Below are 72,089 nucleotides of genomic sequence, written 5' to 3'. Positions count from 1 at the left end.
CAAAAATAAAAACTAGATTAAAATATCTGTGAATCTTTATCATAACAGGTGCATTTAATTCTTACTTAAATTGATATATAAGTATTACATGACATTAAAGGAAAATAACTTTTTATATTAAATTATTAGTTTGAACTTCTCTACAAACATTTACTATTTAGATTTCCCGTGTTTTAGCTTACTGCACTCTCCATTTTCTGTATTTTATGGAAGTGATTATTTTTTATTCTCTTAAGCTGCTGATGAAAAATTATTCATAGATCTATTTCCAAAATTTTTATGCTTAAATGGTCTAGAAGCAATAATATCCCAGAGGCAATGAGCACCCTAAGTACTTGAATTTCAACTTCTAGACTCTATGCTCCAATAAAGTGAACTATGCCTTTTTCAAGATATAATTGATATTACCCCTGAGGCAACAAAAGTACAGGATAAGCCTGAAACATCTAGGAGTGCCAGAAGGTAAATAAGTATACAATGTGATGTGAACATGTCAGAAAAATATAGAAAAAAACTGAAGGGAGTCCCAATGAATTAAATCTAGACCAATTTGAGCAATGGAATAATGATAGCTGTGGATTATAACCTTTGGAATAAACCAAATACTCATGAAATCATATTGACAAAACCCAATATAAGAAAATAAGAAGGGGAAATTTTCCTTTCTTAGGGTAGAATTCCTCTTACTAATTATTAAAAAAAAATAGAAATAATCATTAGACAAACTCCACACTAATTTAATTCAGGCAAAAATTATCTTTCAATGGATGCTAAAATTAGAGGGAAAGGGTGTGATGGAAACAGGATATTTACAGTCTCAAAAAATCTCCTATCAAGATACATCTAATTCCAAAATGAGAAATTATAATTTTATAAAGAATAAACTTGTAGACAGCATCTTAACCAAGAAATCAAAGTTAGTATCACCAGAATGACAAATCAACACTATCTGCTGCCCAAAAATGATGCAATGTGAAGACTACAACATCACGTATGCAGTATTCTTTTATTATTTTTATTATGATTTAAGTTCTGGGGTACATGTGTAGGTACTGCAGGTTTGTTACATAGATATACACATGCCATGGTGGTTTGCTGCATCCGTCCCCCTGTCATCTACATTAGGGATTTCTCCGAATGTTATCCCTCCCCAACCCCCCCACCGACTGCCTGCTACCCACCTCTGACAGGCTCTAGTGTGTGATGTTCCCTTCCCTGCATCCATGTGTTCTCATTGTCCAACATCCACTTATGTGTGAGGACATGTCGTGTTTGGTTTTCTGTTCTTGTATCAGTTTGCTGAGAATGATGGTTTCCAGCTTCATCCATGTCCCTGCAAAGGACATGAGCTCATCTTTTTTTATGGCTGCATAGTATTCAATGGTGTATATGTGCCATATTTTCTTTATCCAGTCTATCATTGATTGGCATTTAGGTTGGTTCCAAGTCTTTGCTATTGTAAACAGTGTTGAAATGAACATATATGTGCATGTGTCTTTATAAATGAATGTTTTGTGATCCTTTGGGTGTATACCCAGTAATGTAATTGCTAGGTCAAATGGTATTTCTATTTCCAGATCCTTGAGGAATCACCACACTGTCTTCCACAATGGTTGAACTGATTTACATTCCCACCAACAGTGTAAAAGCATTCTTATTTCTCCACATCCTTTCCAAAACTGTGTGATAGAAACTTAATCATAAAGGAACATTAAACAAATGTAAAATAAAAATCATTCTATAATACAACTTGCCAATAACTCATCTAAAAGTCTAAAGTTAACAAAGACAATAAATGAAGGGATTATTACTGACTAAAGGAGACTAAAGAGATGAAAATGAAATGCACTGATCTTTACTGTATTACATAATACCATCCTCATCACACTCTCCACAAAAAAACTAGAGAATTCTTCTGCAAAGAAATCGAAATAAATTCTCCAGGGTAAAATGAGAAAACTAGAATTAATGTAACACATCCAAGTACAATCTTCTTTTTTCTGAAATTTTTGGTTCCCTTTAGGTAAGATCTAGTAGTTATATATGTTCAGCACGACAATCAAAGCCAATCAGATACTAAATCCTTCACAGACACAAAGATATCCCAGTGAGTCATTCTATGTCTTTATTCCTAAATATGTAGATAGATGATAGATAGATTATAGGTAGGTAGGTAGGTAGATAGATAGACAGATAGATAGGCAACATTTGAAAAAAGAAAATAAAATGACCAAAATAAACAAATACATGGACATTTGCACACACACATATGAACCAGAAGAATTAACCCAGAAACAGAAAACTAAATACTATATTTCTCATTTATAAGTGGGAGTTAAGCTTGGGATGTACATAGACAAAAATGGAAACAATAGACAGTGGGGACTACTACCGAGGGAAGCAAATGGTAGAAGGCCTGATAAACTATTGGGTACTATGCTCACTATGCTCACTACCTGGGTGATGGGATAATTCATATTCTGGACCTAATCATCACACAATATACTAATGTAACTTCTGTACATGTACCCCCAAATGTAAAATAAAAGTTGATATTACTAAATAAATGAACAAAATTTAGTTTCATGATTATGGCATAAACCAAAGGCTGACAAACGAGAACCTCTGGGTGAGATCAGGCCAGGAACTTTTTTGATTTTTCTTTTAAATTGAAGCAAAATACATCTAACATAAAATTGGCTTTATTAATCATTTCAAGGTGTACAATTCAGTGCTGTTGAATAAATTCACAATGTTGTGCAACTATTACCACTATACAGGTCCAGATCATTTTTATCACCTCAAAAGAAAACCATTTAACAGTCATTTTCTTTTTTTTATTTTTCAGATAGAGTCTCACTCTGTCACCCAGGCTGGAGTGCAGTGGCACGAACTCAACTCACTGCAACCTCTGACTCCCAGGTTCCAGCAATTCTCCTGCCTCAGCCTCCTGAGTAGCTGGGATTATAGGCGTGCACCATCACATCTGGCCAATTTTTGTATTTTTAGGAGAGAAGGGGATTCACCATGTTGGTCAAGCTGGTCTCAAGCTCCTGACCTTGTGATCTGCCCACCTCGGCTTCCCAAACTGCTGTCATACAGGCGTGAGCCACTGTGTCCGGCCAAACAGTCGTTTTCTATCTCCCCTTCTGTGCAGCTCACAACAAAAACCAATGTGCTTTCTGTATAATTGTCTGCTTATTTTGCACATTTAAAATATGTGGAATCATGCATTTTTAGTCCATTGTGTCTAGATCTTTTACTTATAATGATGTTTTCGACATTCATTCATATTGTAGAATGTATTTGTACTTCATTCTTTTTCATGGTGAATATATACCATATTTTGTTGATCCATTCATCTATGAACAGTGCTGCTATGAACATTTTTGTTCAACATTTTGTTTGAATACCTGTTGTCAGTTATCTTGAGTATATCCTTATGAGTGGATACTGTGTTCCATGGCAATTCTGTTTACTCATTGGAGAAAATGTCAGACTACCTTCCAAAGGGTTGCATCATTTTATGTTCTCAGCAGCAATGGATGAGATTTCCAATTTTCAGATTCTCCTCATCTTCATGAAAACTTCTTATTTTTCTTTTTTATTATACTTACCTACTTAGTCAGTGCTTTGCAAAACAATGACTGTGTCTTAGTCAGTGCCTTAGTTTTGACTTACAAAACAATGATTGTCCTCTTTGCCCCTTGAAAAATAATGAGACTCAAGTCTTATCAGGTCCCTATGGGCAAGGTAAAAGTATAACCCATGAGTAGGCATACAACACTCAAAAATGACTACTGGGGTTTTCTAGTAGACTGGTCCAATATCCAGACAGAAACCTGGGGAACATGTGTGAGAACGGGGACAAAGGGTATGAGATAATCATGGAAAGAACATAAATTTGAATCAAACGAAATGTGGTGATATGGGATTATTAAGCAGAAAGTCATCATTTACTATCGAATTTTGGGAAGTTACAAATAATTCTAACAGTTTGGTTATTCAGTTGGCTGACATAGTGACCAAAAGTTGTTTCATAGTGTGTTACCTGAAAATGTTCAACCTGCCTTGGTTTATTGTAGGAGAAGGTATTCAATGTCTTAGGGAGCTTGAAATATTAGTGTGGATTTGTCATTTAAGATCTGCTCACTTATACTGGAAGGGTTCAGAAGATAAATTTCACCAATACTCTGAGAAAAAATTTCTGAAAAGAGCCTTAGCATCCTTGAAGAGACCTATAATTACTCTTTATTTTAGGGCAAATTTAGTGGAAACATCTGCCAATTAATAGAAAAATCAAATGCCAATAGGAGTAATTGTATATGATGGTGGTAAGGATCAAGTAACTGCACTTAATCACCCAAGGCAAGGTAGTTATTTTTACCATAATAGCAGTCAATATGTCCTGACTCATGCAGTCCAATAGTGTTGTCTAGTTTACCATGGTTTCCTAATGGTAAAATATAGAAAGTCTAATAAATTCTTACTTGCTCTGTATAAGCAAAAAAATCCAGGTAAAATGAACAAAATTCTCACTTGAATTAAAAAAAAAAAAAACAAATAGTGACAATCCCTCAATCTATTTCTATCTTTGAGCCAGTTTATAAACCCAGACCTTTTTAATTAAGAAGATACTGAGTGACCTTGAGGAAGGACTTCATTGTATTACCATAACTGTATAATGTAAACTTTTCTCCTACTCTTACTCAAAGAGATCTTCAGCATTTTACAAAGCTAATTTGACAAAAGGAAATGATTATAACTTTTAGGGACTACTGGACACTGGCTCTGAATGGACACTGGTTATACTAGTAGACCAAGAACATGACTGTGACATTTATGGAAGCTAGGTGGTCAATGGATTTTTATCTTGCATTTGTTCCAGTGGCTCCCCAACCCCTTCTATGGTATCTCCTTACTTCGGAATTATATAACAAATAGTCATACTCAGCAGCTGCAGAATTGTCACATTGGTTCCCTTACCTGCAAAGTAGGACTATTATAATGGGAAAGGTTAAGGGAGAACTTCCTCTACCTAGGAATATAATAAACCAAAATGAATACCCTATTTTTGGAAGGATTACAGAGATTAGTGCCACCATCAAAGATTTGAAAGATGAAGGAATGTTGATTCTACCACAACCTAACTCAAAACACTCCCTTCTGATAATTTTATTGTGAATCTCCTGTGAATGATAAATAGCTTCTCTCTTGGTACTTTCAAGATTCCCTTTATTTAAACTTCTGATAATTTTAGTATGATATTCTTTAGTGTGGATATTTTGGAGTATGTTATATTCAAAATTCTTTGATTGTGGATAGGTATATATATTTATCTCATAGAATTTGAATGTTTGAATGGTATTTGACTGCTATGTTTTCAAATATTCTTTCTTCTCTTTTATTTTTCCTTTAATTCTATTCATCATTGTTCATTCTATGCTATTTCTCAGACTACATAATCTCAATTCACCAATCTTCGAGTTTGCTAATTCTTTCTTCTCTCTCTGCAAACCTGTTGAAGCCCTACAGCAAATATTTTATTCCAGTTAATAAGCTTTCAGTTCAAAAATTACTTGATTGATTCTTGTAATTTCTATCTCTTAGCTGATATTCTACATCTTGATTTATTATTTATTGTTCTTCTATTTATCTTTTATTCTGTATTCTGGTTTTTCTACTTATGTGAACTTATTTAAGGCAGTAGATTCAAATATCTTGTCTAGTAATTTCAATGTCTGTGTGTCTTCATAAATAGTTAATTTTTTTCTCCCATCAATATCTTATACTTTCTTGATGCTTCTTGTACTTTTTCTTCAAAACTGATGACTTTTCTGTACTATAATGCGGTGAGTCTGCCTTCCTGCTTGTTTGATGTTGCTGCTTATTTGGGGTTGTTACTGTTTGTTTATTATTATTTCTACACTATTTTTCTATAATCTGTATTCTCTGTGTGATCACAGAAGTCTCTAGTCTATTAGTTTGGTAGTCAGAGAGGGATTGGGTAGAAATTTTCTTAAATTCTTGAAAAAGTAATACACTCCCAGTCTTTGCAAATTGACTCTGTGATGATGTAATTGCCCAAGGGGTTCTTTATGCTCACTGCATAAAGGAAGATCATGGCATTAAAGTAGAGAAAGTGTTTAATGGACACAAAGTTCTCATGCTGTGTTTCTCAGCTCCATCAAGTTGTTTATCTTCTTCTTTTCACTGGTTATTCTAGTTAGCATTTTGTCTATTCTTTTTTCAAGGTTCTTAGCTTCATTGCATTGGGTTAGAACATATTCCTTTAGCTTGGAAAAGTTTGTTATTATCCATCTTCTGCGGCCTGCTTCTGTCAATTCATCAAACTCATTCTCCATCCATTTTTGTTCCTTTGCTGGTGAGGAGTTGTGATCCCTTGGAGGAGAAGAGGCATTCTAGTTTTTGGAGATTTCAGTCCTTTTGTGCAGGTTTCTTTCTTCCCATCTTCATGGATTTATCTACCTTTGGTCTTTGAAATTGGTGACCTTTGGATGGGGTCTCTGAGTGGACATCCTTTCTGTTGATGCTGAAACTATTTCTTTCTGTTTGTTAGTTTTCCTTCTAACAGTTAGGCCCCTTTGCTGCAGGTCTGCTGGAGTTTGCTGGAAGTTCACTCCAGATCCTGTTTGCCTGGGAATCACCCAAAGGGGCTGCAGAACAGCAAAGATTGATGCCTGTTCCTTCCTCTAGTAGTTTCATCCCAGAAGGGTACCCACCAGATGCCAGCCAGAACTCTCCTGTATGAGGTGTTTTCCAGTCAGGATACATGGGGATCAGGGAGCCATATGAGGAGCCAGTCTGCCCCTTATTAGAATTCAAGTGCTCTGCTGGGAGAGTTGATGCTCCCTTCAGACCTGCTGGGCAGGGACATTTAAGTCTACTGAAGCTGAATCCACAACTGCCCCTTTTCCCAGGTGCTCTGTCCCAGGAAGGTAGGGGATTTTCAAAATAAGTCCATGATGGCCTACTGCCTTTTTCCAGAGATGCCCTGCCCAGCAAGAAGGGAGTCTAGTGACAGTCTGCCTGCAGAGGTGTTGCTGAGCTGCTGTGGCTCCACCCAGTTGCTGTGTAAACTTCCTAGATGACTTTGTTTACATAGGCAAAGTTAAAACCACCTACCCGAGCCTCAGCAATGGTGGATGACCCTTCCCTCACCGAGATTGAATGACCCAGGTCAAGCTCAGACTGCTGTGCTGGCTGTGAGAACTTCAAGCCAGTGGATCTTAGCTTGCTGGTCTTCATGGGGGTGAGATTTAACAAGCCAGGTCACTTTGCTCCCTGGCTTCAGCCCCCTTTTTCAGGGGAATGAGTGGCTCTGTCTCACTGGCATTCCAGGCACCACTGGGATATGAGAAAAACATAAAACTACTGTGGCTAAAATAGCAACCCAGTTTGGTGCTGGAAACCTGGGGCATTGATGTTGTAGGCACCAGAGGGAATTTCCTGATCTGTAGGTTGTGAAGACCATGGGAATAGCAGAGTGCCAGAGTACTGGGGAAAGTCCCTAATGGTTTCCTTTGGCTAGGATAGGGAGTTCTCTGGCCACTTCCATTTCCCAGGTGCCCCACCCTGCTTTGGCTCACCTTCCTTGGACTGCACCCACTGTTTAACCAGTCCCAATGAGATGAACCTGGTACCTCAGTTGGAAATACAGAGATCACTCACCTTCTGTGTCACTCTTGCTGGGAACTGTGCTCCAGAGCTGTTTCTATTCAGCCAGAATTTTATATCCAGCCAAACTAAGCTTCATAAGTGAAGGATAAATACAATTCTTTACAGACAAGCAACTGCTGAGAGATTTCATCACCAGCAGGCTTGTCTTACAAGAGCTCCTGAAGGAAGCACTAAACATGGAAAGGAAAAACCAGTACTAGCCACTGCAAAAACATACCAAATTGTAAAGACCAATGACGCTATTAAGAAATCACATCAAGTAATGGGCAAAATAACCAGCTAGCATCAAAATGGCAGGATCAAATTCACACATAATAAAAATAACCTTAAATATAAATGGTTATATTTATAACCCAATCAAAAGACACAGACTGGCAAATTGGATAAAGAGTCAAGACTCATCAGTGTGCTGTATTCGGGAGACCCATCTCATGTGCAAAGACACACATAGGCTCAAAATAAATGGATGGAGGAAGATTTACCAAGCAAATGGAGAGCAAACAAAAAGCAGTGGTTGCAATCCTAGTCTCTGACAAAACAGACTTTAAACCAACAAACATTAAAAGAGACAAAGAAGGGGATTATGTAATAGAAAGGGATCAATGCAACAAGAAGAGCTAACTATCCTAAATATATATGCACAAAATACAGGAGCACCCAGATACATAAAGCAAGTTCTTCATGATCTACAAAGAGACTTAGACTCCCACACAAAAATATTGGGAGACTTTAACACCCCACTGTCAGTATTAGACAGATCAACCATACAGAAAATTAACAAGGATATCCAGGACTTGAACTCAGATCTGGACCAAGTGGACTAATAGACATCTACAGAACTCTGCACCCCAAATCCAAAGAGTAATACACTCTTCTCAGCATCACAATGCATCTATACTAAAATGGACTACATAATTTGAAGTACAACACACCTCAGCAAATGAAAAAGAATGGAAATCATAAAAAAAACAGCCTCTTAGACAACAATGCAATCAAATTAGAATTCAGGATTAATAAATTCACTCAAAACTGCACAACTATGTAAAAACAGAACAGCCTGTTCCGGAATGACTGCTGGATAAATAATGAAATGAAGGCAGAAATAAAGATATCCTTTGAAACCAATGAAAACAAAGACACAACATACCAGAATCTCTGGGACACATTTAAAGCGGTGTCTAGAGGGAAATTTATAGCACTATACGCCCACAACAGAAATGAGGAAACATCTAAAATCAACACCCTAATGTCACAATTAAAAGAACTAGGAAAAATAAGTTTTGAGATCTATTGCACAGCAAGGTGACTATAGTCAATAATAATTTATTGATATTTCAAAATAAGTAGCAGAGTAAATTTCAAATGTATCACCACAAAAAGTCAAGTAAGATGAAAGATATTATAATTAGTTTAATTTAATAATTCCACATTGTATACATACAAAAAAAATTATGTTGTACTCCATAAACGTAATGCAATTATGATTGGTAAAATTAAAATAACATTAATAAAAAATATGCATTCTAGATTTTTTGAATTATGAACATGTTATTTGACCCTGAAATTCTAAATCTAGGAGTCTGTCACGTAGAAATATTTCCACATGACCATCTGTATGTACAGTATATATTCCCTCCAGCACTTAAGTGGCTATCAATCAACAAACACTTTACTTGTATAAAAGATAGGAGGTATACAGTCATTACAAAGAAAGGGTAGACTCAAAGGAAAATAAATCATTCTACTTACATGATACATAAATGCATATTTTCAATGCAGCACTATTCACAGTAGCAAAGACATAAATTCAACCTAAATGCCCATCAATTCACAATAGGAAAGACATGGAACCAACTCATATGCTCATCAGTGGTAGACTGGATAAAGAAAATGTGGTACATATACACCATGGAATACTATGTAGCCATAAAAAAGAATGAGATCATGTCCTTCGCAGGAACATGGATGGAGCTGGAAGCTGTTATCCTCAGCAAACAAACACAGCAACAGAAAACCAAACACCACATGTTCTCACTTATAAGTGGGAGCTGAATGATAAGAACACATGGATACATGGGGGAAACAACACACACTGGGGCCTCTCAAAGAGCGGTGGGGTGGCAGGAGGGAGAGCATCAGGAAGAATAGCTAATGGATTCTGGGTTTAAAACCTATGTGATGGGATTATCTGTGCAGCAAGCAGCTATGGCACATATTTACCTGTGTAATATACCTGCATATCTCACACAGGTACCCCTGAACTTAAAAGTTAAAGGAAAAAAAATGTAAAAAGGGTAGATTATAGTCAGTATCATTGAATATTCTTTATGTGACATTACTAAATAAAAAACAAGTTTCAAAAAAATAAGTGTAATACTCTTCTTTGGAAATAAAATACATGTACATTTCTGTAAAAAAGAAAAAAATAATCTGAAAAAATACACAGTGTTCACAGAATTTCCAATTCTGGAAATTGTAGTTTTCACTCTATATATGTTACTGAGTAACCTTTCACTATAATGTTTGCAGGTATTAATCTCAGTAAGCCCTCAGTATCTGTGGTTCTGCATTTGAAGATTCAACCAACCATAAATGGAAAATATTTGGAAATAAAAGAATTTAAAAATAATTAAAAATATATAAATTTTAAAAACAGTACAACAATTTACATAGCATTTACATTAGGTATTATAAGTGATCTAGAGATAATTTAAAGTACGTAGGAGAATATGCATAGATTATATGCAAATACTACACCATTTTATATAAGGGACTTCAACTTCCATAGATTTTGGTATCTGTAAGGGACAGCAGGAACCAATCCCTCTCAGATATCCTAGAGTGACTATGTGTGGTTCAAAATTAATTGTGAAAAATAGGCATACTGATACAAAATAACAAGTTTCAAGATTTTTATATCATTCAGAATACTTGATCAGAAATTTGATATGCTATGTGATCCTTTTAGGGTTTGCTTTAGTATACATATTTCATACATTAAAATCTATGAATAAATATATTACAATGTTAACTTAAATTTTTAATATTTTTAAAACTCAACTTTTAATGATTTTACTGTATTTTTAATGTCAATATTTCATATTACAGTAGCTTAATGACCACTGCTGACTACTTTAAAAACTTTTATTAGTGATGATTTTGGCACATGATTACCAATAATTTTACAATATTTCCACCAAGTCATGTTCTCTTTCCTCGAACTTTGTCAAGCCTTGTGCCTGTCTCATTTATGAGACCACAATTGAAATGATGCAGCTTTACTTCCAAGGCTTGATGAAACAAGGTAATCCTTCCTCCTTCCTCTTCTTCGTCACCCGCTCCATCTTCCTCACCCTCTCCCATCTCTCCACCTCTCTCTCTGTTTCTCTAATCTCTCTCTCTCCCTCCCCACCACCCTCTCTCCTCTCTCTTTTGAGACCCACTACCCTCCCCACTCTCTCTTTTGGATATACATGAAATACACAGGACAAAAGATTATATAGTAAGAAGATTATACAGATAGCCCTAAGTAGTCTGACAAAGATAATAAAATGGCTTTTGTTGTTCTAAGTTCTGTATCTGAGGGCAGTTTGTTATGCAGTGATAAATAGCTGGAAGAATATTTCTACAAATTTTAATTAGACATTTGTAATATAATTAATGTGCAGCTAAACAAATGAAAACACAAATGTACATTGATGTTACATTTTGAAAATACCTCTAAGTCAGAAAGACACTCTGGACTCAGTCTGGATTCAAGTCTCTGCTAACCTGCTACAGAATTAAGTGAGGCTGGGCATGTTACTTAACCTTTCTATGCTTCAGCTTCCACACCAGTGAAATGGAGATGAGTAGCCGCCTACCTCATAGGGCTATAAGGCTGTTAAAAGATAAATATGTGGCCTCTGAGCTGATCCTGATGAGAGCAGATTAATCTCAGGGGCTTTGAGGAGACCTCTACCCAGTACAGCTCCCTCTCTGCACCTCTCTCCTCTTGCCTGCAATTTTCCTCTCTTCCTAGGCTTCTCTGATCTGATATTGTTGTGTGAGGTGAGCAGGTCCAGCAAGGATGGTTTACCACTGAGGAGCCACAGTTGCTATCACGATGATAGCGGTACTGACAAAAACTGACTCTCAGAAACTGTTACAACAGCTGAATGCCATGTTGGAACAGGGGTCTAGATGTCAGCCAAAGGTATGCACCTTGAAACTAATTGAGTCAGCACACGATAATGGCCTTAGAATGACTGAAAGACTAAGGAACTTGGAAGTAAAAGCTCTTAGTCTAACTCAGTTCTTTGGTTTTGACACAAAGACATTTTCTCTAACTGTGAATTTACTGGACAGATTTCTGTCTAAAATGAAGGTACAGCCCAAGCACACTGAGTGTGCTTGGACTGACCTGCTTTTATTTGGCTATAAAATCAGAACGAAGAGGAAAGAAACATCCCATTGGCAACTGACATGATCCAAATAAGTCAATACAGGTTTACGATTTCAGACCTGAGAATGGAAAAGATTGTATTGGAAAAGGGGTGTTGGAAAGTCAAAGTTTTCAATTTCTGCAACTGTATTATTCACTTCTTCAAGAGAACTTGCCATTTGAAAGGGGAAATGGTGTTCATTTTGATAGAGTAGAAGCTCAGATTAAGGAATGTCATTGCAGGGTATTATTTTCTAAAGCAAAGCCTTCTATGTTGGCATTGTCTGTCATTGCACTGGAAATCCAAGCACAGAACTGTGTAGAGTTAACAGAAGGAATAGAATGTCTTCAGAAACACTCTAAGATCAATAGTAGAGATTTAACCTTCTGTCAAGAGCTTGTAGTCAAGTGTTTAATTGAATATTCATCAAGCAAGTGTTCCAAACCAAATGTTGAGAAGTTGAAATGGACTGTTTTTTAACCATACTGCATAGTAACTGAAGCATAGTTGCTACAGAATAACTCACTTTCCAACAATTCCTGAAATTGTTCCTTAATTGGATTTATTACAGCAACAAAAAACTTATCTGAAGCCTTTCTTCACAACCTTGATCTATAGATTCCATAATTTTATAATGGATTTAAACTATGAAGCCTCAAAACATCACAACTAGATTAGCATGATGATCTCAAACTTGGAAAAACTCCCTAATTAATATTATGTTGTAGTGGGATTATTCCTAGATTTGAATTCATCTAGCTGAAAGTCTAAATGTGAAATGCTAATGACAAGCCTGAGAAGGTGAACCATGAAACAAGGCTTAATACCTGGGTGATAAAATAATCTGTACAATAAACTCACATGACACAAGTTTACCTGTGTAACAAACCTGCATATGTACCCTCGAACTTAATAAAAGTTTAAAAAAGCAGAGAGGAAAAAAAGCACCAAATATGAATGGATTAAATAGTTTAATTAAAAGGCACATATTACAGACTGCACTAAAAAATCCAAATATGCTACCTAAGTAGATGCACTATGCATTTAAAGATACAAATTGGTTGAAATAAAATGATGAAAGAAGATGTATTATACAATCAGTAATCGGTCACTTTAGACAGCTGGAGTGACTATACTAATAAGCAAACAAGTAGGCTTAAAACCAAAAAATCAGTAGATATGGAGAGAGACATTTTATTACTATAAAAGTGTCAATCTCTCAAGAATATGTAATAATTACAAACACATATTCATCCAACAACAGAGCCCAAAATATATGAAACAAAAACAGCAAAAATAAAGAGAAGGAACCCAACAATAGTATTAGACCCTTTATTGCTCTACTTTTGACAATGAACAGAAAAACCAGGCAAAAGATCAGCAAGGAAATAAAAGTATTGAAGAGTTAAAATACGACTAGTTCTAACAGAGATCTATACAGCACTCTACTCCAAAACACCAAAATATAGTTATGTAACATAACAATGTTTCGATCAATGATAGACCACATATACAATGGTAGTTCCATAAAATTATAATGGAGCTGAAAAATTCCTTCACCTTGTGATGTCATAGCTGTTGTAACTTGTAGTGCCATGCATTACTTGTGTTTGTGGTAATGATGGTATAAACAATCCTATTGCACTGCCAGTCACATAAAAGTATAGCACATATGATTCCATACAGTATATAATGCTTGATAATGACAATCAATATGTTACTGGTTTATTTTATCATTATTATTTTTATTTTTTAAAGATTTATTTTAGATTCAGGGGGTACCTATTCAGGTTTGTTACATGGGTACATTGCAGGATGTTAAGGTTTGGACTTTGAATGATCCTGTTGCCCAAGTAGTGAACATAGTACCCAACAGGTAGTTTTTCAAACTTTCTCCCTCTCCCTACCTCGTCCCTTATGAAATCCCCAGTGTTCATTGTTTTCATCATTGTGTCCATGTCTACCCTTGTTTAGCTCCAGCTTATAAATGGGAATATGTGGTTTTCTGTTTCACATTAATTCACTTAGGATAATGCCTCCAACTGCATCCATGTTGCTGCAAACACCGTGATTTCACTCTTTTTCTTTTATGGCTGCTGCATAGAACTCCATAGTTTGTATGTACCACATTTTCTTTATCCAGTTAACTATTGATGGGCATCTGGGTTGATTTTATGGCTTTGCTATTGTGAACAGTGGTACAATAAACATATAAGTGCAGGTGTCTTTTTGGCAGAACAATTTATTTTCCTTTGGGTATATTTCTAGTAATGGGATTGCTGGGTTGAATGGCCTATTTTCAGTTCTTTGAGAAATCTCCAAACTGCTTCCCACAGAAGCTGAACTAATTTGTATTTCCACCAGCAGTGTATAAGCATTCTCTTTTCACCAAAACCTCACTGTCATTTTTTTCAACTCTTTAATAATAGCCATTGTGTTTTGTAGAGACAGATTCTCACTACGTTGCCCAGGCTGATCTTAAATTTCTGGTTTCAGGCAATCCTCCTGCCTCATCCTCCCAAATTGATGAGATTACAGTCCAGAGTAACTGTGTCTGGCCAATAATAGCCATTTGACTTGCATGACATCGTGTCTCATTGTGGTTTTGGTTTTGTGTCTCTCTGATAATTAGTAATGAAGATATTTTCTTATGTTTGTTGGTTGCTTGTATGTCTTTTTTTGAGAAGTGTCTGTTCATGTTATTTTATTGTTATTTTAGAGCATACTCCTATTTTAAAAAAATAAGTTAACTGTAAAACAGCCTCAGGCAGGTCCTTCAGGAGTTGGTCCAGAAGAATGCAATTGTTATCACAGGAGATGACAACTCCATGCATGTGAACAAATTATGGAGATGGAACACAGTGATATTCATGATCCTGACCCTGTGTAGGCCTATGTGTGTTTGTGTCTTCGTTTTTAAACAAAAAGCTTAAAAGCTTAAAAGTTAAAAAAATTATTAAAATACTTTTAAAAGCTTATAAAATAAGAGTATAAAGAAAAAATATATTTCATGGCTGGGAAAATGTGTTTGTTTTTAAGCTAACCAATATTATAAAAGAGTCAAAAAGTTAAAAAAATTAAACTTCATAAATTAAAAGAGTTACAGTAAGCTAAAGTTAGTTTTTCATGGAAGAAAAAATGTTTACAAATTTACTGTAGCTAAGTGCATTGCGTTTATAAAGTCTACAGTAGTGTACAATAATATCCTATGCCTTCACATTTATTCACCACTGACTCACTGACTCATCCAGAGCAACTTCTAGTCCTGCAAGCTCCATGCATGATAATAAGTTTATACAGGTGTACCATTTTTTTATTTTTTATATTGTATTTATACAGTAACTTTTCTATGTTTAGTAATATTTAAATACACAAATGCTTCCCATTGTTTTTCAGTTTCCTATAGTATTCAGTATAATAAGATGCTGTACAGGTTGTAGGTTAGGAACAATAGATTATGCCATACAGCCCAGGTGTATAGTAGGTTACACCATGTAGGTTTACTTAAGTACACTATATGATGTTCACACAACAAAATCATGTAACAATGGGGTTAATGTATCCCTGTTAAGTGATGCATAATTGTATATAATATTCTCAAGTACATTAACATTTTCCAAGTTAGGTCGTTGGTAGGCCATACAAAACTCTCGATACAAGTACCGAATTCATGCAAAGTGTGTCCTTTGAACATAATGGAATTGTATTAGAACTCTTGAGTCTGTATGATAGATTGTGTCTTTTTAGAGATTTGTTCATTTCATCTGTTACAATTTCTTGACATACAAGTGCTCATAGTATACAGTTATAATTCTTTTATTTCTGTATGACTAGTAATAATGTCTTTACTATTATACCTGACTTTATTATTAAAATGTGAATCACCTCTTTTTTGAGAGGTCAGTCTAGTTAAAAGTTTAGTAATTTATTTGACATTTTGAAATAATCCAGTTTTGGTTTTGCTGATTTGCTTTATTGTTTCTTACACTCTTTTTGATTATCTCAGCAGTGATTAATTGAACTATTCAGTAGAAACCATACTTTAAGTACCATACAAACATTCTATTTTTCAGTTTCAGTACAGAAATGCATTCTCATATTTATTGCAGCATTATTCACAATAGTCAAAATATAGAATCAACCTACATGTCCATTGATGGAGGAATGAAAAAGTACACACAATGAAATACCATTCAGCTTTAAAAAGGAAGCAAATCCTGTCATTTGTGACAACATGGATGAACCTGGCAGGTATTATGTTAAGTGAAAGAAACCAAGCACAAAGTGCTAGTTACTACATGATCTCACTTACATGTGGAATCTAAAAAAGTTGAACTCATAGAATCAGAGAGTAGAATGGTGGTTGCTAAAGGCTGGAGTGTGGTAGAAATGAGAAGATATTGGTTAAAAGGTACAAAGTTTTAGTTACATAAAATAAATAAGTTCTGGAAAACTATTTACAGCATGGGGATTACAGTTAATAATATATTGAGTATTTTTAAATTGTTAAGAGTAGATATTGCTAAGAGTAGATATTAAATGTTCTCATAAAAAAATAGTAAGTATTGATGTCATGGATATATTAATTCGCTTGATTTAATAATTTCACAGTATGTACATATATCAAACATCAAGTTGTACACTGTAACTATGTGCAATTTTTTTAGCCAATTATACTTTAAGGAAGATGGGGAAAATTAATTAGTTTTTAAAAACAGTAGGTGGAGAGTTGGATTTTACCAGGATCATAGTATAAAGCAAGAATCACAGAGTGGTGGAGCAAGAGAACAATCAGGTGAAGGGTAAACGCAAGGCAGTGAGTACAGTGATTCTAAAATTTAAGGTGACTTCATATACGCCAAAGAGGTACAGATTAATGGATTAGGGTCAACTAAGAGAGACCTTTTGATTGCATTTCACAGGTCTCTGTCTTCCGCTCCACCTTAAGAGTTATATAATAAAAGTTACATTAGAACAAATTATAGAGTCATGGTTATAAAAAGTAAGAGTAACAAATATTCGTTAAGTGTATCCCTAAACTGAAATCCATTTCACAGGTACAGTAGAAGCTGATACAGATGTGTCAGAAAGCTATTAAATATAACATGAATTAGAAAATAAATTCAGGCATAAAGATAGACTCACCATATCAACCGTGTCTGATTGTGTACCTTGAGGAAAAATGAAAAACAAGATTTTATATCAACAGACATAAGATACTTGGAGGTACCATGGTAAAGTCCACTCAGAACTACAGAAATTGGATAGCAATATCTTCATGAAGAAAATGCTGTTCATTCTTTTCTACCCAAAGTCATTTCTTCTTTTTTATTCTACATGTATTTGTTTGCTTTATTAGTGTCTTTACTTTTTATTTAATAAATCTTTATAGAACAACTGTCATAAATAATATTACACTTTCCTATGAACTGTGAAGGATATAAAAATGAAGTCATTACTATCCCTACCCCCATGGAGTTTACAGTCTAGTTGTTGAAATCACATCTATCTAAACCTCTGAAATACACAGGTAGAGATTCTAAGTATAGAGAGTTTTACAAGTAGTAAGGAGCCATGTAAAAAGAACATGGCTGTTTCTTAAAAATCTGAACATGTACTTACCACATGAACCAGCAATTGTACTGTAGGCCATGAATCTCAGAAAAATAAAAACTTATGTCCACACAAAATGCTTACACACAAATATTCATAGCAGCTTTTATTTGTAACAGCCAAAATCCAAATGCCCTTCAATGGGTATACAGCTAACAAACTGTGGTACATCCATATCATGTAATACTACTCATTAATGAAAAAAGAATGAACTATTGACACATACAACAACTTGAACAGATCTCAAGGGAAGTATGCTGAGTGAAAAAGCCAACCTGAAAAAGTAACATATTGAGTAATACATTTATATACCATTCTTGAAACAATAAAAATTATAAAAGATAGAGAACAGATTAGTGTTTGCCAGGGATTAGAGACTGGGGACGGGGGTAGAGAGGGAGCTAGGTGGCTGTCGGTAGCATGCTCCAGGTGTATTTCCAGAGGTGGTTCCTCAAATCATGCATCATAAATTTTGTTTTAGTTTGGAATCCAATCTCCAGAAATTTGAAAAATACTAATAATAATGTAAATTAACACGAATCAATTTTTAAATGCCATCTGCCAAGCTAAATTGTATTCTTTTGGTTTTGCAAGACTCTATACTCAGGTACAGTTCTCATTATTACTTAAAGATCTACATATCCTTCTTGAATCCATCTAGATGTTCGGCTTCCCTATAGCTTCCCACAGCTTGTGGGTGCCACCTAGAGGCTCAACTACAGAATACACTGAAACAAGGGAATTCATTTTTAACAGAATACTGAGAGCAGTTTTAAACATACTTTTATCCTTGATTAAAATTCAAGGTTTTCCTCAATTTTGTTTTTTTTTTCCAGAGCATTTTGTTCAATGAAACAAAAATAGCTTACGAAAAATATTTAAAACTATCAATTCAGGTCAGTTTTTGTATTCTTGACAAGTGCCTAAATTTTATCAGTTCATACTCCAATGTTATTCAGGTCAATAAAGTCAAATTTTTCCTACTAATATTGATTTTCAAGATGATTATGGTACAATATATAATTTATATGAGTATCTGTGTGCAATGTGAAAGACGATGAAATCTCACCATTAACATGTCGTATGTCATGGTACCAGTCCTAACTTTGTTGTGGTTTAGATTACTGAAAGCTGTGTCTCTAACAACTCAGTAATAATTTACCAAAACTAAAGTCACAAAGGTGGCCAATATTATGCTTTTACTCTTCAGTTTTTGTATCCAGACAGTTAGCAATTCAATGTCACACTAGATGAAGCAGTAAGGTAGCTTCCAGGATACTTTCTCTATGATATCTCTCCATCTCAGTCCAGATCAGTCTAACAGGACCATTAGCTGTTCATGAATTGTAACATAGCAGCAGGGAAAGAAGAATATCTGCAATCATCTCTAAATGGAGGTCTGAGCCCCAGTTTAGTTGCATCACTAGGCTATACATTAACACCTGGATCTCATTCCCTTCAAGAATTTGCTGTTTGGGAAAGTCTTCAATGGATAATTCCTTTTCAGTCAATTGTTTAAACTTTTCATTCCCTCCCATTCCACAACACAATTATTTTACTACATAGGCATACTGACTGTTATTAAATTAATTTTCATCCTAGCCTCAAATTTTAAAATAATGTACAATAAATTAACTAGTAATATTTTTCCCATCTTCCCATCTTCTCCTTCTTTGTGGGTTATCCTATAATATCAAGCAAATGGGTAATTTATATTTTATTATTATATATTGACATCCTCAGTAACACGTTGTTAAATAAATATTTGCTTTAACTTGCTTAGAACAAGTACATTGCATGTATCATCATTGTAGAGTTTGTAACATAATTGTAGATCACAAGAAAACAGAGTCTTCTTCACATTTATCATAGTAGTTGTTTGGAAATGAAAATAGACATATGTTGGCTTCTTTCTGAATTTCCTTAACTTAGTTCCCATACTTCTTAAATGATGAATTGATTGATATTCTGCTGTATTTCTTTGCTTGACTTTTCATAATGAATATGATCATTTCCCATATTCCACTAAGAAAAAGAAAAACACCTAATACTTTCCTGTGCCAAATAAAATGTAGGGGATTCTTTTTCTTCTTATATTTTCTTCCACTCCTTGTTCTGTGCCTTGAAAATGGGTATTTACTGAAATGAGAGGAATTGAGGAACTGAAGAGAAGGAGTGCTTCAAATTGTATATATGCAGGAGAAATTTATGTCAACGAGTCAAAAGTCTGATGATAAAACTTCTAAAGAACAAATGAATGCAGGCTGTAATGTAAGATTGGATTATCTATTTCTCTATGTGCATAAAGTTTGAACTATTGCTCATAGGATGACAGAGTTGATCTGGCAGAACCAGGATGCTTATGTGTGGAACAGAGTTGGGAAGAAAACATATGTAGCAAGCAAACAGTTTAGTGAGATCAGTCAAATCTAGTTGATTTGCAAGTCTTCTCCAATTCTGTATCTCTAAAAATGGCCTCTACATCAAAAAAAAAAAAAAAAAGGATCTGTTCTATTAGGCTTTACTCTCTTAGATACCAGTTTTGGAAGTAATCCAGTCCCGCAAGGCAGTAACTCTGGTATAAACACCAGGCTTATTGGGTTTCGCACATTCATCTCCCCAGCTCACTATTCCAGCAAGATACCAGATATCTCTAGCATCTGAACTGACCAGTGGTCCTCCAGAGTCACCCTAAAAAAAAAGACAGAAATTAGTAATTCATAATTCGGTTCATTACAGAGGAATTGGCTGTTTTTCTAACTTAAGAATGCAGTGAAAGGGTTAATTTTCAAAAGTATTCAGTGTGTTCGCATTCATAAGTGATTTTCTCCATCTATGTCAATTTTCCACCTAAAAGAGGAGCTCCAATACCTTGAAAACTGATGTAGCCTCATTCAAAACAATGAGATTGACAGCTCCATCTCTCTGAACTGTACTCTTAACTTACATGATACATCTGACAAAATAACTCCCTGTGTAGACCATCTCTTCATTAGTGCAACATAACCCCCCAAAAAAGAAATGAAAAGTCTATTGCCGATTTAAAAAAAAAAAAAAAACAGACATTAGAATCAGACACCAGGGTTTCTGTCTCAAGTTTGGCCTTTCCAAGCTGGCTAAGACCTTTAATTTATTTATCTGTAAATGCTCCTAATAATACCTACCTGTGATGAGTACTATGAGGATGATGTAAGACAGTGAATGTAAAGTGCTTAGTCCAGCGAAAAGCACAACTTAGGAAATGCATCTATAAAATCACTAATTCTAATTACTTATATCCTGCAAACTCCAGAGGTTTTCTTCTTTATATGGGTTGTAATAACAAGGCACTGGCTGATTATTTCTCAAGATTCTGGAGCCTCTAATCATTGACTACCCATTAAGTGTTCACACTCTATGAAGATCTTAATTGATTAACATATCCCGTTAATTTTTTTAATTCTTGTTTTAAAAAAGCAGGTTAATCTTTTTTCGGGTTATTAATAAGAAAAATGAAACTAAGAAATATTAAGTAATTTGGCTGAGATCACGTGCTAATCAGTGGCAGACCCTGAATTTGAATCCAGACAAATCTAACTTAGAAACCTATGCTTTTTTCCCTACATTATACTAACTTCCTTGTGAATTTTCTTTCGTTCATTTAAAAAATTAACTAATATAATAGTTCAATTTGAAATAACGCATTTGTGATTTTAAATCAACTAACCAATAAGCATTTACTGTTACCCTCATACGTGGTAGGAGATATGAAAAGAGTATCATAAACACATGAGGCTTGTCCTCTAGGAACCCACAATCTGCTTATAGAAATAAGATGAACCTATGAAGCTACTTGAAAGTAAATAATTTTGATAATAAAATCCCAAGCCTATATGCAGACGGAGAAATTAGGATAAAGAAATAGAAGATACAAGAGACAACAAAGCTTAAATCAGCATAAGAAACAGAAGTAAATGAGTCCGATAATAAATAATTCTTTTAAAGAGATAGCAGTGTATATAATGGTATTACTAGCTGAAAAGTAAGGTTATGTCCAGTAAGTATCAAATAGAAAAAAATATGGAGTCTGTTCTACCAGTACTAATTAGCTCACATTTGATTACTGAATGGCAGAGTTATGTCAGTAAAAGATGGAAATTATGATGGTTTATATGTGCTTTTTCTTAGGCAGGGGAGCCAGAATAATGGGAGTAGAATTAGAAACTTCAGAAGAAAAGGAAAACCCTTTCAACTCAGTCATTGCCCAGTCAGACACCTGTGGGGCACTATTGTAAGAAAATGCCTGAGTTCCTGTACCCAAAACTCCCTCCCCAGAGGGATGTATCCTAGCTTTGTATAGTTTTTAGGTCCTGGCAAGTTGCATTTCCTCTTCTGCTCAAGACTGCAATTCCCTGCGTATGTTGCTTAGCACCAGCAAACCTACATTTCCACATGATTGTTTCCATGCATTTTTAACATGCCCTGAGTCAGCCACCAGAACTTGGGCATTCTGTCTGCCTATGCTGTGCAAGCTATTTTTAAAGGTACCAATTATTATATTTGTTATAAAGTTGCATAGCTTTTGAGGGACCAGTCTGTCTCTAACCCTATTTGTCTTATTAATCTTGTTATTTTTTAGTGAATGGTTTAGTGAGAAACAGAACAGGAAATGTATTTGGGAATGTGCATATCATAACAGAAACTTCTGAAGTTGGTACTAAGAAGCCAAACAGGAAGTAATGGAAGTATTAAGACACAAAGAAATGAAGGACTAGATTAGGGTGTTAACAGAAATAATAGGGGCATAGGAAATAAACATAAAAGATATGGAAAAGTGGGAAAATAGTCTAGGACTTAACTGAATACATGTGAAGGAAATACAAGAGTAAAAGAAAACTCTAAGAATAGTGAACCCTAATAATATGAATGAGAATGAGAAACTTGAAAACTCAGGTAACATTTCATGATGCTTGTTGAATTTCAAATGGCACATATACAAATTTTCATTTCATATGAACAACTTAAAATATATAAATAGAAATTGCTTTGAAGTAGGTAGAAATGTGAGACTAAATAAGGGCAAGAGTTGAATTCTGGACACACAGATGTGGCAGTCATTAAGATGATAGCTGAGTTCAGAGAAAAGATGACTTCTTTGAGTGAGAATACAGACAGCAGATACAAATTTTACCTGAGATCTGAATCTTGAGGGATAGCCAGGCTTAGAGAGAGAAAGATTAACCAAAGGATAGAGCCATAAGTGAGTAGATGGAAGGGGAGGAAAGAAGTCAGCAAATTTCAGAATTATGAAATGTAAATAAGGAATATGTTTTAAGAAAGACAAGGTCACCAAATACCACTGAGATGAGAAACAGTAGGAGACTCAAGGAAATTTTTTTACATATGAGGTTATTAATGGTTTTTGAGATATTAAAATGTAAGAAGCAAGGCAAGTGGGAAAAACTGTGAATGCTAGACCCAAACATTTTTTGAATGGAGGCTGGGCACAGTAGCTTACACCTGTAATCCCAGAACCTTGGGAGGCTGAGGTGGGTGGATCACCTGAGGTCAGGAGTTTGAGACCAGACTGTCCAACATGGTGAAACCTTGTTTTTATTAAAAATATAAAAGTTAGCCAGGTGTGGTGGTGGTTGCCTGTAATCCCAGCTACTCAGGAGGCTCAGGTGGGAGAATTGCTTGAACCCAGAAGGTGAAAGTTGCAGTGAGCTGAGACCGTACCACTGCACCCCAGCCTGGGTGACAAGCATGAAACTCCACCCCTGCCCCCGTCCTCCAAAAAATAGGTTCCATGTCCTTCCAGAGATAGGAAAGCAGAATATTGTAATCAGAGGGCAAATTTGGTTTCTCTTCTGTAGCTCACAAAGTTTGTAATATCTAACCCCTAATATCACTATCAAAATGGTATTTTTGAGTAGGGACATATTCAGATGAAAGAATATAACATTTGGGATTAACTTTAAAATAGATTTGATATTTTGGTGGGGGAAGGGGATGAGAGGGTTGTATTAGGATATGTATGGATAAAATGTTTGGTCATGAGTTGTAATTTTTGAACTCGGTGATGAGTACATGAAAAGTTCATTACATTATCCTCCTTAGTTTTGCATGCCATTGAAATAATAAAAACTATAAAATAAAAGATTGAGAGGGCATACATCTGTTCCTCTGAAATTTTTAGGAATGTCGTTACTATAGAGACTATCGAGATTGAGATAGTTGAATAAAGAACAGAAAGGATGATCATAAATGTAAAAGTACACGATGTTTTCAACAGTTTCAGTAAAGCTGGAGGAAAGTAGGATGATGATGATCATCCTAGACAAAAGAAGGTCTAGGATAATATCTAAACCATCAGTGATTCTATGACCATCAAGAAGACAAATAAAATACAGGTTATTCTCATTATTCATGGTAGTTGTGTTCTGTGAAGTCACCACAAACACTGAATTAATGACTGTTGAATCATTGTTTGTAGGAGAAATACAGGGTTGGTTTTCCAGGAAACTCTGGTCACATTTTTGTCAACTGATTAATACATAAACAGATTTCATGTGTGTTTCTGTTTAAAGACATTCTGTTTAATATACATTGTTGATTCATTAACACTAAACTCACAGTAAATAGTGCTATAACTTATAACTAAACAAAGCCTACCAAATATACATATTTTCTCCATATGGCACATCACAACTTTCTTGCACTATACTTTGGCACTACACTTGGGGATTATTTTAAACAGTAAAATCACCAGCAAATAGAATAACAATGTGAAAAATGTAGCACTACATAGAAGTGGACATTTGTTTACAATATGAGAATTGAAACAAAAAGGCACAGCATCACCCTACCTCAGGTAAGAATATGCTCATTGGGTAATAAGGTATTTTGCCACTCTGTGCATGTTTGTGAATGATCATAAAAGTGACTTGAGTATTGATTTTGGAGTTACAAATAAATTTTAATGAGTAGGTGAATTTGCAAATAAGGAATCTGCAAATAACAAGGATCAAGTGTATTTTCAAGTGCATCTTTTAAGTTGAATTCATTTCAAGAGATTGAATTACAGAATCAATTTCAATTTTTAGGAAGGAATTTTTAGTAGAATGTGGTAATGGGACCAACCTACTTTGTTCCGTGTGTTCCTTCAGGAGGAATTAGGAGAAATTAGGACCTCAAGAGCAGAAAAAGAAACACAATGAAGTGAGTTTAAACTTGGGCATTTGTCAGAGTATAAACAAAGGTCAACTGGATAAAGGAGTTTAATGTAGCAAACTGAACATTGCTGAAAGACTAACCCAAAGGTAAAAGTTGGGAAGGAATTTTAGTGATGACAACAGTGAATTAAATGAGGTGGAGCCAATGAAGGCAAAACAGTTATAGTGTTCATGTGAAAGCATGGAAAGAACAACATAAAAAGCTGTAAAAAAAAATCTTAGAAATTAATAATACCATTTTATGTATTCATATTAGAAAGCACAGAGTAACATGGAATTTTAAAGCAAAATATAGGGCTTAGAAGGCACATTAAACAAAAATTCTGTCAAATCACAAAATGCAAATTGTAAGAGCATTTAGTGACACACACAAGGGACCGGTTATTGCCCCCCACCAAGATTTTGTCAGTGATACAGATGAAGACATACAGATCAAAATATTTGTATCCACTGAAGATACAAAATTGGTGGCACTAGCCAAACACTTGAAAACAAAATTTGGGTTCAAAAATATGTAAACACTCCAGATCAATAAGTAATAGATTTATTTATTCTTTTCTCTCCAGCTAAATACAGCTAAAACAAACAAAAACCCCTAGACATTACAAATAAAACAAAAATAAAAAGACTGAAAAATAGAGAGAAGACAGGTGGGCTCAGAAACTCGGGATGAAAGGAATAATACGACAGTGAGCTCTCTGGATTTTCTTTTTTTCTTCATATATCATGGACTTGAAACTGAAGAAGTCAGCAACCTGGCAACCTGCCAACAGGTGTAGATTTTTTTGAAAGTCTCCAAGAAAATTCTGCTCTCTCTTGTAAACTAATTAATAAGAGGGCACCTTGGGAAAACAGAAAATCTGGAAAGGCAATATATCTTAATTGAAAAGGTTTCCATGCTTACCAGGCTATAACAAGGCTCCATTCCCTACTAGATTTGTGTCAGAATATGCTGAATAGGGGCTGAGTGCAGTGGGTCATGCTTGTAATCCCATCAGTTGGGGAGGCTGAAGCAGGTGGATGACCTGAAATCAGGAGTTCAAGACCAGCCTGGCCAAAATGGCAAAACGTCATCTCTACTAAAATACAAAAATTAGCCAGGCATCGTGGCACATACCTTTAATCCCAGCTACTCAGAAGGCTGAGGCAGGAGAATTGTTTGAACCCAGGAGGCAGAGGTTTCAGTGAGCCAAAATCACACCACTGCACTCCAGCTTGGGTGACTGACAGAGAGAGACTCCACCTCAAAAAATAAATTAATAAATAAAGATACTTAAAAAAAAAAAGAATATGCTAAGTGGGAAGCATGAACTGTCACCCAGTGATAATAAGAAATAACTCTCCCCATCTACTAGAGCCATGACAGAGGAGATGTAGTGGGGAGTCAAGTCTTTCACCACTGCAGTGCAGTAATGAAATCACTATCACATGATATTAGTGGAGGTCAAAAGGGGAGCAGTAACAAGGTACCTTCAGCCAGAGTGTTATCAGAGGAGTCCTAACCTCCATGCACTAGTAATGAGGCATTAGTCCCTCACCTGAGTATCAAAGGAAGATGCGTAGGAAATGAGGCAATTCCTTATGCATCCCTCTCCCTCCACACCACAATGTCTGCTGAGGCATGGTTAAACAGAAAATTTTAAATAGATTTAGAGTTTTAAATAATAATAATTTAATTTCTTCAAATTATTATTTCATTATTTAATAAATACTAAAACAAGATTGCCTGCCAGATGCAGACAAGAAGACCTTCTCCCAATGAGGGACCAGATATCAAGAAGACTGGCAGACTCTGAACAAATTTTCAGAAAGAAGGCATTGAGAGTGGATGGAAAGAGAATGCAGACCCCAGGTTGAAAGGGGAGGAAGCTGGTAACCCTGCACAGGGTTGCCAAGCACCAGAACTTGTTCCTGGCTAGGAGAGCTTCCTGGGGAAGGGGTGAGTTAAGTTGGCATGGAGTGGCCAACTCACATCACAGACCTCCAGAATCTTGCTGCAGGAGACTCCTCAACCCCATGGACATTTGAGCTGGCAGGGATAATGGCCTGGAGAGTTAAAAGAGACAGAATACTAGCCTGCACAGTGTCCACAGGGTTTGGCATGAGAATGGCTACAGCAGAGCATAACCATGGGTGCCCATCCCCCGAAGTTCATCATACATTTCTAGGTGGCTTTAGCCTTTGTTGACCAACAGACATGGACATCACAGGGCCATCTGCTTGTGGGATGGGAACAGTATGATCTGAGCACTAACTTGTCTGCTGGTGTATGCCAGAGTCCCTGCCTGGCCACACATACTTGTAGCACTGCTTCAGCTGCCCAGCCAAAGCATTTTTTGACAGCCACAACCATAGCTATTTTGGTGGCAGACCCTGCCTAACAGCTGGAGAGCTACTGAAGGCAGTCCCCTGTCAGTGAGCACCTACCAGCATGCACTCACTGTCAGCCTCCTCCTGCTGTTTATCTAGCGTGTATTTGCCTGCAGCCTCCAGCCAATGACTCACTGGTGCATGCATGCACACTGGCCCCATCACCACCCCACCACCAGCACACATGCCTGTGCAGGACCTGCCACTACCCCACCGCCAGCACATATGTGCACACAAGGACCCTCGCTGACCCACTGCCACCCTGCCAAAGTCCTTTTGCCAGCACAGTTTTGTTGTCAGTGGACCAAAAACACCTCAAACCCTCCAGCACAGGAGGTGCTTAACCTCTAGGGGCCAAAGAAAAACAGCCTCAGGCCTGGTCCCAGTTCCCCAAGGTTACAACCTGGTACAGCATGCAGCCTAGGAGTGCTTAGCTAAACCTTGGACCCTTGAAGTCATCCAAAAATATACCAAATTAACTAAGTGCAACTAATACCACAATCAAACCACAAAAAGCATCAAGGAATATAAAAGTAAAAATCCCCATACAAAGGACAATAACTTCAAACACACAATGCAAGAACTCTGGTAGCTCTAAAAGCCAGAGTGTCTTCTTACCTCCAAATGACTGAACTAGCTCCCCAGCAATGGTGCTGAACTAGACTTAAATGACAGACACAGAATTCAGAATAAAGATGTCAATGAAGATCATCGAGATTTAGGAGAAAGTTGAAACACAATCTAAGAAATTTATGGAATTCAACATAATAATACAAGAGCTAAAAGATGAAATTGTCATTTTAAGGAAGAACCAAACTGATCTCCTAGAGCTGAAAACTCACTACGGGAATTTCAGAATACAATGGGCAGTATTAACAAGAGAACATATCAAGCTGAAAAACAATATTAGAACTTGAAGGCCGGTTCTTCAAATCAACTCAGTCAGACAAAAATAAAGAAAAATGAATTTTTAAAAAATGAAGAAAATTTCCAAGAAATACAAAATTACATAAAGAGACCAAATCTACAATTCACTGGCATCCTCAAAAAAGGAGGAGAGAGAGAGCAAGCAAATTGAAAAACTCATTTAAGGATATTGCTCATAAAAATTTCTCCAACCTTGCTGCAGAGATCAACATAAAAATTCAAGAAATTCAGAGAACCCCAGAGCTATAATATACAAGACACCCATCCTCAGGACACCTAGTCATCAGATTCTTCAAGGTCAACATGAAAGAAAAAAATTTTAAAAGCAGTAGAAAGAAGGGACAGGTCACATACAAAGGGGGCACTATCAGGATAACAGCAGAACCTTCAGCAGAAACCTTACAAGCCAAAGAGATTGGGAATGTATATTCAGCATTCTTTTTTTTTTTTTTTTTTTTTTTCGAGGCAGAGCCTTACCCTTGTTGCCCAGGCTGGAATGCAATGATGTAACCTCGGCTCACTGCAACCTCTGTCTCCCGGGTTCAAGTGATTTCCCTGCCTCAGCCTCCCGAATAACTGGGATTACAGGCACCCATTACTATGCCTGGCTAATGTTTGTATTTTTAATAGAGACAGGGTTTCATCATGTTAGTCAAGCTGGTATATTCTGCATTCTTAAAGAGAAAAAGTCTAAGCAAGAAATTTATATCCAGCCAAACTAAGCTTCATAAGCGAAAGAGAAATAGAATCTTTTTCAGACAGCAAATGTTAAGGGAATTAATTATCACCAGATTTGCCTTGCAAGAAGTCCTTAAGAGAGTGCTAAATATGGCAACGAAAGACCATTACCTGGCCAGGCATAGTGCCTCATGCCTGTAATCCTAGCAATTTGGAAGGCCAAGGCGGGCAGATCACCTGAGGCTGGGAGTTCAAGACCAGCCTGGCCAACATGGTGAAACCCCATCTCTACTAAATATACAAAATCAGCCTGGTAATGGCATGCACTTGTAGTACCAGCTACTCAGGAGGCTGAGGCAGGAAAATTGCTTGAACCCAGGAAGTGGAGGTTGCATTGAGCTGAGATTGAACCTTTGCACTCCAGCCTGGGCAGCAAGAGTGAAACTCCATCCTAAAACAACAACAAAAACCATTATCTGACACCACAAAAAGATAATTACATAGTCCACGGATGCTATAAGCAACTATACAATCAAGTCTATGGAATAACCAGCTAGCAACATGATGGCAGGATCATATCTTCATATATCAAAATTATAACTTGAATAAAAACAGGTTTAATGCCCCACTTAAGAGGTACAGAGTAGCACGTTGGATAAAGAAGCAAGACCCAACTGTAAGCTCTCTTCAAGAGACCCATCTCAAATGCAATGACACTCAGTCTCAAAGTAAAGGCATAAGGAAAAATCTATCAAGCAAATGAAAAACAAAAAAGAACAGGGGTTACCATTCTTATTTCAGACAAAACAGACTTTAAAACAGTAATAATTAAAAAGGACAAAGAAAGGTGTAACAAAGTGATAAAGTGCTCAAGTCATCAAGAAGACTTAACTATTTAGGAATATGCATCCAACACTGGAGCATTCAGACTCAGAAAATAAGTTCTTAGAATCCACAAAAAAAGACTTAGAAAAATACAAAATTAGAGTGGAGACTTCAATACCCCACTAAAGGTGTTATAAAGGCAGAAAACTAACAAAGATATTTTGGCCCTAAACTCAACACTTGACCAAATGAACCTAACAGATGTCTGTAGAGCACTCCACCTAACAACAAGAAAATATACATTCTTTTCATCTGCACATGGCACTTACTCTACGATAAACCATGTGCTTGGCCATAAAGCAACTCTAAACAAATTTTTAAAAAATCATACCAGCCACACTCTTAGACCACAGTGCAATAAAAATAGAAATCAACATCAAGATCTCTCAAAATTATACTCTTACATGGAACAAGGCTGGGCACAGTGGCTCACGCATGTAATCCCAGCATTTTGGGAGACTGAGGCAGGTGGATCACTCAGGAGTTAAGACTAGCTGGCTAACATGATGAAACCCCATCTCTACTAAAAATACAAAAATTAGCAGGTGTGGTGGTGGGCACCTGTAATCCCAACTCAGGAAGCTGAGGCAGGAGAATCACTTGAACCTGCGAGGTAGAGGTTTTAGTGAGCTGAGATGGCACCAAAGGCTCCTAGAACTGATAAATAACTTCAGTAGAGTGTCTTAATACAAAATCAATGTACTAAAATGAGGACCACTTCTATGCAACAATAACATCTGAGCTGACAGTCAAATCAAGAATGCAATCCCATCCACAATTACCACAAAAAGAATAAAATACACAGGCATACAGATAACTAGGAAGGTGAAGCATCTCTACAATGAGAATTTAAAAAACGCTGCTGAAAAAAATCATAGTTGAAGTCCAGGTACAGTGGCTGATACCCATAATTCCAGCACTTTACAAGGCAGAGGCAGGAGGATTGCTTGAGTTCAGGAATTCAAGACCAGCATGAGCAACATGGCAAGACTTCATCTCTACCAAAAATCTAAAAAATTAGCCATGTGTGGTGGTGCATTCCTGTAGTCCCAGCTACTCAGGAGACTGAGCTGGGAGGATCACTTGAGTCCAGGAATTCAAGATTGCAGTGAACTACAATTGTGGCACTGCACTCCAGCCTGGGTGACAGGGTAAAACCCTGTCCCAAGGAAAAAAAAAGAAAGAAAGAAACCATAGTTGACACAAACAAATGAAAAAACAGTTTGTGCTCATGAATAGAAAGAAACAGTATTATTAAAGTGGCCATATTACTCAAAGAAATTTACAGATTAAATGTTATTCCTATAAAACTACCAATGTTATTTTTTAAAGAATAAATAAAAACTATTATAATATTCATATGGAACCAAAAAGGAGCCTGAATAGCCAAAGCAATCCTAAACAAAAAAGACAAATCTGGAGGTATCACACTGCCAGACTTACTACGCTATACTACAAAGCTACGGTAACCAAAAGTTCACAGTGCTAGTACAAAAAACAGACATATAGACCAATGGAACCAAATAGGGAAGCCAGAAGTAAAGCTGCACATCTACAACCATCTCATCTTTGACAAAGCTGACAATAACAAGAAATAAGAAAAGGACTCCCTACTCAATAAATGTTGCTGGGATAACTGGCTAGCCATATGCAGAAGATTAAAACTGAACCCCTTGCTTTCACCATATACAAAAATCAACTTGAGATGGATGAAATACTTAACCATAAAAACTAAAAGTATTAAAACTCTAGAAGAAAATCTAGGAACTACCATTCTGGGCATCAGTCTTAACAAAGATTTTATGACAAAGACCCTAAAAGCAATTGCAACTAAAACAAAAATTAACAACTTGGACCTAATTAAACTAAAAAGCTTCTGCACAGCAAAAGAAACTATTAACAGAGTAAACAGACAACCTACAGAATAGGAGAAAATATTTGCAAACTATGCACCTGTCAAAGGTCTAATGTCCAGCATCTATAAGGAATCTTAAACAAATCAACAAGCAAAAAACAAACAACTCCATCAAAAAATGAGAAAAAAATATAGTTAGAATATTTGTCCCCTCCTAAAGCTCATGTTGAAGTTTAATCTCCATTGCTGGAGGTGAGGCCTGGTGGGAGTGGTTTGGGTAACATATTCCTGATGGCACAGTGCTGTCTTTGCAATAGCAGCTGAGCTCTCACAGTATCTAGTTGATTAAGAGTACGTGGCACCTTGCCACAGTCTCTCTCTCTTGCCCCTGCTTTCACCATGTGATATTCCTGCTCCCCTTTCACCTCTCACCATGATTATAAGCTTCCTGATGCCTCCCTAGGAGCCAAGTTAATGCCAGCATCATGCTTACTATAAAGTCTGAAAAGCCATGAGTCAATTAAGCCTCTTTTCTTATAAATTATCCAGCCTCAGATAGTCCTTAATAGCAATGCAAGAATAGCCTGACACAGAAAATTGGTACCTATGAGTGGGGCACTGTTTTAAAGATATCTGAAAATATGAAAGTGACTTGGCAACTGGATAAGAGGCAAAAAAATTGAAGAATTTGGAAGGCTCAGAAGACAGAAAGATAAAGTCTGAAACTTTTTAGAGACTGGTTAAATGGTTGTGACCAAAATGCTGATAATTATATGGACAATGAAATTCAGGTTGATGAGGTAGAAGGGAATTGCCTTATCTCAGATGAGACTCTGGACTTTGGGCTATTTTTTCATTTTTTTCCAAGATGAAGTCTCTCTCTGTCACCCAGGCTGGAGTGCAATGGTGCAATCATGGCTCACTGCAGCCTCAACCTTCCAAGCTTAATCAATCCTCCCACCTCAGCCTCCCAGATAGCTGGAACTATAGGCATACAAAACAAAGTCCAGCTAATTTTTTTATTTTTTGTAGAGATGCAGTTTTGCCACATTGCCCAGGCTGGTCTCAAACTCCTAGACTCAAGAAATCCACCCACCTCGACCTTCCAAAATGCTGGGATTATAGGAGTGAGTCACTGCATCTGGCCAACTTTGAACTTTTGAGTTAAAGCTGGAATGAGTTAACACTTTCGGGGACTGTTAGAAGGCATAATTGTATTTTGCAATTTGAGAAGACCTGAGATTTGAGAGAGGCCAAGAGCAGAATGATAAGATTTCATTCTTTGTCCTCGCCCAAATCTCATATGGCATTGTCATCCCCAATGTTGATGGTAGGACCTGGTGGCAGGTGTTTGGGTCATGGCTTGGAGCTATCTTTGCAATAGTGAGGGAGTTTTGTGAGATCTGGTTGTTCAAAAGTATGCAGCACCTCCCCTACCACCCTATCCCTTCGCTATGTGATCTATCTGCTCCCTCCCATTTCACATTTCACCTTCTGATATAATTGTACGCTTCCTCCGTAGAAGCTGAGTAGATGCCAGCACCAAGCTGCCCGTAAAGACTGCAGAATCATGAGCCAATTAAACCACCTTTTTGCTTTATAAATTACCTAATTTTTTTTTTTTTAAGCAAGGTCTTGCTCTGTCATGCAGGCTGGAGTGCAGTGGTGTGATTATAGCTCACTGCAGCCTCAAATTCCTGGGTTCAAGCAATCATCCTGCCTCAGAACTTCCAAGTAGCTGGGACTACAGGTGCACACCACCACACTGGATAGTGTTTTTATTTTTAGCAGAGACAGGATGTCACCATGTTGCCCAAGCTGGTCTCAAACTTCTGAGCTCTGGTGATCCATCTACCTTGGCCTCCCAAAGTGCTGAGATTACAGGCATGAGCCACCATGCCCAGTCCAGGTATTTTGTTTATAGCAGTATACAGACAAGAACAGACACTTCTCTAAAGAAGACATACAAGCAGCCAACAAATATATCAACAAATGTTCAATTTCACTAATCATTAGGGAAATGCAAAGTAAAACCACAATAAGATACCATCCCAAACCAGTCAGAATGGCTATTATTAAAAAGTCAAAAAACTTTTTAATAATGTTTTTTAATGTTGTTGAGGTTGTGGAGAAAACGGAATGCTTATACACTGCTGGTGGGAATGTAAATTAGTTCAGTCACTTGGAAAGCAGTTTGGAGATTTCTCAAAGAACTTAAGACATAACTACCATTTGACCCAGCAATTCCATTACTGGTTATATTATATCCAAAGGAATACCAATCATTCTGCAATAAAGACACATGCATGCATATGTTTATAGAAGCAATTTTCACAATAGACGGGGAATCAACCTAGTTGCCTTTCAACAGTGAGTCCACTGTTGACATAGAAAATACAGTACATATAGACCATGGAATACTATGGAGCCATAAAAATGAAACCATGTTTTTTTGCAGTAATATGGGTGCAGCCACAGGCCATTACCCTAAGCAAATGAATGCAGGAACAGAAAACCAAATACCTCATGTTCTCACTTATAGGTGGAAGCTAAACATTGAGTACATATGGACACAAAGAGAGGAATAATATATACTGGGGCTTACTTGAGGATTGAGGATGGGAGGAGGGAGGATGAGGACAAAAACTGCCTATTGGTTACTATGCTTATTACTTGCATGATGAAATAATTTGTACACCAAACCCTAGCAACACACAATTTATCCATGAAGCATTTGTGCAGATGTAACCTCCGAGCCTAAAATAAAAGTTGGAGGAAAGAAAGTAATTAATTAAATAAAATAATACAAATTTCAAAGCCTGATATAACAACAATAACAAAAACAGAAAAAATAATAATCAGATGCCCAGGATATATTTGAACATCACTCATCATACAAAGAAACAGAAAAAGTTTTAACTTGAATGAGAAAAGGCAATCAACAGATACCAACACTGAGATAACACAAATGTTAAAATTATTTGATAAAGATTTTAAAGCAGCAATCATAAATATATTTCATGACTGATTACCACCATGTTTAAAACAAATGAAAAGAAATAGGAAGTGTCAACAAAGAAATAGTAAATATAAAAAGAAGAATCAAAGAAAAACCCTGGAACTAAAAAATATGATAAGCAAAATTCAAACCTCACTAGATGGGCTTAACAGAAGAATAGAGGAGACAGAGAAAAGAATCACTAAACTTGAATATAAATTGATAGAAATTACCCAATCTGAACAACAGAGAAAATAGAGTGGAAAAAAAAATAAACAGAAGCTTAGGAAACTCTGGAACTATAATACAAAATAAACATTGCTGTGGTTAGAGTTCCAGAAGGTAAGAAGAAAGAAGGTGGGACTGAAAACATATTTTAAGAAATAATGACGGAAAATTTCTTAAACTTGACAAAGGATATAAACCTCCATATTCAAAAAACTGAGCAAACCTCAAACAGGATAAACCCAAGGAAATACAAGCCAAGACACATAATCGAACTTCTGAAAACTGAAAACAAAGAAAAATTCTTGAACACAACAAGAGAGAAATGACACCTCATCTACTGGGGAAAAACAAAATGATTCTAATAGCAGCAAATTCCTTGCAGAAATCACAGAGGAAATGATTTAAGTGCTGAAAGAAAAGAACTGTCACTGCCAAATTGTAAAATTATGCTTCAGTTATGAAGAAGAAATAAAGACTTTTGGATACAAAGAAAATCTAAGAGAATTTTTCGCCAGCATACCTATACTAAAAGAGCGGCTAAAGGAAATTCCTAAAACAGAAATGACATTTTTTAATAAAGGAATCAGGAAAGAGTAAACAACAAATCTATAGGCAAATAGTCTTTCCTTTTCCTCTTATGTTTTCTAAATTACATTTGACAGTCGAAACAAAACGTTGTCTTCTGTGGTTCTCAAAATATAAAGCAAATATTCAATATTTATATTATTTAATGTTTATATTTATTAATATTTAATATTAAAGAGGGAAGAGTACAGGGATTTAAGGGGAAGTGAGTTTTCTATTCTATACCCCACCAAAACTAGTAAAATTTCAATACACATACACAGTGATAAGTTATGTATGGATATATAAATAAATGTATATTTATACATACATCTATGTAACTTAGAGGGATCACTAAAATTTTTCTACAAAAAAAGTCAAAAATACCAATAGATTACCCAAAATTAATTTCTGTTTAAGAAGCTACTGTTGTTCTATTTATATAACATTTTGAAAATTACAGTCTTATAGAAACAGAGAATAAATTAGTGATTGCCAGATGTTAGGGATAGTAGGAGGAGGGAAAAAAAGTGTTACTCTTGAGGTAGGTCTTTGTGGTGATAGAATAGTTCTCCATCTTAACTGTAGTGGTGGTTATACAAATCTACAGATGTGATTAAATGCCATAGAATTAGACATATACTTTGTACCACTGTCAATTTCCCAGATCTTATATCGAACTATAGTTAAGTGAGATGTAATCATTGGAGAAAACTGGGTGAGAGGTTGTGACTCCTCTGTACTATCTTTGCAACTTTCTGTAAATATATAATTATTTCAAAGAAAAGTAAACAACAAATTACACAGCATACTAATAGACAAAACCCTTTACCTGGCATGCATCTCTTTTTCCTTTTAAGGAGCCAGCACATAACATTCTAGGAGTTATGGTGCCATTGTAAGCTTGAGGTTCATTGCAAGTTGCAGTGTCTATGAGAGTCACCTGTGCTTGTCGAAGATGATTTTGACTGGTGCCTAAAAGAAAAAGAAGTCTTTGTATTTGTAGACATACATATATTTTATAAACCTGAAGAAAGTGTTCATAACTATGAATAAGATGGTGATACAGGCTGGGTGTGGTGACTCATGCCTGTAATCCCAGCACTTTGGTAGGCCAAGGTGGTGGATCACCTGAGGTCAAGAGTCTGAGATCAGCCTGGCCAACAGGGTGAAACCACGTCTCTACTAAAAATAGAAAAGTTAGGCCAAGATAGCGTCATTGCACTCCAGCCTGGACAACAACAGCAAGACTCTGTGGCAAAAAGGAAAAAGAGAAAAGAAAAAAAAATGGTAATACAGAATCTTAGAATACATATTTTTAGAACAGTAATATTTGGGAAGATAATTTGTTCCTAACTACTGGAAGTAAAACATTAAGTGCCTTGGAAAGGACCACAAGTTATTTAAATAATGTACGTTCCATTGTTAAGATTAGAAGGAAATTTCAGTAGGGGAGAATGGTGGCTTTATGATTCTCCAATCTTCAGAATTGGGTATATTTTTGATTGCTAATCTCTAAAGTGATTAATTCTCAAGAAAAGTTCATGGCTATGAGACATATTTGCATTTTCAGACATCTTAGCAATACTATGACTGTAGTAGTAGCAAATTACTTGATATTAACTTAGGCAGGAAGGAATTTGTGTGTCTTCCAAGTTACTTACTTCACTTTTAGTTGGCCCAGGTCATATAACCAAACAACTAACATATTTTGGCATAATGGCATTTCATTCTTTAAATGCCATAAAGTACCAATTTAGCTTTGACTTGAGTTTCTCTTCAGATGCTCACCATCATTTTGCAGTGCTCCAAATCCTGTCACAAACACCACATCACCTGGGTGAAACTCATAGGATGCATCAGGGAGACAAACTCTATGTACTGCATTTGTGTAGGGAACAGGTCTAGAAAGCTCTGCAAGTGAAATATCATAGTCATGTGTTGAGGGTTTGTATTTTTCATGGACAATTATTCTGCGGAGTCCACGTTTTATTTTTGAAGGTTTTATTGTCACTCCAAAGGAAGCAGTCCATCTGGCAGGGTCCTTATACCTGGGGAGAAAAAAAAATGAAGAATAAATTTCTTTTACCAATGCTACTAGTCTAATAATTTACGTTAAATAATTTAGTCTACAGGTGTAGATCTTTTTATTTCTTTTTACGGTTTCTATGTATAGAACTCTTTCCAATTTGAGAATAAGGCTCAGAGGTCTGACCAGGTGAAAAAGCCACCATTTCCTATAATATAAATGCCACTCCATAGCCAAGTCATCCATTCCAAATTCTAGGGCTTTTTGATATTTCTGGATATCAGTGACTCCAAGCACCTATAGAAAGTACCCTGTACATAATGAGAGAAATGAATATATTCTATGTGCCTCATGTGCCCCACCCACAAATATACACATTTCTCTGAAAGCCATAAAGACCACACAATAATTTAACAAAGCATTACTATTTCATATACTATGGACATTTTGACAATAGATTGAAAGGTCCTCCATTTCTTGCAATATAATTAGTCAATCTATTCATTTGTACAATTTGCTATTTCCAAATTCTTCATGTCATCATTATATAATTTTTCTAATTCTTCATGTTTAATTCTTTTTCATACCATGTGAAATATCCCCCTTAGGGTCAAACCTACGACCTATCCAAATTCCATCTCTGATTCAGATACTCAGCAGAGAGATAGAGCACTTCTGTTTGACATCAAATTCGAAGTCCAAAAATGACTTTAAAATTTTTGCTGTCTTTGAGAAACTATTGTGTATTTATCAAAAGATTATTTATTTACACATACTTTGATTCCATTTCCACTTCCAGACTTTAAAACCTCTTACTAATGTTTATAAATGTTCCACTTTTTGTGATATATACATTATTTTTAATTTATGCTAAACTCATATCTCCCAAAATTCATGAGGTATTTTCTTGCCAAAACCCAGTGCACTTTGTTCACTCCCAATCATTCTCAAGGTTCAAGACTTACGTTGTAAAGCAGTGAGCAGCACTCACAAGCCATGTGGCATTAATTAAGGTTGCTCCACAGCGGTGGCTCCCATCCCACTGCAGGCTAGCTTGCCAGGGCCATTCACCCTCTTCTACTTCTGTGCCACCAACGATTCTAATACTCTGACCTGGATATTTACTTCTTCGTGTTCCACAGCCTGCAAAAGAGGGCGGATGGGGGGGAGTACATTGGTGGGTGCATTAATTAGCAGTTGTTTTAAGCATCAAATTGTGTTACTATGTCCCAAATTTCTTCTACTTTGTGCTCCAATAGTATCAGTAACTCCTATTAGTTTTGTAAAATTTATATCAGTTGTTACCCCTTCTAGGATGCTTTTTCTGACTCCCCTGTCTCCAATCTGGATTAGTTATGGCTTTCTTGGTGCTTCCAAAAAATGATTTAAAAAAACACCCTGTGTGCATGTCTATGTGTATAACAAACACGCTACGTGTGTGTGCGTATGTGTATATACATATCGACATTGTTTATGACAGGGTTCCTCAACCTTGGCACCACTAACATGTTGAACCATTTGCATCTTTGTCATAGGGGGCTGTCCTGTGCACCATAAGATCTTGGCCTACATATGGTAGATGCCAGTAGCACTCCCCCTATATTCATGACAAAAATGCCACAGTGGGGCATGATAGATTAGCCAACAATATTTCTCTTAGTTAAGAACTGTTGTTTAAGAATGATGTGTTCACAAATTAGTCTCATGCATCTAGTCCCATTAGAGTATGAGATGCTTTAGGTAGAGTATATCTTATCCATTTTGAATCCCTGTTGCCTAACACAGTGCTAGCACATAGTAGGTTCCCAGTAAATATCGGTGGCAAGAGTATATGCTATTTATGTCGTAAGATTATCTTTTGGTTTTGTGTTTAGTTAATTTTAGAAATTAAACAACTATATGAGCTGCTAAGTAGCACATTTTCTTCCACTTTTGAAGAGAAATGTAATGTGCAACAATCCCATAACCTATGGAATGTATACTGTAGATTCCAGTGGGGTACTCGGCTATAGGAGAAGAAAAGCACTCAGCCTAGAGTCAGCACTTTCAAACTATAGGTGATGATATGATCTATTTTCTTCAGTAATTTTATTAAAATATACCCCAACCCCATAATTTCCTGCACTTTCCATGACATAGGATTAATAACATCAAGAAAATTGAATCTAGGATATAATGACAATAAGTTTCTGCCTCTAGCTGGAAAACAAGACATATAGATTTGTTTTACCTTATAGATATCTACAAACAGAATATTGATAAGTAAACATTTCATGCCTCTTCTTTAACAGCTATACAACTCACTTCCACTACACATCTGCCACAGGCTCTCATACATCCACTTGGAAGTGATTTCAATTTTGCTGTTCTTTACTAATAAAGTGTGTCTCCAAGATATGATAAAGCACCATGAACTGTACACAAATTCATCAAACTTTATCTGTTCTGCCCCTATAATATCAACACAAAGTAAACCTAAATGACCTACAGTGTTAACTTTTTACATTCATGTAATGCCATTTGAAAAATATATTAAACTTACAATGGTTCAGATAGCTGTCTGTTTCTGTCTTGTTGATTTCTGAAATACACAGAAATGGTAAAGAGAATAGGATCAGCACACCAAAATTACACTATGCATCCAAGTATTCCAAATACTAAAAGACTGTTCGATTTTATTATAAAACAGTATCCAGAGAATATAAAGAAAGCAACACAGTAAGTTTGTCATAGGCATAGTATGATCATCACATTGGAGAGCATGTGAATGGTATATTAAACTTCAATTAGGTAAGAGTCACATAGGGAGCAGATTTATAATGTAAACTCCTATTTCTCTTCCCAGTAACTCTAATTCAGTAGTTTTGTGTTGAAGCTCAAGAATATAAATTTTATATCAGTAAATAAGACGCAGGTAGTCCACAGCCCCTCCATAGGAAATACGGCTCTAAACCATAGTATTGATTCCCCAAAGGTAATAATACTTTTATTAACCATTATTTCAGATTACATTATTAAGCTTCTAGGCATAGTCTCATTTACCTGAGTAGCAGCTCCATAAATTTGTACTCACTCACAGTTAAAAGCAGCATTACCCTTTTGAAGTCTTCTTTCTGCTAAGATCTCAGAAAGACAGCCTGCCCTCAAATTGTCATTCAGCTCCAGCCAATGACCCCTTAGTTTGTTGACTTCTCACTAGTCACTCTCAAACCCTGTGCAAACACTAACCTAGCCAATAGGTATATAAAACTCTAAACTCAAACTTCCTGACTCAGCAGAGTTCTAACGACCAAAACTATTCTCTGTATGTAGAAGGATGGACACTCTAAAAGCAAAAATATTAATGTTAATTTTTTCTTTAGTTTTTAATAGTATGAATGAAGTGGAAATCTATATTCTAGAAAGCCTTCTTTCTGACTTCATTTATTCTGGTTACTTGTGGGGAAAATGGCAAAAATAAGGAAGAATTTACAACTTATTATTGGTTAATATTAAAAGGACCACCTCTGATCTCTTGCTTCAAATAGCCTGTTCCCTATCTCAAGCTCTTCCTAGGAGAATTTCAAGCTTTGTGTATTGATACTACTGACAAGGTTGGCTTCATGAGTGACTTATACATCTGCACTGGGTGGCACATTCACAATGGCCTTGTGCTTGGTACAATGTTCTGCTGTTGCTCTCTTAACATTCTTAGTGATTTTATCTTGTAACTTGTGTTTTGAAAATTAAGTTTAATAGGATAATAAATTATACTGTGAGCAGAGAAGATATGTACAATAAGTGTGTCCATGGTTTCTTCCCACCCCATTTGCATATATCATTCACAATTCCCTGTGAAATTAGAATTCTAGTGGACCCACAACGAACAGGGGTTCAGCAAGACTCAAAGCAAGTACAAGGTAAGTGTGCTATCCCTTCCACTAAGTAAGCAGAGGCACACTGACATCTCCTGGATACCATGTTTTCTGTTTGAACCAAAACTTGCTTAGAACCCAGAGAAAAGGCAATGGCATTCTAATAAACGCAAATGAACAAAAGATCCTGTCATATCCTTTCTTGCTTCTGTTACTTCTGTGTATTAGCCAAAAGCTTTTGCTGAAAATAATAGCATAGAAAAATAAAGATAGGGAAACCCAGATATCCTTTTCCTTCTAGCCCTTCCTCACACTTCAATAAGCTGAAGGTAGAGAGTGTTGGTAGAATTTGCCCATGTCAACCAGGAAAATAAAAAGAGGTCTTAGCCTTTTGTACTATTTCCATTGATCTGACAAAAATGAAAAACATGTATGTATAAGCTATGAAATATAGTTGTACAATTTCCATGATTTGAAATAGAAGTTAAATGTACTTATAATGCATTTAAATAGACATTGTGTGATATAAACAGTTAAACTCAGTAATCTACAAAGGTAATTTTTTTCTCTTAGAATGACAATAATCAGCAAATGAAAACACCATGAGGCCGGGAGCGGTGGCTCAGGCCTGTGATCCCAGCACTTTGGGAGACCGAGGCAGGTGGATCACAAGGTCAGGAGTTCAAGACCAGCCTGACCAATAGGATAAAATCCCGTTTCTACATAAAATACAAAAATTAGCTGGGCATGGTGGCACATGCCTGTAATTCCAGCTACTCAAGAGGCTGAGGCAGGAGAATCATTTGAACCCAGGAGGTGGAGGTTGCAGTGATAGCCAAGATTGTGCCACTGTACTCCAGCCTGGGTGACAGAGCAAGACTGTCTAAAAAGAAAGAAAGAAAGAAAGAAAGAAAGAAAGAAAGAAAGAAAGAAAGAAAGAAAGAAAGAAAGAAAGAAAGAAAGAAAGAAAGAAAGAAAGAAAGAAAGAAAGAAAGAAAGAAAGAAAGAAAGAGAAAAGAGAGAGAGAGAAAGAGAGAGAGAGAGAAAGAAAGAAAGAAAACATGAAAAGTCAAGAGAGAGATCAGGAAAGTAAGAAAGTTTTAGATTTTTGTACTTTTAACAGCACTTTTTTCTTGATTTTTGAAAAATGGCCTAGCATTTTCATTTTATGCTAGGGTGCATAAATTATGTATCTGTCTCTAACTACTGAAGACTCCTTCCTAAGCAAATGGGTTGGTTGGCCCACTTTAGGCAACTACTTAGATCTATCAGATTTTGTATTAGCACTTTGTATTCATTCTCTCTACTTGTCCCCATTCTCTAGTTTCCAGTGCTGCCATATCCATTACTGTATCCTCTAGCCACATGCGGCAGTGAGCTCTTGCAGTGTGGCTAGTCTAAACTGAAATGTACTATTAATATAAAATTTACACTATATTTCAGAGTCTTACTACAAAAAGTGTAAAATATTTGATAAATAATTTCTACATTGACTATTTGTTTAAATGATAATACTTTGGACATATTGGATTGAATATACAAATTATTGAAATTAATTTTACATGTTTATTTTTATTTTTAATGTAACTTCTAGAAAATGTAACATTATACTTGTGCCCACATAGTATTTCTATAGACCTGCACTGTTCTGGAACATATGACCCAGCCCTTAGCCAGATCTTAATTTCCACGGAGGATCTCATATTTTTCATTTTCTAATCGTGGGGACCTAATGTCACTTGTTTTGTCCTATGTGGCCCTATAAACAATAACAACAAGAACAACAAAAATCTACCTAAATTGTTCATTTATAGTTGTAAATGTACCAAATAAGTTTATTATGTTTCACTGGTGAAAAACGTAAGGAAAGAAAATATAGCAAGGTGTATTAATGACATTTGTAAACAAATGCATAAATGGCGTGAACATTTCCATATACCATACACTCAGAACATAAAACGAAAGCAACAAGAAAAAGAAGAGGAAAATGCAAAGCCACTTCTATAGCCCAAGTATAAAGTGTAATATAAAGAAAACTGCTCAGGAGTTAATAAAAAGCTTGCATGGGAGGTCTAAGTTTAGGGTAGTTTTAGAAATTAAAATACTTCATTAGGACCAATTTAGTTCCAAAGAAATATGCTGTTGGTGGCAAGACCCCAGAAATAAAGGACAGCAAAAATAAAATTTTTAATGAGTGCCAAGATCAAACTTAACTTGAAACTGTTCTATGAAAAATAAATAAATAAGATAAATTAACTTACTTTTAATTTTAACTGATGCAGGATCTACTTTAGGTGGTCCTGTAGCATCTTGCAGCTTTTCTTGTAAAACACTTTGAACAATTTTATTTACAGTTTCAGGATCCTCAGTAGAGCGAAATCTACAGATCAACAGCATATGAGCCAACACTCCATGTTTCTGTTGACTGTGGGCCAAAAAAGAGAGAAAGAAAAACAGAAAAGAAAGGAAGAAAAAAGTCAAGAAGGAAGGGAGGGAGGAAGAAAGTGAGGAAAGAAGGGAGGGAGGAAAGAAAGAAAAGAGAAAAAGAAAGAAGGAAAGAAGAGAGGAAGGGAGGGAGGGAGGGAGGGATGAAAACGTGAAGAAAGAAAAGAAGGGTAATATCACAATCTGCTTTTTTCTTTATCACTTATATAAAATGCACACATAAAATAAATCCATAAATGTTTCCTTCTATATTGCTACTGTTTACTATGTGAAGAACCATAAATTCAGCCTCTCTTACAGTGAGCTAATCTGTTCACGGTCTCCCTTACCGTCAAAAGGTCTAGTTAAGTACAGTCTAGTACTATTAATAGTCTTTATAGTAATAGCTACTAGACTATTAATAGTCTAGTAGCTATTAATATACTTGTAGCTTCTAGACTATTAATAGTCTAGTAGCTATTAATATAAAAAGACACCTTGCAACCATTCAAAATTATCAAATACAATGTGCCTTAAATATGAAACCAATTGTGGTTCTGGCTTTCAGGTTTTATTCTTGTGATGCAAGTCTACTTACCTCCTCTAAACAATCTTCAGGCTATCCTAAACAACTCCTAATCCTAAAGATATTAGAATGCTTTACCAAATTGTACTGACTTCATGTGACTGTATTTTCCACACAGAGTATTAATTAATCTTAATGCTATTTGGGTGAATTACTACCTTGGAATCATCCTGCCAGCTACTTTACCCACTCCTTTTCATAGTCAGTTCCGAAAGAATCTTACCCTTCACTATATAATGCATCAACCACTATTCTCATAAACTGGAAGTGGGAATATAAATTAGAATCTTATTTTTGGAGGGCAGTTTATAAACTATTAGAAGTTTGAATCTATCTTCTCTAACAGCATTTCCACTAGAAATTAAATATTCAAATGCGCTCATGCATTTGTGCAATGACATACCTATAAACATGTTAATTGTAGCACTGTTTTCAAGACAGGAAAATAAATAACAACCCAAGTATCCTAGTTGACATAGCCAGTGGATTCTTTTCAGTATTTATATTACTCAGTAAGTAGCATTTGTCAATGCAGACCACACTGTCTTTGAAATTTTTATCTTTTGCATCAGTGGTGTCTCTGTCATGATTTTTCTATTTTCCTACTCTTTCCCTACATCTTAGGTTCCTATATTCCTTCCATCTCCTTAAATATTGTTGTTCTTCAAGCTTTCTTTGTTTTAATTTCCTTTCATTACTTTTTCTCTGATAAATTTACACCCATGCTTTCAAAATTTTGGTTGATCATGAGTAAATTTCTATCTTCTGCTCAGTTCCATTTTCTTCTACCAAGTCACGCTCATTTTTCAGGTTCATATGGTCCTTTAGTATGTAAATTTAACATCTCCAAAATTGGCTTCATCTTTCCAATACACTTGCTCTTCTCACTATTGCAGTAACAGAAGATGTAATAATGAGTAGCAAGATTACTGGAATACAGAGGTAAGCAAATTAAATCAGATTGAGAAAATAGAATCAGTAGAACTTAGTTATTCATAAAGTGCAAGGGGCCCAGGAAAGGAAGGAGTGTTTGGTGACTTCTAGGTTTCTCATTTTTGTGATTGGATTCTCCCTGAGTTAGGGAATTTTCTATGGAACTTCCACATGGAGTTGTATATACAGTTATAGAAATCAGAAAAATAGTTGAGACTGGAGATAGAAACTTGCATTTTGGTAGCATATGAGGCCATGTGAGTGAATGAGATCCCCTTGAGAGGTGAAATTTAAGGAAGACAGAAGTAGTTGCAGACCCGAGAAAGGGTACTATCTCAAACACCTTAGAGTACAGAATTTTTAGAAGACAGTGATCCAAGTAATGCTTTAGAGATATCAGCTAAGTGATAGAATGGCAGGAAACTTTCAGAGTTTTGTCATTGGAAATAGTTCTTGTTGTATTTTTTTGAATACAAATAATTTGCATTATGGCAATATCTTATTGAAAATTCTTATACAATATTTTTCTTAATATTATGTTCTAAACCTATTTATCAATGGTTGGTTAACAGATGAAATCTTCTCAGCTATAGAATAGAGGGGTGGAATAGAAGAAAGTAAAGAAAATTCATTAGTAAGAGAAAGAAGAGCTAAAAACAAACTTGATCTGCTATACTGTTTTACATGGGGCACTACTTACCGTTAAACCAAAGATGTGTGTTAGGTCCCTATCTGTACTTAGTAAGTTTCCCAGAAAACAGTTTTATAGCATAGGCACCAATTATACCTCTGTCCCTGGCAATTATCTTGCAAATGCTTACTTTAGGGTTTAAAGAATGAATAAGGGACTTTGTAACCCATGACTTACACAGGGCAAGTGTCAAATGTTTATTAAATTGAATTATTATATCTTTAGCTCTTCAAACCATATTTATTGCTCAGCAGATTAATAGCTTCAACTTAAAATTCAGAAGTTGGCAATTCAGATTTACATACCTGAACTTGATAACCTGAGACTTGACAAATTCTCCCCTTAATGGAGTTTTATAAAATGCGTTTTTCACCTGTTTGAAAAACATTGAAAATATGTCAGCCAAAACAACTTTCTGAAATTCCACAAATTAATTTAAAGCTTTTTAGAAAATTAAAAAACAAAACACAACAAAAAACATTGACATTTCACAGTGCGCCGAACTTGAGGAGGCCTGAGGAATCTATTGGGGTTTTCTCAGTGATTTCAACTGAACTCGGTCTTAGGAATGATAGGAGTAGGGGCCAGAAGTGCCATCTGCTGTACTAATGCTCAGAAATAGACCAAAGAAAATGAACATGCTGTTTCTTCAAAATTAAGAGTGAGCATTTTTACCCTGAGATAAGGACTCCACATAGACAATGGAAATGAAATAATTCTGGCACATAATACTTGGATCATAGGAATGAGTGCATGACCGTGTCAAATACTTCCCAAACCTAGTAATAAAGTTGTCAAGTATCCTGGCATAATGTACAACCAGTTCAGTACTCAAATGCTCTTAGAAAGGCCCAGGTGAACTGGGATACTTAGCCTAACACATCTATGAATTTTACTCTACTAAAGTGAATGAATCTATTTTGCAGAGACATTTGTTGTTATTCTAAATAAGAATTCTAGGCAACTTAATATTTTAATGAGGAGTTTATGTAAGGAAACACTTCAAGGGCTTCTTGTTTTCAGTATGTGGATATGTACTAAACACTTACTACATGCTGGTGATTAATAGAAGCAACGAGCCTTTTTATTCTTTCTTACATTTTATTAACTCCTGAATTTTTTGATCCAAGGGCAATTTCTGCAATTATGAGACAAAGGAGAATAGTACAAGTCCTCTGCATAGGATGACAATACTCACAGGAAAATTTTTATTTAAGGTTTAATTGTTGTCCAGTAACTTCTAAATTATTATTAATTTTAAAGGCATTAAAGAGTCCTGTGTATATTCCTTTAGATTTAAATCTGTCTGGATTTTATTTACTTAAATAAAATTTATTTGATGGAATGGCACGAAACAACAAGGGAAATAGTGACATCTCTTCTTGATCTTTTTAGTTCCATTTCATTTCCTTCATTTTACATATGTATTTAGCCTTAGAGAAGAACTTATTCAAATATTTCCCTGATTTGGTGTTCACAAGTGCAAATGTAAACAGGATTCAACTTCTGTCTCAGCAAGGTGGCCAAATCCCCAGGCTTGTGTCTACTGGGCAATTTCCAGGGTTTCACTTCCATTCTTATTCAGGTTATTAAAACTGGAAGACAATTTGGAAATTATCTAATCTAATAGCTTAATTTTCATATAAGGAACTTTGTCCGGAATGATAAAGTGAAATTCCATGTGATGTATCATTAGTCAGTAGATACCGCTGGAGCTACATGTGCCTCCCAGCTCCCCACTCAGTGTTCTTTCCATCACATTATACTAGAAATTACTTCACAGACTACCAGAAAAAAGTTAATTAAATTATCCTTTAATTAATCTGATAATGATAAGAAGTTACCACTCAGGTGCTTGTTTTTTTGGTCCATGCTGCTAATTTTTCCAGTTTCTTAAGTATTTGATTGATCCCTCAGGAGGAACGTTGATGTGTTAAGGGTAGAGTTGCCTATCTTTGGATTTACTACAGATGTATGTACCAAAAGCTGATTGAAGGTTAGATATTTTAAAAAAAACTAACAGACTATTTAGGTATGTGCCTAAATAATTTCAGTCTTGGCAATCTTTTGCTCAGAGCCTCTTTTTTAGAAAGTCTAGGATACAATAAATATATTTTAGGCCACGCTAATATTTCCAGAATTTTTGGACTCTGCTGATAAAGAGTATAGCACCAGCTAAGGAAAGGTGAGTAAGAAGGACTTGATTGAATAGCTAAAGTTTCTTTAGTTCATCCCTGTGAGGCATATTCTGCTAAGTGATGTATCATCTATTTTGTTTTATATTCCTTGGGTTAGGGCCTCTTTTCCTTTTGCAAATACACAGAGATCAGTTAGTTGAATGGATATTTTAGAAGCCAGGATGCTAGAAAATATGGTAAAAAGTGACAGCAAATGCACTAGAAGTGGATGAAAAATTGCTTACCATTAATTCAAGTCTCTGGCTCATTTCTGTAAAATTGTTAGAAGCCTCTCTGCCAAACTCAGCATATAGTTTGTCAGTTGTAAATGACAATGTGCTATAGTAATTGTAGGTCTTCCTTTGATCTACAATGAAAGAGGCAAAATCCTATCATAATTTTTATCAGATGTGTGTAAAGCATCATTATTTCCCCACTTGGTGGTTGCTAGAAGACTGAAACAGGAAGGAATGCTCCTAGCCAGGTCATCATCATCATCCTGCCCCAGGCTTCATAGTTATCGCAGGATAGAAGACAACAACATTTATCATCATGCGATTTAGAGTATGAAAGCTGTAAAAAATGCCTGGTGTTCCTGGAGTATTGTACAAGTACCTCATTGGAGCAGTGCGCTGATTATTCACATGTTATTCATTCCTAAGTAAGCCACAAAAGATAGCAAGTCACGCCATCTGAGCGCACAAAATGGGATGGATTCAGAAGCCTCCCAAGGGTCACTGCATTTTTATACTCCAAATGTAGATTTTCTTTTTCCGTCTATCAACCACACATCACTTCTGGCCACAAGAACTCTAGTTTGAGAAAATGTATTTTGGCTGAAAAGGAAGATGAGGCATTAAAATGCAAGGGATTCAGTAAATAGAAGTTTAACGAACTAAAGTTGCCACCTGGCATAACCTTCCAGGGCCACTACTCAGTTTCACCTGGCTCCCTTGACACTTCACTTATTTTTTTTCCCACCAACCACAGGGGTTGACTTTGCTCTTTAGCCACTGCCTCTACCTTCTGCATGCAATTTAAGCAACCTACATTTTTGACCTGCTGAAAAGTTGATGTCGCATAACTTTTCCTCTACCCTTCAGTGCATGAAGCAAGCACACAGTCCTCAGAAAATTCATATATTCATTCAACAAATATTAACATCAGCCACTTTTCAGCAAAAGACACTGTGTCAAGAAATACACTAATTGGTGATCAAGACAATCGTATATTGTTACTATAGGAAAGCAGAGTGTGGCTCATCCAATCACCATCTCTCTCCTCCTATCTTCCTATTCTTTCCCTCTTCACTTAAACCCCAGAAGAAAAGGAAACTAATGCTGAACACCAGTGTCCCAGGTGCATTCGTGCATCTCCATTTAATTAACAATAACTCCATGCAAAGGCAGTATTATCCACATTTAGCAGACTACAGTATTGGAAATGTAAATAATTTGCCCAACCCCTGACATGACATAGCCAGGACTAACTTCTAAAGTATAGATTTATTTCACATCCTGCTTCTTAGAGTAGGAAAAAAAAAAAGCCACTTATTGAAGCTAGAGGAGAAGTCTTTCATTACATAAAAGTTATTCAAAAAACTACTGGTATAATTCAAGAAAACACCCTGGCCATCCAGAGGATTTGGTGGGGCAGAGAGAGAAGCTGCTGTCAGACTCTGACAAGGGCTGGGGAAGGACTGATGATGAATAAAAGAGATGGATGGCAGGCTGGAGACGCTGAAAGGTCAGTCTCCAGAGCGTTAGAGACCTAAGTGAAGGACTTGGAAGGTTTTGCTTTTCCTCCGTCCTTCCTTACCTCCCTTTCTCTGAATGGCCAGGGTGACATGAAATTCAGGCAAGTACCTGGAAATATACATAACTTCAAGTAAGGTTTTAAATTTATTGAAATACTGGGTACTAACTCATACTATCTCTGTAACCTACTATTGTATTACATTTGTATATTTTAACATCTGCCTCATGGTTAACTACAACTTTCTGTGTAGTTGTATCCATTCTTCTAGAATTCTGCTTCAAACTTTAATATAAAGATGAACCACCTAGGGAGCCTGTTAAAATGCAGATTCTGGTACATGAGATCTAAAGTTAGACTCAAGAGTTGCATTTCTAACAAGCTCCCAAGTGATGTTGATGTTTCTGGTAGTTAATCACACGTTAAATAGCAAGGTTCTAGACAGAATGATAACAGACCCTTCTATACCCTTAAATGTAGTTTTTTGACTTATTAGATTGATTTAAAATTGTCATTAGTACAGATCAAAACTGGTCAAATATTGGCAATTTCATATGCTTTCAACAAATAAACAACTTATTAACTGTGCTCAATATTTTACTTTGTAGACATAAGCATGCCACTGTTAAAACATATTACTAGCTTCCATAAATATATGGTATGAGTAGTTACTAAAATACATTGGGAATATTAAGAGAAAAGTTAAAAATAAGGATAAACATGAGTTTGTTGGTAATTTTCTAGCAGGTTTGTGATTCTATAATCTGCAATGATGTTGCTTATAACAGATTCATCTTCTGACATCCAAATCACAGAGGGGCAGAAATGTACTCCCAAAGGTCCCAGTCACAAACTTTACACAGAATTCTATGTTGTCCTGGGCTTTATGAAATGAGAATCAAAATGATGTTTTTCCAGATTGGATTACCTTTATCCGTATCTGTCTATTTCTGTAACAGATTGTTTTTGGTTTGATTATTTTGGCATTCAGCTCCTAAATGTTCATCTGCCAAAACCATTCTGTTAGTTTACGTCCCAAAACAGAAAGCAGGTCACCAGTAGATGACAGTAACACACATCACAAGAGTCACTGTTTATTCAGGTGTACTGTGTGGGCAGTGGAAGCTGTGTGTTCAATATTACTCAACTGATCATCCAAACAACAGGATTCAGGAATAGGTTACTGAAAAAATTCTTGCCAACTTTTCACTGTACACATGTGAGTGAGATTATGAATCTTATAAAACTGGGCTTGGGAAGAGGTAAAGCAGAAGTAGTAAGGGACATTTTCTCTTACTGAGGTGATTAGCCCCTAGTATTACTAAGAATTCCTTGTGAAGTCAGACAAGCCAAAATATGGCCCAAGAAAATACTGTAGGTATGATTCATTCAATTTTATCATTCAGTATTCAATAAACATTTAACGACTAACAGGTGCCAAGATTCTGAATAAATTCTAGATAGAAAAAAGTATGTAAAATAGTCCTAGGCATCCATGGGGACAAATAATGATGCTTACAACAGAATCATTATACTCAGCAGAACTGTAGAACTATAAAGTTATTTCAGCAATTCATATTTATTTATAGGGTGCTCCAGGCCTGGCGCAGTGGCTTACACCTGTAATCCCAGCACTTTGGGAAGCCAAGGCAGGCAGATCATTTGAGGTCAGAGTTCGAGACCTGCCTGACCAATATGGTGAAATCCTATGTCTGCTAAAAATACAAAAAGTTAGCTGGGTGTGGTGGCACACACCTGTAACCTCAGCTACTCAGGAGACTGATGCACAAAAATCTCTTGAACCCACAAGACAGAAGTTGCAGTGAGCTGAGATCAAGCCACTGCACTCCAGCCTGGGAACAGAGTAAGACTCCATGGCAAAAAATAATAAAGTATGCTACAGAAAAATCGTTATTAAAATGCAGATATTCCAAATTTAAAGACCTGCCTGGAGGCAAATTCTACCAAAAAAATCTTTGTTTTAAATTTTTTTAAACTATCTAGAAATGATCCACCTTTCTTTGGAAATTGAGATCACACTTGCATGGATAGTAGGGAAGATAACCAGTTTATAGATTGCTCTTTCTTGTTACAGGAAAGCAGCTTCAACCAGGTCCCAATTAAATTAGAATCAAGTGATTAGCTTCTATAATTATGGTACCTTGAACATCCAAGCATAATCTAGTAACAGAGGGAGATATTAAACTAACAGGTCATGGTTGAGTCAAGTAATTAAAACCCAAGGCAGAATAGAAGGAAACTTCAGAAGGGTTGTGATATCCTGGAAGAACAGTTCTGAAATACACTGGAGACCTTTCTAATAACATAGCAACTAAGCAGTTCATCTAGCAATGAGGTACCTGATAACCGCAGAGTGAACTTCTTTATAATTAGCTTTCTCAGCATACCCTATCATCTTTAATCACCTAAAATACACCCTAAGATGAGATTTTAATAACAGAAATAGGCACTTATTCAACAATACATCACTATGACTATTTTCTTAACTTACTGGTACAGAATAGAGCCTACCTTTTTATGACCCTTGATTGTGTCATTGATTTTTTGGGATGTCAGGACTTCAATGAGTTGGAGTTTTTTTTTTCTTTTTGAGACCGAGTCTCGCTGTGTTGCCCAAGTTGGAGTGCAGTGGCGCAATCTCAACTCCCTGCAACCTCCGCCTCTTGGATAGAAGCAATTCTCCTGCCTCATCCTCCACAGGAGCTGGGATTACAAGTGCACACCACCACATCCGGCTACTTTTTTTAAATTTATTTTTAGTAGAGACAAAGTTTCTCCATGTTTGTCAGCCCGGTCTCAAACTCCTGACCTCAAGTGGTCCACCCACCTCAGCCTCCCAAAGTGCTGGAATTACAGGAGTGAGCCACCGAGCCTGGCCAGAATTATTTTAAATCAAGGTGATTGCCCTGTGATCTCAAACAACTCAACACATTGGGTTCTAGCTATCCTGTGAATTATCCTTGATTAATATTCACTTACTGCTTATCAAGGAAGATGCAAATGAGCATGCTGTTCCCAGCAGGAAGCATCACTAAATCAAAGAAAGAAAAAAGAATCCTCCATGACTTATGAGGATGAAATAAGAGACAAAACAGGTAAAGATTTCTTTGTACAGTCTATGCAAATGAATCCTAGTAATGAATGAACAAGCCTGAGGCAAATGAAAACAGGAAGGTATGAGGAAATGTTTGGTGTAAATCACAAGATGCCAGGGCAGCTTATACTTACTATATCTCACATAATGAACAATGAGTCCAATGCACACTGCCAGGACAATCAGGGATATGAAGGTGACAAGGCCGATAACCCAGGGCTCCCAACAAACTCTTTTCCTAGCCCTCGCCACATCTGGCCTAAGGAAGAAAGTAAATATATAGATTATTTCAGAGCACACAACCATCCACGCCTTAGACAAAACAGATATTTCTTGGGAATAAAGGACATTCAGTTGGAGGATCGTGTACTGTCTGGGTTTAGAACACACCGTGGTCCCAGGCTGCTGAGGCCAATCCTGACTCTGGCTCCTGTTGCTAGGCAAGTTATTTGACTGTGCTGTGCCTCAGTTTCCTCATCCATAAAAGGCAGACAATAGTGATAATACCTATCTCATACAATTATTGTGAGGATTAAATGAATACTACATATAAAGTGCCCGTAACAGTGTCTGACATGTAGAAAGTGCAATGCTAAGTGTTAGCTATCACTTATTGAGCCAGCCATGTACTTGATACAGAGTTAGACACTGTGGGAGCTACAAAAATATTTTAAGCCTTTTCTCTAGCATTCTAGAATCTTACATAGTCTTTGAAAGTGTTATAGCTTGAAGCACACCAGATTTCGGATAAAGTTGCTAATTTTCTTCCTCTAATTTTCTGATCTATTTCCAAACCAAACTTTGAGGATATATAGAAGAGACAACCAGAGGCTTCTCCTAAAGAACCTGAGGTTTCGAGCTAAGATTTACCTCTAAGCCTCAATGATGCTACAGGAAATTTTTTTTGCATGAGATTCCCTCAACTTCTTCCATTTGTTCTGCCTTCAAAAATACATATTATTGAAAAACATTGATCCACGTGATTTTTGTTTGCTTGGTAAAGTTGCTGTCCCCTTGGGTTATAATATTTGGCAAGCAAACTCTAAAGCCAGAAATGTGAAATAAGTCAGAAATGACTAAAGATTTTGAATATTATACTGTTATTTTGTATTTCTTGAGACATTTACCATGCCAGCATGTGCTATACTTTTTTTTCTAGAGTGCTAACTGTCTGCTACAGGAGGACTTGAGGAAAATGTGGTATTCTCCTGGAGGAGTACTGGGTGTTGAATCAAAATAAGGAGGATTCTAAGTCTAGCCCTTGTATTAACAGATCTGCATCTTGGACAAATCATTTAAACTCTGAGCTTAATTTCTCCATCTGTCAGTAAGGATCAGGATAGCCATGAATGTAAATTAGATCATGGAATGTGTAAACAGCAAAGGATTTCACAATAAATACTTTTTCTTTACAGAAATGAAGAACATTCTGTTTCCTGGTGATATAGGATCAGGAAGTGATGATATTATCATATTGGTCCCTACCACACCATCATTACATCCTGGCTTGGACTGGACACGAAATAGAGAGTATTGGCACAGAAGTCAGTGGTGTTATCACTATACAATCCCGTCCCTTGGGGAAGGTACTGAGATGTAGTGGAAGGCTCCGGGGACTCTGCTTGGTCTCCTCTCTTGTTACTGTGATTTTTCATGGGCCATAACCAGGGAAGCTTTGTCTTACTCTCCTCAACCTTTCCCATCTCCAGTTTTCCCTTGAGTAGAATTCCAGACACCTGTTCCTACAGTGGCAATTACTGCAATATAAAAAAGACTTCTCCACAATGAGATTACTTTTTATGTGCAACTGCGTCAAAAAAAAATCCAAAACTGATTTTTGCTCCATCATCCCTGAATGCTTGCTATTCATCTGTTGCAGAAGAAAGGAGATGCATGTAACAGACGTATGCAAAACTTTGGGGGAAACACAGGGAGGGAAGGGTTTCTCAACTAATATCAAAACATGCCAGATGAAGAAAATGAATGTGTGCTTGTAGAAAACATTATGAAATTATCAAAAGCATACAACTGTTATGCAGAATTGTGAAATATTAGACAAGTTCTATTTGTCCTACAGTAAGTTTTAAGACAAAAATGTAAATAGTGCAGCCATTCTATTGAAGAGGTAGGTTTCATGTATTAACATTAAAAAGGTTAATGATACATTTTAATTTAAAAAGTTATAGAATAAGGCTGGGTGCGGTGGCTCACATTTGTAATCCCAGCAATTTGGGAGGCCAAGGCTGGTGGATCACCTGAGGTCAGGAGTTCAAGATCAGCCTTACCAGCATGGTGAAACTCTGTCTCTACTAAAAATACAAAAATTAGCCGGGTGAGGTGGTGTGTGCCTGTAATCCCAGCTACTCAGGAGGCTGAGGTAGGAAAATCACTTGAACCCAGGAGGCAGAGGTTGCAGTGAGCCAAGATCACACTACTGCACTTTAGCCTGGGCCACAGAGCGAGATTACATCTCAAAAAGAAATAAATAAATAAAAAGTTATAGAATAATATGCATTCCATATTTCAGTTTTTATAAATAATAAAACTATATATGTGCGTGCATAACAAAATATATGGAAGGCATAACAAGTTACTATCCGTAAGAAGCAGAATAACAAGTAAAAATAAATTTTAATTTATGGTTTTGTTTGGTTTATGGTGGATTTTTTAAGAACAAACATTATGGTTTTTGAATTAAACAAAAAAAATAGAGACATAAGATATTCTTTAAATATGAAAAAGAACTAAGGAAGATTATACACGTATTTTCATGGAATGCACATCACTGCAGTGTCCAAGGTACCATTGTGAATCCTTTTCTGAACACAGCCTTCCCACATTACTCACATATTTTAGTGATATGCTTTCCTTGGTAGCTAGAAGACAATAGGGATAACACAGGACAAAAAAGAAAGAGAATCCAGTCAAAAATATTTTGAATAAATAATTAAGAGATTATATTTCTGAGCCCTGCCAGCAACTCATTTATTGTATAGTCTTGTATCCACAGATTCAATTATCTGTTTTAATTTCTTCATATGAAAAACAAGTTTAATAAATCCAGACCTCTCCTAACCTAATGAGCTAAGTAGAGATAAAAATGATAAGGCGGTTTAGTACTTTGAGCTCCCAAGTGGAAAAATCATTGTACAAATAACAAGGATCATAATTATTATCATCATTATTTTAATTATTAGCAACAGTGGTAATGACCACATTACCAAGATGTTTGTCATTTGAAACATTATTTCCTCTTTTCCTAGTCTGTATAGTATTGTTTTTCAAACTGATTCACTCTATTTTTTTTAGTTTTTTTGAGATATAATTGACCCTATTCCTTAATTACTTTTTTATTTTCTCAGTAAGTGACTCAATACTGAATTCCTCCAAATTAGATGTGGAAGAAAGTATGCTCAAAAAAAATAGTAAAGTGAAGGAATAAATTTATTTTACATATCAACAGACACGTATAATTAACCTCCTCCTGAACATACATAAACACTTGTCTAGTCATTATTTTCATCTGTTGAAATTTATGTGCACCTCTTCATCTAAAATCACCTTCAGATACACTGACTGAATTCTAATAGCTTTAGTCATATCAAATTGCTTTCTTTCTATGATATTTTTTCAATCTGAGGACATGCATAATTAGTGACAAGTCAAATGAATATAGCAGTTAAGGCAATCTTTTGTTTTCTTAGCCCGAAATTGCCAGAAAACAAGGAATATGTTTAGATTGCATTATTATTATCACTTATTAATGTGTCATTTTTAGAATAGTGCTAAAAAAGAAAAGCAACAGCAACAACAAAAAGACAAGGGAAAAGGGTACTAATGCAAGTAAAGCTAACGGCAAGCCCTGGAAAATGACAAGTCAAGACTCAGTGTTTCAAAGTAAAATTTACCACACAAGCCTCTTCACAACAGCACCACCAAGTGCTGACTAATAGTGGGTCTTGAACTCTGCTTATTCTTCCTAACAGTAACCAACACTGATGTTCTCAGTCCCCACATTCCCATGTTTCACCAGCTCAGTCCAGTTGAGATGTTTTAAACAAATGTGTTCACAATATTTATAAAGTTAGTGGCTCCGAAACATTATTATCAGCTAGTAAGCCAGAATTCAGCAAGCTTTTCTGTAAAGATCCAGATGATGACTATTTTAGGTTGTCTGGGCTATAGATTGTAAGTGGCTATAACAACTCCGCCACCGTTGTACAAAAGCAGCTATAGACAATACATAAACTAATGAGCATGATTTTCTTCCAATAAAATATTATTTCTGTGCACTGAAATTTCTAATACTTAATTTCCTATAATACCTCTTTTATGAAGTATTTTTTATTTGTTTTCAACAATTTTAACATATTAATGTCATTTTTAGCTCCAGCACCATATAAAAACAAGTGATGAGTCAGATTTGGTCGTTGGGCCATAGTTTATTGATGCTGACTTTAGCACTTGACTCCAAGTCAATGTTAACTGTGCTGGGAAGCTATAATGATCTTTGCATTTTTGAGTCTCACCCTCATGGCAAATCTGCTGTAGTCTGTCTCCAGTCTGGCAATTCTCACTAAAACTTGTCCTATATCTTGTCAACAGGTTTCTCTTTTGTATCCCCAGTCTATAAATCCACTCCATTACAGTAAGCTGTCTTTCTAGACGTGATAGAGACAACGGCTTAGACTATCTAAAATCTACATCTGCCTTCCTTAACCTAACATTTCCCATCTTCCCTCTGAGCTCTTTGACTTTGTTCCTGCTGCCTTTTCTATGGAGTAACTTAGAATCTATTCTTTGCTGGCATCATAAAAGCCTGTATGTATTCAAGAGCAAGTTCAAAAATCCCTTCCACTCTATAGTCAAGTGTATTCATGCATTCTAGTCAAAATGCATCATGTTGAAGTATACATTTTGAGCTGCCTGGGAATAAAGTCTGAGCCTTATTTCTGTCTGTATTCTCTAAACTCGTGCTCAAGAAATGTTCACAGAAGAAATTGAAATGAAGTTGACTAAACCAAAATGAACTGATCATTTATCAATACCACAATATGGGCCGATCCTTCTCTTAGACCTAGAAAATAACTTGGAATACTGCACACAAAGAGTGCAATTCAGTCATTGTGAAGAATAATTGCTATTTAAGTAAAGCCCAATTTCCAAAAACACATTTTGATCAATCTTTGTCATTAACATTTCTCTTTAACCTGTATTTAAAATACATTATTTCCCAACTGTGTATTCTACCTACTGTAAAAGTTTTATCATAGGACAGAAAGTGACAGATGCAAATTAGAATATCATACCTAAATGATATCAATTTCAAGTGACACATATTATTTGGGGTCATTGAACGTCTATATGTTACAATATCAAAACAAATGCATAAAGAAAGATAACCACAATGAAGTAACAGCATAGTACCTTACAGTACTGCACATTTTCTAAATGAGTGCTTAAGATTTAAAACATCAATTAATAAACATTTGGCATTTGTTATGTATTTGACAGTAGCTTAGCTCATAGGACTGTGCCTGCTTATCCTATCAACAAAACTATTTGAGATGTGTTTTACTTTGTGGAAAGCCCATGCCAGTAGGCATTGGTGACATCTTTAATTAATCTCATATTTTCTAGAACAAGACTATAAAAATATCCACATTAGCAATAAAACAGCATATTGTATATATGTCCACAGATTATATATTTTATTGTTTTTTTGAATAAGAAATACAAGCAAATTACTCCATATAAAATTACAAATAACATATTTCTGAGCTATCCACTGATAGATAAAACACATCTATAAGTATCTAATAGCATCAGCCAGGCCCGTGAGCTGAATTATAATGTTTTCATTCCCTACCATAATAATTATGGCTAGTTCTCATAAAGAAGTCACAATTATAACAAGGTGGTAGTCTAATTACCAGAAAATTATTTCCATTTCCTTTTTACAATACCTAAATGATAGACAATTCATTATTTCAATTATAAATGTTTACATGTATATCCCATCTGTACCATGCTAATTTAAGGTGGCTTATAAAGACATACATATATAGATGCATATATACACACACAATATATATATCTATATATACTATATATGTATATATGTAGCTAATTGATATAGTATATGTATGTGGTATTAAATGCATAAATACAAAAAGAAGGTAAAACACAAGTAACAAATATAAAATGGAATAGTACTAAACTGTGAGTAATTCTCATTTAGACATTTCCTTACATAAGGCCACAAAATTGGTGATTTTCTAGCAACACACTCAGAAACAAAACAAAATAAAAAAAAAAAATCAGCAAACCTTGCTCAGGAAGATTCTTTATATACCCATAAATGAAAACAGCAATTTCATTCAGCAGCAATAAAATTGTTTTAGGTTGTCATAAGAAATCTGTGTAATGTAGTGAACTATATCCTCTACAATATTCTTTGCATAAAAACAAATTCAGTTTTATAATATTCTTAGTATGTTCTTCAATACTGGAAAATGGCATCAATTGCTATTCAGTAAAAGCAATATTTTGTGGGGACTGAGGGTAAGGGGGCTATGAAAAGATTCAGATACCAAGCACTATGATAATTTTTAAATACCTGATGATACTTCCCTAATTATATAGAAATGGCTCTAGAAGGTATTCTCACATTATAAAGATTATCTAAGGATTCTTGAAATACTAGGCATAAAACTGGACATCTAAAAGATGTAATATTACTTAGTACAGCAGTAAGTTCTTAGTAAATATTGTGAATGACAAAAAAATCCTACTACTTGCTGACTGTTAAGTGATTGCTAGATGATATAAGCAATGTAACAGAAGACGAAGGTCCCAGGCAAGGGTCTCCTTATAACAAGCTCAATGACTTTAAGCAGATAACAAAACCCAGAGTTTAACTATTTCTATTTAACCAACCATAAAACTTATGTGACAGTATCTTTGCCCCTACCTTTAAAAGGAGAATTTGAAGATTGCAAATGATATCAACAGACTTTCTTAGGTAGATGTACTGTGTAAATATTAGTGGCAACTCAACAGTAAGGAATGTCTCTGACCTCCATTGCAGTTATCATCAAGGTCTTTATTAAGTTCCCAACTAGATATGGTACAGCACAGGTGACTACAAACTGATCTTTAAGTTGATCCTTTCCTGATCTCTAGAAATTTGCAACTACATGGAGGTAGATGTGTTGCAAAAAAGAAAATAAATAAATATATTATTAAGTAATTAGCTATGGGTTTATAGACTTATAAACTAAGCTCTTAGTTTATAGACATATAAACTAAGTTTTGATTCCACTAATCCTCAAACTCTTTCTAGTTCAAGATAATAAATTGGTATTATCTGAGTCAACAACTTTATAAGCAACAATATCCCACAGCAAAGTTAAAGAGGGATGCCACTGCAGCCAGTCATCAGGAATTGTACACACTTCAAAGTGTGAAATAAAAATAAGAATTAACAGGCAGTGTCCTGATGTCATGGCAAGTGTATCAGAAGAAACATGATTGAGAAACCTGAGCTAAAGACACTCTTGTGGCTGCTAATATATAGCTTGAGAAACTTTTTTTTAATGTTAGGTGTCTTCCTACCAACTCTTCCTCTTGACACTGTCTAGATGACTCCAATAAAGTTTACATGATACAATGGAAGTAGCTCTAAACTGGAAGACCAGTGACCTATGTCTTAGTGTTAGTTCAAACAGATGAGAAATCTGAGAGCATATTCCATATCACATGAGTTCCAGCAACCCCTGAGCCCCAACTTGTATGATGTTGTGTGCTCTCCTTTTCTTCACATGTTAAAAAAAATCAGTGTAAATTTAAATTGATCTAAATGTTCTTTAATTTCCATCCAAGCTAGTATTCCATGTCTCAAGTAACCCAAAAATGTTTAATATTATATTTAAAATTCAGCTTTTATTAAACAATCAGACTTAAGGTAATTTTTCAAAGGCCTCATTTTTCTGTTTACTACAATGTCAGATAGTTTGAAATAATTTGCAGCCAAACTAAAAAACTACAAGTTATTTGAAATGATCTAAGTGCCATACCTATGAGAAAGTCAGACTTGGAAAATCATACTTTACAAATCATACTTTACTACTTGCACTGAGAAATTAGTTAAGGGGTACAAAAGTATACATAGAAGAAAAAGGTTCTAATATTCAGTACAGTATTCTAGTATTGTGTATTCAAAAATAGCTAGAAGAGAGCTGTAATATTTCCAGCACATGGAAAGATAAATGTTTCAGGTGACAGACACCCCAGTTACCCTGATTTGATCATTACACATTGCATACAAGCATCAAAATACCACAGGTACCCCCAAAATATGTATAACTATTATACACCAATTTTTTTAAATCTCTAGACCCTGATTAAAATGTACCTGAATGTGAAAGTGGGCCATATGCTATCACCTTGTTGTGTCCTCCGGGTTGCTGTTTCCTTAGCAAGCACTGTAAACTGTACACCAAGAATTCCTTAGACAATCTAGAAATTTTTACATGTAGCAAAATTCTATCTGAATTAATTCAGCAATGAAGATAAATTGAAAAATGTATAGACCCTATTAATGTTTAATCAAGAAAAGTGAGTTATTATGTTTAATCAAGAAAAGTGAGTTTTCTTGATTAAAGAATTTTCTGCCCCAATTACCAACCTGAAATATATGTAAGAATTAAGTTTAAATTTTTGGATGGTACACAAGATTTATGAAATTTATCATTATATACTCACTTTAACTTAATTATATTCTATTATACTGGCATTTAATAATAACAGTGAAATAAACTCAGGTTCATATTAGAATAAAGTGAGTTGTCTGTGCAAATTAATACCATAAAAATTATAAGAAAAGCATTATTTTACCCAAAAGATTTAATACTTTTAGTTACCAATGTCCATGGGTTTAATTCATATCTATATACTGATGACTACCAAATCTATAACTGCAGCTCAGCTCACTTGCCTACACTTCATAACTGTATATCCACCAGCCTATGTTCATCACAATAGACTATACCTCTTATCATTCAAACTTAATACAGCAATACTAGAAACTCCTAGATGCCTATCCCAAATATTTATTCTTTTCTTCTTAGTAACAGAAACCTTGATCTTTGGTTAGGCACATGGCCACCAGAAAAATAAAATAGTGTCCCTTGTTTATAAGAGTCAGCATATGAGTACATTCTTTCCAATGGAGTCTCTATTTTGGTGGCTAGAATCCTAATATGCATTTAATAGTTAGAATACGTATGTGCTAGTTGAAGCACAGATTGCCATAATAGATCAGAATTTGGAAGACATATGATCAGGCTGGTAGGACAGCACAGTAGTAGGAGCCTAGATTCCTAATTATTTTGTGAACCTCCCTATTAGCTCTTACTTGCCTACCTCCGGAATTTTTTCACTTTAAACAGAATAAAATTCCATGTTATGGAATCCCCTGTTACTTTGGGTTTCCTGTCACTCATAGCTAAATCTGATACTATTATAATATGCAAACAGATTGTTGCAATCAAGGTAAATTGCCATTTTCATGTAATGATCTTTGGGAAAAATGACATGAAGAAACATATTTACTAATTCTCTTGCAAATTCTGTATATGTGAAAGGTGGTAAATTGTTTTAACTTAATTTTCTCTAGCAGCATAATTTTGAGATTCAATTGATAATTATAATACTAATATATCAGAAGACCAACTTTCCAGTCAAGAGTACCCTTGTAGCAAGCTCCATGACTTTAAGCAAATGACTTTCATTTTCTTGTTTAGTGGATAAAGACTTGGGCTTAGGCATCAAACAGCTTGGGGTTAGTCCTAACTGCCTCTTACTAGTTAGGTGGTTCTAAGTTACTCATCCTCTCTAAATCTACGTTTCCCCACACACAAATGAAGATAATAATAGGACCTAACTCAGATGATTCTTCTAAAGTAATACTTACACGGCAGTTGGCACCACGCCAGGCACACAGTAAATACACCACAAAAGTTGGCTGTCATTATTTCCTCTTTCATAATAAAAAATTAATTTTAAAGTGGGTTGAAAAATCCACCCAGATGCCTCACATATGCCTAAGGGAATAAAAGGAGGGAAGGTAGAGGGAGCGTTTAGCCTCAAACCCACTCCACCCACGGCAATTCTGTTCCAAACCTCAAGGATCTGTATTAAGCTTTCAGTGCAAAAGGGATTCAACTAGTAAAGAAAACTTTAAAAAGCATTCATCTTCTGACCCATCCAGCTTTGAGATTTGAGTCAGGCAGCTGTCAATTGTCCTACGGTTTAGAACAAGCATTCAGTACCCTGTTTTTAAAGGGCCAAATATAGCTTTATTGTTGAATCAAATGATTTATGCCCAAATGCCTAATAATGACTTGAATGTACTATATAATTAAAAGATTGATTTGAAATATTTTTAAAGTAGTCATTCATTATCTTCGATATTTTCTTCATTAGGAAAGTCGAGACACTAAAATTAAGTAATTTTTTGAAAGCCAAGGAAAGTTAACTGTGCTTCGCCAAGGGAGTACTTCTGATCCCAGAATCATGAGCTGGCAGAAGCAGCAGGAAGGAGTAGAAAGCGCAGGGCTGAAGTGAGAACATGTGTGCTCAGGTTCCAGCTCTACCAGTCACTTAACGCAGAGATTTAAAAGTCTCAGTCTTCCTAATTTTTGCTTTCCCTAGCTGTAAATTCACAGTGATATTAAAATTATCTGATTCTCAGGGCTGTCAAGTATCAAATGAGAAAACATACATCGAAATTATATGTGCAGCATATTTATGTCATATCTCATATTTGTGTCATCTCATATTTATATCAAAGAATTCTTTTTACTAAAAGTACCCTCCCTAAATTTTACTAAATGTGACCTGACAAGATTTAATGTGAAGTGACTAATTGTAAATGGGCCCAATATTTTCATACAAGCTTAAATGGTAATAACAACAATAACAATAATATTCTTGGGTTATGTAGTCACCGGTGTTAATTTAACTCTTCCATTTGACTATATTGACTTCAGTATACAGGTGAACTGGAAGGACAGACTCTATCTCTGGTATTGACTGACTCACCCATTCTTGTGGCCACGTGCAAATTATCTCATCTTTGAGCATTTTATTCCCTTCCTTTAGAGAACGCATGCAGCAGTGCTTCCTATCCACTGGCCTTAAAAGTCTACTTCAAAGATCATCCATAACAATATTTCTTGAAAATATAAATTTTTTTATCTTTTAACACAATAAGTCAGTTAAATCAAAGTAGTAAAAGAACCATGTAGGTAGACGAAGGAGACATTGTGAGGATGGATAGCATTGTGATTAAAAGCATAGGCTTTGAAGTCAGATAGACCTGGGCTAACCACCAGTTCTGCCTTTTATTACCCCTGGGCAAAAATATATTACTTGTCTGAGCCTCATTTTTCTCATCTGTAAAATGGGAGTAATAACATAACCATAGGTTGATATGAAGTTTAAATGCACATGATGTTTTAGGACAGTAGTTGGCAGTTAGTACACGTGAAACTAAAGACAGCAATTATTGTTTTGTCCTGCACTGACTCACAGTTCAACTTTAAACAAAGTGCTAAATCCCTCTGCGTCTGCTTTCGCAGCTTCAAAACAGAGATATCATCTGACATCTTCAGATGAAAGATTGCAAGATAGAATTTAAATATGCCTGCATAGTACTTTGGATCCCCCTAAGATTAGTTCTATCATCTTAGAATTACTATTCTAAAAATCTCAGAAGTTACTCAACCACACAGGCCTCGTGTACCCAGGAGAAGAAGGTTGGGCTTACAGGTTCTGGCATGACTAGGTGTTTCTGCAGCCCATTTTTCTTTCTCAACCTCTTAAAACTTTCCTTCTTTTTAATCCAGTCATTTCAAACCTATTAAGGCCTGAAAATGTGAAAGTATTCTTCACGATTCTCATCCATTATCTTCAATGAGAGCAGATCCAAAGGAGTGCACTTAAAGAATTTCTCTAAACTCTAACCCTAATAGAGCCATAAAACAAGCCAGGGAACCCATTTCACCACCTACCCTTCCAGAATACCTGCTTCACAACTGTTCAATGTACCTCATTCACAAGCACTAAAGCCATCAGACGTGCTTATAAATCTCAGCGCTGATATGGAAGCACGTGACACTGCTATTTTTCATATTTTTCTGGACTGTTTCTATTTACTTTCTCTTCATGTCATTTAAGCAATGACATATTTTTGGAGGAAAGCAGACAACAATGACAGAATAACCAAGATCCATTAAGCAGTTACTACAGACCAATGAATTAGTTCCATGAGATGTTGCTCTAAGATAAACATGATTTTCACAGTACAGCAAATGTGATCCTTTTTAGAAAACAGAGATGATGTAACTAAAGTGCTATAATCTGATCACCTTTGAGACAGTGCAGAAAAGTTAGGTCACTGCTTATTTTGTTTAAATACAAAGCAGGTTGTATAAGCGCGGGAAGTGCACTTTTTAAAAAGTTTTTAAAACTTATAAATGAAAGTAAAATTATATCCCCACACTTCTTTTTAGAATGCACATGATTTTATATTAATCTTTACATCTTCTTGTTTTTTAAATCTATGCACCTACATTTTCTCCATGTGTGGATATGCGTGGGTTTGTTTTCTATTTCTCTGTTACCACCTATTTTCTCTGCAAATTTTCCAAAGATTCTACTTTTAGCCTCCTACACATGGTAGACAATATGTTATAGGGAAAAAGTATAGATTTTAAAACCAGAAAGATCAGGATTAGATTCTAGATTCAACACTTACTAACAGCCTAGGCAATCTGAGTTACAGGCACTTCATCTTTTAAAAGAAATAAAAGCAGTAACCACTTCTCAGAGTGTTACCAAAATTTAATGAAATTGCATTTAACAAAATGCACAATATACAGTAGGTGTTCAATAGATAGTTTTCTTCCACACAGGACTTAGTATGCAGTGAAAACTAACTAAAAGTTGTTATATGGATCAGGGCTGATTCTAGTTGAAGGAGAAGTGTGAGCACATGTTAAATATTTAGCACAATAATATAGCAACTCTGGGCCTAAGCCTCAAAGGAGTGTCCCTTCAATATTCCTACTGACTAGTGTCACAGGGTGACACTGCTGGATTAAATTTATATCAAAGTTTTTTCTGTAAACAAATAGATGAATAGATGTTTATGATCCAAATAAAGTCACCTTCCTTATCAGACATAAACTACCCAAAAAATGTCTATATTCTCCCTTCAGTTTCCTATCCCTCCTGAAATTATCCTCTCTTCCTTAATCATCACCAGGTTGCATAAATGAGAACTCTTCTTCCTTGAAGGGAAAGGTGACTGGGAGAGAGCAGCTCCCATTAAGATATAATTACACCAATTTAACAAAACAAAGAACTACTTCTTTTAACAACTGGCTTATTTCATTTATGGTTTAATTTCTTTCAGCCTTACATGTTTCTTTTTCTTTTTTAATGTCTTTACGCTATTAGTGCTTGTCAAACTTTAGGGTAAATAAGAATTACATTGTGTAAATTTTTAAAATATGATTCCTATGTCTCAATCAGAGATTCATTAGAATTTCTGGGATGAGGGCTGGATTTTCTATTTTTAATAAGCACTGTAATGTAGAGATCTATGGATCACAGTATAGATTTTTGAGAGACAGTGCTTATCCTATTAAGTAAAAATTAAAGTTGTCCATTTTGTCTCATTTGAATATTACTCATTTCACCTTCATCCATCTAAATGTGTGTGAATGTTATGCCTATAAGTTCAGTCTGCTTACTTTTCATTCTTCTCAGTGGTTGCTGATAAATATAGTTAGCATACACTTCTATCACCAATAAGTATATTTATTTTCCCAGATCTCTTTTCTATAAACTTTGCCTGATAAAATTTTCTTTAACTTTCTGTCATGTGTTTATAAGATTCATGCGTTGATCTCTTCATGCTCAAATAGTCCAAAATAAGAGTGTGGAGAAAATGGCAGTACAAGAAGAATAATGTTTACCCAGTCTAAATTTTTTCCTGCCCTTAAATTCTAAAAAAAAAAATGAATGCTTATTCAGGTAGAGTTAGGGGGAAGGCTATCAGAAATCTGACTGAAAAGGAAGGAGCATGCTTTTTAATAAAATTCCCCACCTGTTTCTTCTATTCTTTCTGAGTTATACACCAATGACCTTAAAAAGAAATTGTCTACTTATATGCTAGGATTTCAATTATCGCTCTTTCTCAAAAACACTCTGGTTGGCACATTTACAACAGCAAATGTGAATAATAAACTTAATCTTTTTCTGCTTTAGTACATGCTGTTAACATCTTCTCTCATCTAGACTCACTCAAACATAGATGTGATTCATCTTTTATACAGTCTTCAGATCAGGAAGATTTTTTGTGTGTTGGTTGGTTGGTTTTTGTTTTTGGCTTTTTCCTTAAGAGATTACTTGCATTTATTCTGCAGTAGGATTTTTAAAAATAGGCACATCTTTTGTCAAATTAGAGACTACATTCAGAAAAATTCATTCCAGTATTTCCACATTATACCTCCTCTACAAATTTATAACTAAATTCCAACTCACTCACATACACCATAGGTAAGACTTGGAATCTATTTAGTATGTTAAGTTTATTGGAAGCTTTCTTGAAGCATTGTTTTCTATAGTATTCTTTTTTTTATTTATTTTTTTAATTGCATTTTAGGTTTTGGGGTACATGTGAAGAACATGCAAGATTGTTGCATAGGTGCAATGTTTTCTATAGTATTCTTAAAGAAATGGGAAAAAGAGAATAGGATACAAAACCATCATTGGTTATAAAGAAATACTTGCAAAAAGCAGGGAGCCTTGAGAAGTCTGACAAAATTTTTAGTATCTGTAGCTTTTAGTTGCTTCATGGACATGTACAGAAGAGTATTAAGTTTCTTGTAACAAGGATGTAGAACTTTCAATTGATGACAGAATCTGTTTTTCTATGTTAAATGAAGACCACAGATTTCATTCAAAGTTTAACATTTGAAACTGTTCTCTTCTCAAGTAAAAACGAATAAAAAATTATATGCCAATATGTGAATCAGAAAAAATAAATTTGAATCAGAAGACAAAATTATTTTCAAAGACAAAATTAGTACTCTAAAATGTTGTACTGGTTAGTTTTCAACTTTGAAAGAAAACAACCTCAAAATGATCATGATTTACATATTGGAGTTTACTATGGCCAGGTATATCAGTGGATTTACTTTTTAAATCAGGCTATAATAAATTAGTCATATTACTTTATTCAGTTGTTTCTGGTTCTTTCAAAACATCTATAACTTTTAAATTTTAAACTACTTCCAGAAATAAACATAGTTTTGGTCTGCATGATTTCAGACTTTTTTTCATGTACACCTTACAAAATGAAAATATTTCTCAATAAGACAAACAAAGCCCAAGCTAAAAATGCGTTATATATTTCTTGAAACATATAGACAAGCTAACTAACTAAAAGACAGCTATCAAACACCATGTGCCTTTACATTGTGTAGGACCCTTCTAAAGGTATACAGAAAAACACTGTGAGATACAACACAAGAGGACAGGAAACACTAATAGAGAAAGAATATAAATCTTTTTCTTGATATAATTTTATGTCAAATCTCACAAGTATGTTTCTATATTTAAAAATAATAATAATAAATTGAAGATCTACAGATTCCTTGGTGTGGCTCATGCTGTTTTAAACCAAAAGTTACCTTAAGACTTCAAGAAAGAAAAAGGAAACTCACCGATACATTGCTGTGGAGCAATGAAGAGTCCTGTGAAGACTGAGGTCTACATCCAAGTGTGTGCATCCAGCTCCATCAGTGATTTTGTGGGTTGAATTGAAGTGAAGAAATAAGTCACTGATGATCTCAACAGAACCAGTCTGACGAGTCTTGGCTAGTGTGGTGGGGACTGTATGTGACTAGTAGGACAAGGACAAATTTTACAGGGAGTAAGAGAAAAAATAATTTATAAGCACTTCCTAGGAGTGGGAACTTTAAAGCTATTAAGATAATTTCTTTTAAGTATTGGTGTAAACCATATTTTTTAGAAAAGTCAGATGTACACATTTGGAAAGAAATTTTAAAACTATCTTACTTGACCTTCTCTTGTTTCCAGAGAAGAAACTGAGATTTAATTAAGTTAAATGACTTGGTCAAAACAAAATAGTTATTGAACTGCCGAGCCAGGACTGACATTTATATTTTTCAAACTAACCTGAGACATTTTCCACTCTATTATGTACATAATGAAAGTTTCCCTTTGATCTTAACTATGTTAGCCATTGAAAATACATTAGAAATTAGAAAAGCATTAATATTTTTAAATTATGTGGCATCGTTCTTCTAGAAAAATCAGGTAGTTTGCAAATATCAACCCATACTTGAGACATTATATTTCTTTCATTATACTGGAGACAGGTATATCAGTTCACACTGAGTCACTACTGTCTTATTTCTGGGACGTAAATAACATCTTTTTTTAATGTGTGACCACATACTATGCAAATATCTGTGTGTTTGTGTTAGGTATAATCTCTAAATTGCTTCCCTTAATCCTCACAAACCAGAGTAGGTGTTTCTCCTCTGTGCTTTGATGGTGTCATAATATTTACCTCATTATACTAGAATTTTTTATTTATTGTATCTCAACTCCACAAGGTTGTGGATTCTTAACAGACTGAAACCCTGTTCCTAGCATATACAGGCTCTCAAAAATATGCATGGGAAGGATAAGTAGGGGATGGGGTACAAGGAAAGGGGTAGAAAAAGAAGGGGCATAACCAGTCCTAAAAATCACCATTTAAAAAACAAATAAATACTGTTTAATTTCACTACACATCTATTTAGCCAACAGCTCACCTGAACAGATGCAGGAGTTTGAATTTATACAATGTGTGGGATTAGACTGCCAAGAATTGGAATCACTCACTAGCAGTAACCCAAGAAACTTCTATGCAAGGGCATACTGTGCTAGGGGCTAGCAAAATATATCCTTTTTATTCTGGTCACTAGATCACTTACCTCCATGAATAGCAGAGATATTTATTTACTTAAAGTCATTCAATATATAATTTAGGGTTTCTGTGTACTCACTTAAAAATTGTAATTTAGCCAAAAATAAAGAGGTTACTATTATAATAACAGTAATAGCAGTAAAAAGGCAGGGATTATGGATTATGAGATTAACGGTGTTTAACAAAGTGAAATCTCTGCCAATGAAATGTTAATATGGTTTAATAATACTGTATTATACTTTATATTCACATTCTATGAAAATATTGATTATACTCTTGCCTTCAAAGGAATAGATGCCCTCTCAGTGTAACTTTGGGCCAAGACTTGCCAGACTTATTTTAACAAAATCTCAAGACATTTTATTCTTTCACAAAATCTGGATTTCAAATTCAAATAAATTCTTTATATAGCCCCATGGACCTGTATACTTAGGTTTATGTATAACCTAGAATTGTAGATGCATAAAATGAGAGGGCTCTCATAAATTTTTTAAAAACTCTGTGACTATAAGCTACAATTTGTAGATAATTAAGAGATTAAGCATATGTAAATAAAGAATAAGTGGATATCAGAATAAAGATATTAAGAGTATGTCCTCCTTGCTATATTAATGGCCTTTATTCAGTCTGCTCAATGGGCATTGCAGTGTATGTTATCAAATTTCACGATGTACCTTACACTTTAGTAGAAATTTGAGTGGCAGGGAAAGAAGGAATGAAACATTGGATCCTGATAATATTGTCTTCCAAAAGGTCAAAGAAGCAAAAGTTTGTCTTTCATTCAAATTTCTTTTTTGCTGTTTTTTCTTTTTTTCTTTATTTCAGGACCACTAAGAAGTTCATTTTATTCAATCTGACAAACATAATTTGACAGAATAGCATCAGTATTTTGGTAAAAACCTAAAAAAAAATTCTTAAGAAGAATAAATCAAATTAATTGGGTACATGTGAAGAGCATGCAAGATTGTTGCATAGGTACACACATGGCAGTGTGATTTTTCTAAAACCATAAATGTTATTCTGCAATACTTTTGCTCTAAAGTATGGTGTGAAGAAAATTTTTTCAAAGAGTTCCTCTTCTTTTTCTGTGTTGGTCTGTGTTCCCTGTGCCATTCTGTGCAATGACAGGAACAGTCAGGAGAAATACATTTGTGGACTGGAGTCTTTTAGAAATCCACAGCAAATATCTTACATTTCATAACAAGTAAAATAGCAATGCGACCACATGCATTTCTATCAGCCAACCAATGATTGCATAGTCCTTTTTACACTTAGCAATGTCAAAGCAATGAGGCATTTTGTGGCCTTAAACTACAGAAGTACAGTGCCCAGGTGGCTAGTCATGGATGATTTTAATCATTGTTTGAATATCCCCTAGCTTGTACAAAGTTCATTCACACCTGATAATACATGAATGCCTGTGTATAATAATCTGATTAATACTTAGAGGCCCTTAAACTTATACTTGGATTATAGTTCCATAATGCTAAGGCAATCCTTTTATTGGTCAGTTTATTGGGATGTACATTACTACTGGCCAATGTCATTAAACTAGTGAATTAACTAGTTGTCAGGGAAACACAGCTATTGTCATTTGTGAATGTACTCATGCACTTTAATTTGCTTAAGCTGAGAAAACAAATAGGATCAATGTAATTAATTAGTATGTGGTAGTCAAGCTGTCACTACTCTGTCACTGACTCTCCTTTTCCTTGTGCTACATTCTTACCCAAAATATTACCTATTATCCCTATTCTTCTACGAGATGTTCTATAACTGACATAAGTGTCTTTATAACGCTGGGGATAATTTTCCTGGGCATTGATGTGAGGATCTGCTAAGCTTTTCTACATATAACGAATGATACATATAATAAAAAACAGAGATAGGGTTTTTAGAATTAACTGACAGTAACACTGTTAAAATAATCCTATTATTATTCAATTTATTGGAATATACAGTATAGACTGGTTAATATTATTAAACTGATAAAT

At 35.4% G+C, this 72,089-nt stretch overlaps 1 protein-coding gene and 1 pseudogene across 1 annotated transcript; one reads left to right on the top strand and one right to left on the bottom strand.

Annotated features, from left to right (window-relative positions):
- The first annotated feature begins 11,806 nt into the window (after window positions 1-11,806).
- LOC105731569 (cyclin-G1-like) lies at window positions 11,807-12,681 on the top strand (annotated as a pseudogene).
- A 3,785-nt stretch (window positions 12,682-16,466) lies between these two features.
- Window positions 16,467-68,992, bottom strand: TMPRSS11E (transmembrane serine protease 11E). Its single transcript, XM_012473439.2, has 10 exons — window positions 68,822-68,992; window positions 53,156-53,280; window positions 48,397-48,518; window positions 46,280-46,347; window positions 43,602-43,765; window positions 40,029-40,067; window positions 38,452-38,629; window positions 37,249-37,508; window positions 36,290-36,432; window positions 16,467-20,429 (listed from the first exon to the last, which is right to left on the bottom strand). Exons 1-10 carry the CDS (start codon window positions 68,827-68,829, stop codon window positions 20,268-20,270), a joined length of 1,269 nt encoding a protein of 422 aa, XP_012328862.1. The 5' UTR covers window positions 68,830-68,992; the 3' UTR covers window positions 16,467-20,267.
- Window positions 68,993-72,089: the final 3,097 nt, after the last annotated feature.

This window comes from Aotus nancymaae, unplaced genomic scaffold (genome assembly GCF_030222135.1).
Source record: "Aotus nancymaae isolate 86718 unplaced genomic scaffold, 86718_ANA_hifiasm-v0.15.2.pri h1tg000006l, whole genome shotgun sequence".
Lineage (NCBI taxonomy): Eukaryota > Metazoa > Chordata > Mammalia > Primates > Aotidae > Aotus > Aotus nancymaae.
Note: the sequence above shows the minus strand (reverse complement) of the source record. Positions and strands in the feature narration are given on the sequence as shown.

Coding starts and splice junctions, on each gene's coding strand:
- TMPRSS11E (XM_012473439.2), bottom strand. Junction 48,519..53,155: donor TGTTCATTATGTGAGATATA/GTAAGTATAAGC, acceptor CTTTCATTGTAG/ATCAAAGGAAGACCTACAAT. Junction 20,430..36,289: donor GAAAAAGAGATGCATGCCAG/GTAAAGGGTTTT, acceptor CTTTTTTTTTAG/GGTGACTCTGGAGGACCACT.